Source organism: Lissotriton helveticus, chromosome 9 (assembly GCF_964261635.1).
Source record: "Lissotriton helveticus chromosome 9, aLisHel1.1, whole genome shotgun sequence".
Lineage (NCBI taxonomy): Eukaryota > Metazoa > Chordata > Amphibia > Caudata > Salamandridae > Lissotriton > Lissotriton helveticus.
In genome coordinates this window covers 859,284,710-859,356,798 of record NC_136070.1, presented here as the reverse complement: position 1 = coordinate 859,356,798, position 72,089 = coordinate 859,284,710, and the positions used below count along the sequence as shown (strand labels likewise).

The following is a 72,089-nucleotide window of genomic DNA, read 5'->3' as shown; positions in this document are numbered from 1 at the left end:
AGAGTAGAGCAGACAAGACGTGGGAAAATAAATAGAGTAAGAGGCGCAGGAAAAAAAAAGTAAGGAAGGTGAGCCACACCCCTGAGGAAGAAGTAGTGATGGAAGTGGAAGACAATATGATAGGAAAGGAAACAAAGGGACGCAACCCCCAGTTGAGAATATCAAAAATGAATAATACAAAATGGCAGGGAAAAGGTACGCGCCCACATAACATACCCAAACCCCAGAAGAACCTGGTCGACAATAAATCCACAGCTCAGCCGAAGGGAGGGGGAGACAACTGGGAGGAAATTTAGAGGCTTGGGTCACACAGGAGGTGAGAGTAAACAGACCAGCCAGTGAAGGCCAATACGAATGAACCTTCTGTACTCATCACGGCAAGGAAAGAGGGAAACGAAAATATGGGGTTATACCTCGAACAAATCCCGCTAAGGACAGGGGGAAAGAAGTTAGGTAAGAGGCCGCCCTTAAACAGGTCACAATTCCTGCAAGGTTTTGCCAAATGTCAGAAATTGAAAGCGATAGGAACGAACGACATTAGGGTAGTGGGATTCAGACAAACTAGAGAAGGAAAGGAGATTACTAGAATCACGCTGTACTCAAACCTGGTAAAAGATTCGATTGAGAAGGCATCAAACGAGCTACAAAAGGAAGGAATTTGCCTACTAAACGAGAACGAAGTTTTAGTAGAAGTAGAACTAAAGGGGTGGCAGGGAAATTATTTTCTAAAATGCCACGCTGGTTTGGGAAAGAGACAGGTTAGGTTATGTGATCAGGAAGAAGAGGAGGAAATGCCGCTAGGAAACAGAAAAATAGTAGCAAATAACTCAGAGGTTGAACACTGGTGGGGAAACTGGAGTAAGGAGTCTGGCCAGGCATGATCCTCATCGAAAAATGTTAAAGACCGGGGGGAGGAAGGTTGGCTAGGTGATATTGAATAGAAAAAAGTATGCCACATAGCATAAGACTAGCCTCCTGGAATATAAATGGCCTAGGATATGACCTGAAACAAAATAATATAAGGGAATTGGGAGAAAATCAGGAGATCATGTGTATCCAGGAGACTTGGTTATGTGGCAAGACCCCGATTTTTGATGGTTTCTACCAGCTAAATCGACCGGCAAAGAAATGTAGATTTGGGCGACCTGCTGGTGGAATAATGACCCTAGTATCGACTAAGATCATGAAGAAAGTAATCAAAATAACTGTGAAATGTAAATGGCTGTTGGCCTGCAGAATACTGTTACTAGGGGGCATACAAATGGATACAATTTTGATGATAAATGTGTACATGCAATGGGCCACTATAGAACAATATGCAGAGGAAATGGTTCTCTTCAAGGAGGATATGGATTATATTTGTGAAAAATACAGCAGGGATATGATTATTTTAATGGGTGATTTTAATCACAAACTAAACCCAAAGAATGTAGACTGCTGGTTTCAAGATATATTGGAGGCCTATGAGATTCCACAAGCTACCTTCCCTGAATGTATAACTAGTGCTAAGGACATGCAGTTGGGAAACCTCTTGGGAAATAAAAAACCTGTTTTGTTTAAATGGAAGATGCCATTTAGATTGCCCCGCCAAAAAAACATTTAAACTGGGCTCCCAAATCTGCCCTATAGATTATGCCTATACCACACCCTGGAATTTCCGATTAATCTCCGGGTTTAAGATCTTGAATAGAGAAGGAAGTGATCATAATGTGGTCGTTTTGGAGATCGCCGATGTGCAATTTGAATCTAGCCCACAGGTAATGGAACAAGAGGTGGACTATCCTAGACGTTGCACAACTAAGCTTACGGAAGAATATATCACCAGATTAATAACATTACAACAGAACCTAGACCTGAAGACAGCAAGGGGTCAGAGCCTTGAATGGTACGTATGAAAAATTGAGGAGGTGGTCCAAACTCTCATGAAGGGGCTAGAAAATATAAATAGGTGCAAAAACAAAAACAAATTGAGAAGTCCAAAGACAGAGAAACTCACCGGCTAGTTCACAAGGGAATGCCCGGAGAAAAAAAGAGAAGTTAGGAGAATGACCCGCCGTAATCATTTAAAGAGAGACCAGGGTAGTGTAAACACCCTAGTGGGCTTAAAAAGAGAATATAACATGCTTATTAGAAGGGCAAAAATGGAATTTAAAGAGGGATGCTGGCTAAAATTACTTGAGGCAATCGAAACTAAGAACTTACGCCAGTTCTGGAGGCTAGTTCACTCAGCAGCAGATCGCAATCCAGGGGCAAAGAATTGCATAGTAGAAGAGTCAGCATGGGAGGAATATTTACAGGACCTGTTTAGCCCAGGGAAAGACTGGGAAGAAAATCTGTACACAGACTGGAGCGGTCTGGTAGCAGATATAAAACCCGTTTTTTCTGTCCAAGAGGTTAAAAAGACGATAAAGGGTTTGAACCTCACAAGAGTGACAGGCCCGGATAACCTCCCGGCTCAGATAATTAAAACTCATGTAGACTGGTGGGCGGAATTTTTTGCTAACATGTTTGAAGTCATCCTAGACACTGGGAAACTCCCCGATAACTGGAATGGGGCTATAATAAGGCCCATATATAAGAAAGGGGAGATGAACAACCCCAAAAAATTATAGATCAATTAATCTACTGGACTTTGGGCGAAGATATTTGCTAAAATAGTGCTAGGCAATTTAAAGGATTGGGTTAGAAGAGAGCGCAATTATCCCGGTGGAACAGGGGGGGTTTAAAGAGGGGCACTCCACTATGGATCACTGTTATGCTCTCTGGGCTATTGCCCGGAAGTGGGGAACTTGTTTTGTTGCTTCGTCGACTTCCGGGCAGCCTTTGATTCGGTGGATCGGGGGCAATTATGGGAGTGCCTGATTAAATATGGAATCCCGGTTTGCTTACTTAAAATCTTGAAAGAATTGCATAGAGGGAACTGGGCCCAAGTCATTAAAGACACACAAGGGGCATTGACGAGGAAAATAGAAATAGGGAATGGGCTGAGACAGGGCTGTGTCTTAGCCTCCCTCCTCTTTTCAATATTTTTAGCTGACCTGCCTGCAGCACTAGAGGTGGAAAAGAGTGCCAGCCCTAGAATTAATGGTAGAAAGGTCTCATGCTTGCTGTACGCAGATGACCTTGTGATTACTGACCAGACAGAGCTTGGGCTACAGAGAAAATTAAACGCATTCAATGAATACAGTAAGGATAAATTGTTGATAGTAAACATGGAAAAAACAAAGATCCTGTGCTTTGGAAAAGGGAGCAAGAGCTTTAGCTGGTATCTAGATAAAATACAATTAGAAACGGTAAAAGAATATAAATACCTTGGTCTATGGTTCGAATCCTCTTTAAAATGGGACATACACTTGGAACACCAAAAAGCATCTTCCTCCATTTGTGGCTTGAAAAAAATCAATACAAATTATGGGGATATGTCACACAAACCCATGCTAAAAGCGTATGAGGCCATGATTCTGCCCCAAGTACTGTATGGGGCAGAGGTGCTCCTCTTAAGCGGTAAAGGAGGATGGGATCGGGAGGAAGGTAAGGCCTTAAAATTGCTACTGTCATTGCCAAAGTCAGCAATGATACAGGCAATTAGACTGGAAGCAGGTATGATAGGATGGAATACCCAGGCCAAAATGGCGGTGGTAAGATTCTGGAAACGCAAATCCCAAGGGGAAGCCGAAAAAGTCTCACACTGGTGTAGCGAGGAAATCCGTCACAGTAACCTAAGATGGGCGTTAGAGACAAAAAGAAAAATAAAGGAAATAATTTGGAGTCTAAATGTGGGAGTAAATCAAAATTCTTTAGACGTGGAGTTCACGAAGAGTGCACTTAGAGCACAAGGAAGGGAGTACTCCAGAAGGCAGGATATAGGATACCTGAGAAATAAAAAATCAGTCCAATATATGATAGAAGCTTGGGAAAACGAGGCAGGGTATCCGTATTTAGAAACCCTGCCAAATCACGGATTTAGGTGGGATATTCTGAAAATCCGAATTGGTACCATCCCTTGGCTAATGGAGGGGAGAGTTAAGGCAGAAATGTTGGGGAGAGGGGTTGGCCTAACGGCTAAGGCGCTCGACCTGGGGAACTTGCTTCGAGTCTCGGTAACGACGCCAAAAACCCCCTGTGATTCTGGGCAAATCACTTAATCTCCCCGTGCCTAAAATGAAAGTGTGTCCTCATGTAACGTAACTGGTGCTATGTAAAGCGCTCTGATAACTGATTCGGTTCGGTTCTAGTTCGCGCTATATAAAACTCTGCAAAAAAAATAAATGTTATATCCGGACAGTACATGTAAGTGTGGCCTGGGGGTCAAGTGTGAAATGTTGCACATATTACTTGATTGCTTGACATGTCTAGAAGTGAGAAAACGGTTCCTATGACCTTTATTTACAAAATATGACATAAGACAACGCATTCAAGCAATGAACTTACTGATAGGAATGGAACATCTGGATATAGCAATTGCACTCGGTAACTATCTGAAAGGGGTGAACCGCTTAGCGCAGGAACAGTTAAAGAAATTATACTGAGGAACCTACTTGTATTCCATTGCCAGAAATAATCAAATGTTAAAATGCGAGGGGCTGCAAGCTCATAAGATACTAGAATAGTACTGTAAGTGAATAATGAGAAATATAATGAATTTGCCTTGTTTTAAAATGTAATAATCTCCAGTTTTATTATGTATAGCTTGTTTTTAAAATCCTTTTTAACGATTTTATATATTAGCTACCCATGGAATGTCTTTTTAACTTAGGATAAGATATAGGGAGCAGCATAGAGAGTAACTGCCTGATTTTATAAATTGTGTATGGTTTTGATACTGATTAATTTTGTACAATGTGCAGCATTTTATTCGATCTCAAACAGAGTTTCTCTCTCTCTCCCTAGCTCCGGCATCATGCTGTGTGGGATGAGGAGTCAACCCATCATGTGATCTCGTTAAAAGCTTTACCAAATGCAAAGAGGCAATACCCTATAAAGCAAGAAGCTCAAAAACAGGTCATATAGATCTTTGATCAACTTGAATACCAGGGGGTGATTGAAAATTGGACCTCACCAATGAACAATCCTTTGTTTCCCCTATCAAAACCAGATAATTCATATTGTCTGGTTTTACATTACAGAGATGTAAACACTTGCACAAAGACATTCACTGTCCAAAACGCACACAGTGCTGCATTGATAAGTAACATTGTGTAGTAAAAATACAAAACAACACTTGATATCTCAAATGGATTTTTCTGTCAAAATATAGCGCCAGAAAGCAGGTATTTGACCGCATTCTTGGCGTTAGGGTCCCGGAACAATTTTGTCATCTCCCCCAGGGGTATAGGGACAGCCGGGTGTATTCTCAGCAAGAGTAACTGAGTTACTACAACATTGTTGATGAGGAAGCATTGTCCTATGTGGATGATATTTATCTGACGAACGATGACTTAATGAGGCACTTAACGAGAGTGATCACTATTATTATGGGATTCGCCTCTGAGGGCTACAAATGTAACTTTGAAAAATCAAAAATAGCCCACCTCAGTGTCCTGTTTCTAGGATACAAGCTTTCAAGTGAAGGGAAAAACTGCCAGCTAACTTTTTAGAAAAGTATGCACTGCTTCAACCTCCAAAAACATTTAAAAAAACTTACACTTAATACTGGGATCACTAAACTTCGGCAGAACATACATTTTGGAATACGCAGAGAGAGTAAAACCTTTCTACGACTTAATATAACATGACTTTTCAGTTAGAAGTTGGACACAGGTACATTCAAGTATCCTATGTTCATTACAAGAAGACATGATTGCTTCCAAACACTTACAGACATGTGTAAATGTAAGCAACTTGGTGATCCGTCTATCAGCGGGTCAATGCGGGTACACTTACTAAACCTTCAATGAAGGTGAAACGGTACCAAGCGCATACAAATCACACTTGTACATGAACGCGGATATGCGTTTCACTTCAACAGAAAAAAATCCTGACAGCAGTTCAGACCGCTAAAGCAACAAAAAGAGCACTGGCTCAGGGGAAAGCCATAATTGTCGTAACACCAGTACCAGCTTTAGAAGCTGTACAAAGACTAGCATTCCAAATGTAAAAGCCTTACATCCGAGATGGATACAATGGGCTAATTCTCTTACTGCAATGGAGGTTAAATACAGATTTGAGCAAGTCTAAAAACACAAGCATTCCTGCAATACGAACAAGAATATCCTCTACAAAATGAACTCTTGCCTTTGGATCACTATGAATATATTATTTACACTGATGGATCTGCTCAACTGGCCATAGGGAGTAAGGAACAATACAGGGCGGCATGTGCTATTGTTAAAGGTCGCATGCAGGGTTGAAAGTTCTATCCAAATTGCACAAAAACGCAATTTCTAGGAGACTGCACGGCTCAGTTGGCAGAACTAAAAGCACTAACACTGGCACTTGTAAATACGGATCACGAATTCCCCACACTAATTGTGTGTGATTCTTTTTACTGTGTACAATCGTACAATAAGTACTTACATAATTGGGAACTAAACGGGTTTAAAGATGCGAAAGGTGGCACAATTAAGCATAAAATGCTATGGGAACAGGTAGTAGAGGTGAAAAACGAACTACCACGGGCTCACGTTGAAGGGAATTCATTGGCTGATGAAGCCGCAAAGGGGGCTGTACGCACAGCTTCCGTAGCTGTAATCACTCACTCGAAAACGAGAATGGACAGTGATATAATGGTGGCTGTCATTGCTTCTCGCAAAAAAAGCTCAGCAGTACCTAAAACATTTCCACTCAAGTACTCCTGCAAGTTAGATGCACACAACATTCCATATGCTCAAATTCCTGGAGTGGGGGATAGAGTAATAACAAATATGGATCGTAGGCAAGGTTTAATACTAGCAGCACACAAGGGTTTGGAGTCCGCACACACAAGCTTTACAGTGACTATTTATTTATTAAAACAGCACTATTGGTGGCCAGGACTAACCAAACAAATTAAAGACTAGGGGCCAGATGTAGGTAATCTCGATTTACCTACTCTTAAATACCAAATCATACCGATTCGGTATTTAAGAGTAGGTAAATGGGATATAGGTAATTTCTCTTTTTAAATTACCGAATCGGTAAGATTCGGTAATTACCGAATCGGTATTTACCGATTCGGTAATTGCCATTCGTTCCTAAGGGCCTGGAGGCCCATAGGAATGAATGTCAATTACCCAATCGGTAAATACCGATTCGGTAATTGGGGGAAACATTGAAGGGTGGCAGGGTGTCACTTTGACACCCTATTGCACCCCTCAATCATGTATGGGTGCACATGTTGCAGACAAACATGCCCTAAGGGCATGTATGTCTGCATCATGGCAGCGTTTGAAAAGCAAAAAAAATGCTTTTTCAAGGCTTTTCATTATTTACCACCAACTTCTAGTTGGTAGTAAATAACGAATTCTTAAAGCCCTGTAGCACTGATTACAGTGCTACCTACATCTCATAATACAGATTCGGTAATTTTACAGAATCTGTAATTTTGCCGAATCTGTAAAATTACAGAATCTGTAAACTTACCGAATCTGTATTTTAGGTGGCCCTACATCTCAGTATCCAAATACCGGTCGGTAATAGCCAATAATCGGTATTTTAGGCTGTTACCGACCGGTATTTGGATACCTACATCTGGCCCTAGGTCTTGAAATGTGACATCTGGCAGCAGATGAAGGGGTCCACAATAACACGCTTGGCGCAGACACCATTGTTAAAATCAGACAAACCACTCACCTGTTATATTTGGACCACTGGGGCCCCTTACAATCTGATGGGGCTAAAAGTGTATCACGGTTGCAGTGGGTTCATGCTCCAGATCCCTATGGGTATGGCCTCAGCGCTCGGCTGACGCTCAAACTGTTATAAAAGATTTGCGGTTCTTTATAGGTTCCTTTCACAGTTGGCACATTACATTCTGACCGTGGCCCGGTGTTTAGTGCTCAGGCTTACAAAGAGGCCATGGAAAGTAGGGAAGTAGCATTGCGGTACTCCTCGCCGCACCATCCTGAGAGAAATTTGGTTGTGGAGAGAAAAACCGGGACTTAAAGCTATCTCAAACAGCTAGGGTACTAAGCAAGGGCGGTAGTTGGGTCAATCACTTATATGGGGTACAAAGAGCCCTCAATAACCAGCCAAGAAGTTCTCTAGGGGGTGTCACTCCATATGAGGTCCTATTTGGGATGAGATTGCTGGTACCTGATCTTGATTGTGAAGGCGCAGTGGCGGATGGGAAACCATTTGATATCCATGATCCTTTGGCTGTTTTACAGGATCTAAATGATTCCAGGACAAGACAAAGTAAAGTTCATACAAAACAGACCGCCACTAGGGAAGTCAAAGCAGAAACGGCAAGTCCTGTCTGGATCCCAAAAGTTGGGAATCTGGTCAGAGAAAAAATAGTGGACAAAAAAGAATTAGGGCCATCCTACAGAAAGTCTGTCCTAGCAGTACAAGGAACAAGAACTGTGCTGCTCCCGCCTCTTGCTGGAAAAAGGAGAAAAGATTTGTCTCAATTGACTTAATGAAACCAAACTATGTTGCCGATACTGAATAGTAGGCATCGTGGACTCCACAGTAGCAGACGCCCTCCTCTAGCTACAATCCAAGAAGTTCAAACAGAAAGACTCATCAAGTTTAAAGATCCTCCTATACGGAATGATGGACTATGCAAAATTGTTATGGAACTCGTTCCTCTTGAATCCGAAGTTCAACTTCAAATTCCAACTCAAAGAAACACCCAAGTTGCAATTAGACCAAATACAGACATCTACTCAACATGAATCGACGAGAGCAAAATGCAATTTCATCAAATCCCAATGCAATTCCAACAATTGATCGAAGTGCTCCTAGCTATTTCATGATACATTTTCTTTTGATCCAAGTGAACAGGAAAAGCCACCAGCCCAACAATCTCTAAAACTAAAAATCAAGAACTTTCTTCACTTTCTTAACAAGACAGACCTGGTATCGCCTTGGGTAGAACTTTGGGTAATTACTGGGATACTGTTTATTTCTTTTCTGGCTAGGCTTACTTATAACTTTTAGCACCCTTATTAATGTAAGACACCTTCAGCAAAACTCTACAGCCCAAAAGGTCAACTTGATTTTAAAGCGGGGGCTTAAGGGAGATCAGACCGAGGAACATGGTGGCGGCAGGCTAACGGCTGTCGCGGAGCTCCTCACTACGGAGGCACTACAAGCGGCGTAGTCGATGAAAATGGGCATTTTAAAAGGCAGCCTCACCCAAGCTATGCGGTGAGGAACAGTGGGCATCCTTTGGGGCGCATTTCAGGGCGAAATTATCAGTTTGGCGTCTATTCCTTTTTTTAGCAGCGGTGCCGGCGTAGCGCTCTTGGGCGCTAGGACCCAGTGCAGTGGGGCGGATGTGAGAACAACGTTCACAGAGGACGGCGGAGGCGGAGTTAGTTTGTACCCGGGACGACGTAGGAATCTCTCCCGGGAAGCAAGCATCTACAGAGGCTGAGGTGGAGGTGGAGACTCGATTGCCAGAAGCAGGAGCAGGAGGAAGGGAGCTGGAGCGGGAGCCAGGTTACTGGAGGAGTCTGTGGCGTCGTTCCAGGGGGGGCGCTCCTTTTCCATTTCCGAGGACCGGTTTGTTGGGGGCAGTTTTCAGCATTAAAGTTCTTGAGAGCGCGAGATACCGGTAAGGAGGTATTAAGGAGGGAGGTCTGTATGGAGACAATTTTACCACCAGAAGTGGCAGTAGTAGTTGCAGCAACACCAGCTACAGCAGCCCTACAAGACAGGCCCTTGTGGGAGGGGGGCGGTTCTATACATCTATTGGACTTAAGCACGGGGGTAGCCCCCCTGGGGTCAGGCAGGGTAAACCCAAAGAGGCAGTAGGGGAAACGAGAAATAGGTACCAATTAAGGTCTAAACAGGACCTTAGACGGCAGGGGGTCTGGGAGTCAGGAGAGCCATTTGAGAAGGAAAGACCGACCCCTTTAACTCCATATAAGAAGACAAGAAAGTGGGGGACTAAGAAAGGCGGGACTACCAAGGCGACCCAACAGCTGCAGGCCCAGAAGAACACCCCTTCACTCAAAAGCTATTTTCACATCATGGAGCAATTGGCGGGTTCCAAGAACTCTAAAGGCATAATGGGAGAGTCAGTAACAGGGGTCACAGCTCAATCGGATCAGGTTGTGTGTTCCCCCTCCCTGCCTTTGGGGGACAGGTATGCTTTGCTTGAGACCATCCAGGATGGTGAGAGCTCAGAGGTTCCAGAGGAAGGTCTGTCACCAAGCACTATTATGGTTACTACTGTCAGACCCCAAGATTCTTCTATTCCGCAAATAGAAGTACTAGGGATGCTCCCTGGATCAGGTCTTGTGAATCCCACACTTACCCAAGCCCCGACGAGTTCTGGAGAGCAAAATATACCTCAAATATCCCAACTGCCTCAGATACTTCAACCACCTCTGGTAAAACATCCTTTTCCGGTTCAGTCTCTCCCCCAAAGTAGTCCAGTTATTCAAGACCTTGACAAATCTACGAATCTGGCGGTTGCGGAGTCTGAGGGTGATAGGATTGGAGTACTTTTTCAAACACTGCGGGAAGACTAACTGGGAAAGTTTGAAATCTCTGAGGGCAACCAAAAAAGCTGCATGATAGATTCGACCTGTTAGAGGCCAAACTAGAAGATATAGCATCCCGGAATAGCTCACTGGAAAGCAAGGTTTCAACGCTTTCGGAAACCACTTCGGGGAACTCTAAAGACATCGACGCTCTTAAAATACACAACCGGTCCCTCATGATGAATATGGAAAGTCTGGAGATACAGACCCGACGAAAAAATCTCAGAATTTTTAAAATTCCGAAGGAGAGGAAGTGGAAGACATTAAAGGGTTTGTTTGCAGACTTCTGCGCGAGGGGGTATTGAAGGACCGGCTGGATATCGACCTTGAGGCAGAAATCCAGAGGGTGCATAGAGACCCCTTCAGGTTACACCCGGACCGGAAGGCACCTAGGAAGATCCTAGTAAATTTTCAAACTTTTAGTGTTAAGGAGTTAATACTAAGCAGATGTCTTGCACGATCCACCCTCCACTATCGAACTAATCCATACCAAATTAGATCCGATATAAGGGGGCGGACAGCTCAGAGGCAGTGGGAGTTGGGTTCCAGGATGCCAGAACTCAGATCCCTGGGTGCACAAGTGCAAATGAAATTTCCAGCCCTATTAAAGGTGATGTGGAATAATAAAATGCATAATTGAAATCATCCCGAGGAAGTAGACGAGTTACTATTAAAGATGAGGAAATAGCTAGGCTTAATTTAAATGGGTTACCGTAAGGTATAATCAGGAGATTTACCACATTCAGGGAAAATTAAGCTAGTTGCACATGTATGTATATCTTCCTCTTTCTTTCTTTTTTCCTTTCTTATTAGTCATTTAAAACGAAAGAATAATATGATAGCTTCACTAAGGCGGGGGAGAATTTGCTGGGTCGAAAAAAAAAAAAAGGGAAAAAAAAAGTGAAATAAAAAAAATAAAAATAAATAAATAAAGGTAGTGCCGCGAGGGACTCCCTAAAGGCGAGATCAACGCCTGATATGATGGGAGCGTTCCTCAGGGGAGGGTTTGGGAGGGGCTACGGGGGAGGGGGTGAAAAAAAAATGTCCTCATATGTCACAAAATTGTCATGTCAGAAATCTAAGCTACAGAGGGGGGCCACCTGCTGGATCTGCTGGATCAAACCAGATAATGGCGGTTAACATGGCAATAAGTAATACATTTCTCTCCTGGAATCTAAATGGTATGGGGAGTCGTAAAAAACAAACAATGGTCTGTGAATTTTTTAAAAATGCTGAAGCTCACGTCTATCTATTACAGGAAACACATCTAGAGGCTGAGCTATGTAACCAAGTTTTTGTGAAACTTAGTTGGGTTCAGGATGTGTTATGTTCCAGGCAAAAGGGAACTACAAGGGGGGGTAGCCTTAATTGTGCGAGCAAATAAGGGGATTAGGGTTCAGAGTTGGGATACTGACCAGTCTGGAAGATGGTTGGTGGCAGTCCTTTCAATAGGTAGCTCATCTTATACGTGCACGGTATATTATGGTCCTAATGAGGATAACTCCAGTTTCCTTTTAAAGTTAGAGCGAAATTTGATACAGCAGACGGCGCCGGTAATATTTGGAGGTGATTTTAATTTAGTTTTTGATAGTCAGTTAGATCGTACCTCCAAAGCTAAGTATAATGTCCCAAGAAATTATTTTTTGGCTCTTAAAAACATCATGAAGGAGTTTAACCTTCAGGACGCATGGAGAGCCAAGCATGGAGCATTAAGGGGATATTCCTTCTACAGCAAAAAATATAGGCAATATTCCAGAATTGATTATTTCTTGGTAGACCGTGCACTTATGCCGGATATAGCCTCAATCTCATATACCTCAGTAGGTCTTTCTGACCATTCTGTGGTTGAATTAAAGGTTAACTCGAATGCCAGATCTTTAGACTATAGATGGACTTTGGATAGAACACTTCTTTTGGATGAGGGAGTTATAGTCAAGGTCATGGAGAGTGCAACTGAGTTCTTTCCATTTAATATAGGTACAGCCACAGAACAAATAGTCTGGGAAACATTTAAGACCTATATGAGAGGGATCTTGAGTTCTCAGATGGCTCATAAAAGAAGATCAATTAAGGAAAAGGACATTAATGACCTTGACTCCATCAAAAAGAAGGAGCAACAGTTACAGCTGGCTGCCCTGGAGAATAGGGAAAAAATCCCGAAATTAAAAAAAGAACTCTTAGAATTACAATCACGATTTAAAGCAAGAGCGGAAAAATTAATTAAGGATAGATGGGAGATTAGCAAGTTAAAGTACTTTGACTAAGGAGAAAAGTGCAGGGCTCTTTTGGCCTGGAAAGCAAGATCCGAGAGGAGTAGGAATAACATCAACTGCTTAATCCAGCGAGATACAGGGGTGCTGTTAACGGAGGATGAGGAGATCAGGAAAGAAGCAAGGGACTTTATAAAGGAACTATACTAAGAAAACAGCTGTCTGGGAGTTGAGGAAGTGGAGCAGTGGTGGAATTCGAGGGATTTGCCCCAACTGAGTGATTCTGATAAAACTGTTTTGGCCAGTGATATTACTGAGGGGGAGATAAGGGCACAAGTGAACAAGATGAGTAGAAACAAGGCTGCCGGCCCAGACGGGCTGCCGACAGAGATCTATAAGGACAATCTTGAAGAAATATTACCTGTATTGTTGTCACTGTTTAACAACATTTTTCAACAGGGAGGTGATATTCCACCCTCATGGTCAGAAGCCACCATTGCATTGATAGTAAAACCAAATAAGGATCCTAAAAAGATTGAATTGTATAGACCCATTTCCCTTCTCAACTCTGATCTTAAGATATTTTCTGGAATATTAGCAACCAGACTGGCTAAAGTGATTAAGACTATTATTCACCCAGACTAGAGAGGATTCATACCTGGCCGGCAGCTTAATGAGCTCACATTTCAGGCAATCGGAGGAATTGATGTAGCTGAGGAGAGAGGACTGCCACTTACCATTGTAGCGGTCGATGCTGCAAAAGCATTCGATCAGGTCGACTGGGTATTCCTATGGGAAACCATGGTAAAGTTTGGGTTCCCATCTTCTTTTATCAAAGGAGTAAAAACACTATATAGGAGCCCCCGTGCCAAGGTCTTGATTAATGGCGGCCTGACTGACTGGTTTGATATCTCCAGAGGTACGAGGCAGGGCTGCCCCCTGTCCCCGCTTCTTTTTGACATATATATAGAGCCCTTTGTCTGCTCCTTGAGACTGGATCCTGTAATTATACCATTTAAAATAGGAAAATTAGAGCTAAAGACAGCATTATATGCCGATGACCTTCTCCTTTATACTGCTAACCCCGCCGAGGCCATCCCCAGACTATTTGAACTAGCAGAAGAATTCGGCAGAGTGTCAGGATATAAATTAAATGAAGAAAAAACTGACATAATGAGCTGGAATAACCTGACCCCGATATCTGGGGCCAAACAAAAAATCAGATATTTGGGGATATACCTCACACAAAAACTAGCGGATGTTTCAAAAATCAGTTGGCAGATAGTGGTAAAGGAGATAAGTAAGCTGTTAATTAGATGGGGCAGTCTACCCTTCAATATTTATGGTAGAGTCAATTTGATTAAAATGATTATTACCCTAAAATCACTTTTTAGATCGCTGGTCTCCAAGGGAAGATTGGGTCCTTTATTTGGGCTTCTAAATCACCTAGGATAGCGTGGAGGAAATTAAGAAGGGGGTTAAAGCTGGGAGGCCTGGCTCTCCCTGATTTGCTCTTTTATTGTTATGCTTTTCAGTTTAAGAATTTCAGACTCCTGGCAAACAAGTTGGACTCTTCATCGCACGGCCGTCTCTTTCGAGCAATCTTATGAGACCAGCCACAAGGGCAAGAATTTTTCCTCTACAAATTTGGGGACCAAAAATACTACAAAAAGGTCCGTTTGAAGCTTCTACAGGCCACACTCAAGATCTGGCAGTCTATATGCAAGATTCTGGAGATTCCATATTATAATGTCCAAGCCCCAATATGGGAATCCCCGGGCACTCCAGAGTGTCTATTAGATCGACTGGCTCTCCCATTGAGGGATGCAGGCTTTGTAAAATGGGGTGACCTCTGCAATGATTCTAAATTAATGGACTGGGAATCATTATCAAACTTTACGGGGGGGGTCGCTCACAAGATTCAAATACTATCAATTGTCATCTTGGTGGGGGAGGCAGCGCTGGGGGAATGAGGAGGAGATGCGGGTTCTAGACTCAATCAGTAGAGGGAAAGGATGGAAAGGGGAGGTCGCGTTTTGGTACAACTTATTAGTGGGTGCAAAGGATAGTACAGAGTGGAAAATCACGAAACGTTGGGATAATTTGTTAATGGACAATGCAGATGAGATGTTGAAGGTCTGGACAGATTCATTTACAATCTCACAGAAGATCATAAAACCAGCTAACCTCAGAAGAAACCACCTGTTCACTGCATACAGGGCATACTGGACTCCCGCGAAACTATCTTAAGATCTCAGCGGAATCATATTATTGTCCTGGATGCAAATTACCTAGTGCCGACGATATACATATGTTTGTGGATTGCCCAGAAATCACTAACTATTGGCGGCAGGTGTGTGAGTTTTTGGAGGAGGTATTATTAACATCAATTACCTGCAGTCCTAGAGTGATCCTTTTTGGCCTGCCACACGGATAAAACATCAGGAATGTTTCTTCACAGTTTCTATTCTATGTTATTGTCATTGCAAGAAGGGAGATATGTAGAGAGTGGAAATCTGAGGCCCCCCCAAGATTCGCTGATTGCCTAAGAAACATCACGGCTATTAGCCAGCTAGATATATTGTGTAGCGGAGAGGGCGCTACTAAGGTCTGGTCTGCATTGAAAGAGTGGTCTGATAAATAAAGAGTCCAATGATTATGCCAGAGGTTTGTGGTCCGGTCCTCCCAAGGGCCAAGGCATAACGTTAACATCAACGGGAGTTGGACAAGGACACAGCCTACCTCTGGTTGACCTCTGTAGGCCTAAGCACTTAATCAAGGGGCAGAATCAAAATCGGTTCGTGCTAGTGGCCCGGAGAGATCCCATCTAGAGTTGTTACTTTCTGGTGGCATTTATGAGGACAAACAAAAAAAAACAACAAAAAAAACTTGATTTTAAAGCCACATCAATAATCACATTGTGAACAAAGAGACTCATCATCAGTGAACATTTCAGCAGTTCCTATAACGGACAGTACATTTTGGGACAAGGTTGATTTCAAAATATCCGGCCAGACACAACTTTTAAAAATATCTCATGTATTTAAAATTTCATTTAGTGTTATCATTACCTCCAGTATTTTTTCTGATGATTGGGACACTGAAACTGTTAATAACATGTTGTCTGATTTAGAAAAAATTGCTGCATTTCCAAATACTGAAATGTTAGACGGTAATTCGAACTATGACACTTTGTACTGTTACGAACAATATGGTCATCATTGCTTGCACAAATCTATTTCACCTAGAAATCTTTTTGAATACCTTCAATGGGAACATTGTCTTACTCCACCAAAAAGTAGTACACAAACTTTTTCACCGAAATTTGCATATTTTTCAGGGTTTAACACCACTGACCCAACCTCATATTATTTTAAAGTTACACCGACATCGGCGCTGAAAATAATGCTGCCTAACACCAAAGAGATTTACTCTGCTTCCTTTATTTATTAGATCTTAGGGATTTTTTACTAGTTCCCAGAAAGACACGTCAGAAATGTTCCATATATGCTGGCATTTACCCTGCCTACAATGAAATCTGGAAAATATCCCAACAAGAGGCCACAGGGAGAATACGGGAAATAGACCGTATTAACTTAGAAAAATCGTTAGCTGCAGTAGACAATGGGTCAACAACTTTATCCTCCAGGATATATTCCTTAGGCAACATTGTATCTTCTGCGAAAGACAACCTAGGTTCTATCATGTTATTGTCCTGTACACTGCATTCTTTGCGTGCAGGCTATGTGCCTTGGAGTTTTATAAACAGTACGTCTCTGTTTTCTGAATATAATCTGACAGGTCGAAATGGCACAATGGGGAGCTAAATATACAATGCTGCAAATTGAAAAAGTAGACCAACTACCATTTACAGTGGCGGAAGCTTGGTCTACTGAGTGGCTAATCCATGGCCACATAACTCTACCGGTCACAACTTTTCAGTTTCAATATTGCCTTGAGCAAAGGCAGGAGAGTAAATATGAAAAGATGGGTAAGGAATACATTAAGGAATCTTGGGATTTACCATATACATTTTGATGCCCGAGTGGGGATCAAGAAGTGTTTCTAAGTGGTACAAATGGCAAGAATGCTATGAGCGGTTCTCTCATGTGACAGGACATTAAATTGCACGGGGCTTGTAATGGGTCAGTAGCAAACTTGTACTGCCACATGAAAGGGACTCCAGCTGCCGTGATTAAACTGATGTTCGAGCTGCTCTCACATGGGAGGTACTTGATGCTGAATGATCAAGGTTGTTGTGGTATGCTTCTGGGCATCACCTATCTGGTCACTGTGAACTCTAGAGTTACTTGCTGTATGCAAGTATTGATTCCCCCAACAAGCAAAGTCATGGAGGTGGCGTTATGGCCTTTGTTGAATGTTTCTTTTATACAATTTGATACTTTGAACAGATTGAAAGCCATGCTTATACAGCAAATCGTACCATTAACCTCCGCTCAAGAAACCTTTGAACTTCTAATCACAAGGACCTTGCCCAAGATACAGGTACTTATACGTACAAACTGCCCCATTTATTTCACGGAAATGGTGGGTCATATGTTTACTATGTCTGATAGGAGTGCTATTGTACACCTATTTAAGACCATACAGTCAGGATTTCTTAGCACCTTTCAGACAATCCTCGGAGCTATTCCAAACTTTATACACTCCGTATTTGGAAGCATTTCTGGAGGTCTACCTCTGATCCTGCCCTCAATAGCTGGAATCCTGATTGTTATTTATCGGTTACGCAATGGATGGCCCAATCACCAACGAGATCGCAAAAGCGGTTCTGAAGCGGAAATACCATGAACGAATGGTACAGCATCTGGGCACACCTCGCTTACGGGAACTGAGCGCCTCTTGCGTCATATGGTTCAGACCAGTCTGGATGGACTGTCTCTTCCATTGTTCTTCGATGCCTGTTTGGCAGTGACGAATGCAAGTTGGACCTCTGTCTGACATTTGCGATGGACACACCTGCGGACTTAAAGACGAGGCTGGAACCCTTGAGATCCCATGCCCAGCAATGTCCCCAGGGTATTCCTGTGCTGATTACTGCATTCCTTGAGAATACGCAGGTACCATTTACAACTGGGGTGAGCATCAGCTCCACCACTGGCACCCAGGTATCGACTACAGCACCGGCTGCCTCCACACCAGCTATTGGCAGCACTGAATATCATCTATGCTCCATTGACGTAATCTGCGAGGTGTTACAAGTACCGTCCCCTGCAGCAGGCAACACTGATGTTGCGTCTCCCAGCCAGAACATTTAATCTATAATTGGCTCATTGTGTGCTGGGAAAGAATTCAGATTTTCCTTTCTTCTAAACATACCCACATTTGGAGCATTTCTTAAAAATTGACACTTTCTCACTGAAAAGCATTGCCTTTTTGAAGCTTGTAGAAATTCAACTTATATAAACGAACTCAATTAGGAATATGGCTTAAGGGACAATTCCAAATAAAATGTTTTTTATAGTAATATTTTTTACATTTTCCCTTTTTGAAACTGCTTTAAAAATATTTTAAAACAAGGTTTTTACAAAACTCATTGATAAATGTTTTATTCACTATCTAGTAAAGAAATTGGTTCACTAGCATTTTTTATCAATGCTGACAGTTCCGAAGAGGAGTGGGTGTTATGTTTCATATAGGTACCCTAATATAGGCCCGGGAAACATCATACCCCTTCACCTACATTACCTCCCCTACAATACACTGTAACAAGCATTTTAGGATTGAACCTTTACCTAGTTCTAGTCCTGGGTGCAGAAGGAGGGTTTCTCCTGAACAATAGAGTCCTATAACCCGATCAATAGACTCACACAGTATGAATGAATATTCATAAGGGTTCTTAGAAACCAGGATGGGGATACACCATATTCCTCCCCATTTCTACGTACACTGTTCATCCCATACGTCATCCTCAAATCCAACAATGGATATTACAAGTAACAAGGGACAAAGGAGCCCTAGATACTTTCTGTATAAATATAGCACCTCTTGCCTGTGTTAGGCTTCCAGGCAGACACACTGTCCAGAGATGCTGAGGCTCCCTGCATGCGGACGTTACAGCTGATAATTGTCTGAACATCCTTAGTGAGGTGTCCAACTCAGGACCAAGAAGGGCTTCTACATTCTAACTCTTCAGGTAATGGGGTTCGTCTAAATCCTAGAGGGATTCTTGGCTTTAACACCTACCCACTTGCTAGGTACACTTATGTACATCTTGATAGGCACACTTTTATCATGCATTTGATATATATGTATTTAATCATGCTTGTTGGAAGATGGTAGGACTGTACTATCCTTTAAAATTCATAGTACTGCTAATCATATTAATCTGCTATTGTCTAATGGTTGTTGCAGCTCATATATTTTACACGAGAATAACAACTGTTCAATAAATCCTTATTGAAACTATTTATTCTGTGTGTCTCTGAGATAAACTAAATGAGCACGAGTGACTGAGCTAAAAGTAGTACATTGTTTCCATGATCCTGAGGGATCAAGGTTGTCATGTTCTAAAGGTTGCCAGAAACTAATATCTCCCCGATAAGAGAAAACACTAGTGGCACTGTGAGCTAGCTAAATGCAAACAGGCTAAAATTTATCGGTGGGGGTGTAAGGAACCAGTCTGCCACCAATCCCAAAGTGTATGTTATCCAAATGCATAGGTCCTGCATGGGTACTATAGGAACTAAACGACAGAACCTAAAACAGATTTAAAATAAAGCTTACCCATCAAACCTTACATGATAGACACATTACAAAGTCTACTTTTGGAGTTCTCGCTTTCGCAAACAAACCACAGACAAACAACTAACTGAACGGATGTATGACGTTACAACGCACACTTTTACAATGCATAACTTTACAACGCATTTTTTACATCACAACATCCATTACAACGCACACCTTTACAACGCATGCCATTACAACGAATACTTTGAAACTACCTTTACAACGCATTCCACTACAACGCATACTACATTTACAACGCATACCATTACAACGCATTACATTACATTGCATATAAGGTAAGTGTTGGATAGTGTAGGGGTTAAAATTACTATTCTAACTCCAGGGGGTGCAACAGTAGGGTAAGTGTTAGATAGTGTAGGGGTTAAAATTACTATTCTAACTCCAGGGGGTGCAACAGTAGGGTAAGTGTTGGATTGTAATTTATGCGTTGTAATGGTATGCGTTGTAATGACTGCGTTGTAATGGTATGCGTTGTAGTAGTGTGCGTTGTAGTGTCATGCGTTGTAATGACTGTATTGTAAATGCATGCGTTGTAATGGATTTTGCGTTGTAAAAGTTTCGTTGTAATGGTAGTGCGTTGTAAAAGTTGCGTTGTAAAGGTTGTATACCAACTGAACTCAGTAGTCCATGGGTCCAAACTTTGATCAACAAACACATCTGGACTGATTTTCCATAAACTTACCCTTCCCAACAATGTCAGTGATAATACAAGCCTTTTTGGACTTTGCCTTATGACACGTTGGTGAGCATTTTATTACATTTGTATAAAAATACCTAACGGTCATATTAACCATCGGTTGTGATGTCATTATGGACTATTCCTTTTTGTTCACGCAGGATAGATTTGACCATCATTCGTTGGCATGTTTGTCTGCCAATTAGGTATGTTTCTGGTAACACTATAGCACGTAATATGAAGGAACTGTTTTCACAGTTAATAAACTAGTGGTTTGTGGTGGTGTTTATATCTACGTAGTAAACACGGTTTGGCCATACTTGGTGATCAGGTGATCAGTCTTATGTTAGACACTATGGCAGTGGTTCCCAAACTTTTTGGACCTACGGCACCCTTGACCAATTGGCCATTGGCTGTGGCTCTCCATTACAATACTTTTTTTTTGTGTGGGTATGTAAATGTAAATAATCCCGGCCTCGGTAGTGCATCCATCTTAAGCTCTGCAAATAATTGGGATGAAGGTAGGGAAAATAGCGCATGCAATGCAAAGATATGGCTGCTCTCTCTCTTGACAATATTTGTGCACCCTCAGGCCGTTCAGTTAATCCATCTGTTTGCTGTTCATGTGCGCTCAAACTGAAGCGGGACACATCCAGCCAAATCCAGGGGTGCTGGGTGTGCTGTGGCGCACAGTTTGGGAACCACTGGGCTAATAGTTCCTTACATCTGTTAGTGATCCACATAGAATACAATGAGGAATTGCAATGGCTTGTTCAATTTGTGATTTTCCTTTCACATTATGACAGGTCAGTAGCCTACCTCTGAGTTTCATTCAGACGGCTTCCATGTGTCCACTTCAATTCCAGTAAAGCTATTTATGTCAAGAAAGACAAAGCCTATTTTTGTAGCCATGGAAACATGTAATAAAACCAATAAAAAAATACCAAGGCATTCAGAGTACTGCTGGTGCTTTCCCTCCAATTAAGAAAGTTAGTACTGTTAAATACTGTCTGCCTATATACAAACCACTGTAATTAGCAACAAAACAGCAATAGCCACAGTATGGAGACGGAAAAAAAACCTTTCACAAAGCCTCTGAACCACAGGATTTCGTTGCTGCAGATCAGTCATTTGTATGCTTCACTTCTGTAAGTCTTTCACTGTATTGACATATACAAATAATGTACTAAAAACCAGCACATTTGCAATGGAAGTAGGCTGCAGTGAAGGCAGTTGAATACCCATTAAAGTACTCAAAATGCTTCAACTGAAAGGCAGAGCAAAAAGCCAGGACGGGTAGTGTGGACAAAGCCCTGAATGAGGCTCCGGCATCAGAAAAACACGTAATCACAAGAAAAAACCCCACTGCCTGTACAATACAAAAACAGCAATGTCACATCCCCCCAGGATAGGCAATACAGTGTGCCAAAGGGGCAAGGCATATTGCAGGGCACTAAAAAAATTAAAACATATTTTTTTTAAACAATTATATCCAATTCATTGTAGCAATTCTCAAGATAGCAAAAAACATAATGCATACATATATGATAAATATTTAATAATATGCAATACAATCAAGAAAATCCCAGGCGCAACACTCATACTAAAACCCACTCATACTCTCAGACAAATTCATACTCATTCATTCGCACATACTTAAAAATCACGTGTCCTACAGTCTCAAGAAAACTATCCCACAGTCTAATAACAATATATTGACAATCCAGAACCATAATATGCTATGTGTTTTAATTGTAGTAACTTTGAATCACCCTATCATCGTATCTTTTTATTGGGTGAGACAAAGTTGCTAAAATAATGAATCTTAAAGTTTCAATAGATGCCACAACTAAATAGTCTTGGGGGAGACATAAAGGCCAGAGGACTATCTTGCTTTGCTGCAGTAATCATAAGACAGGTAGAAACTTTCTGGACGGTTTGTCCGCCCTAGCCCACTGCCTTATAGAAGACGAACAGCAGTGTGCAAGGCATTCACAGTTCACTTAACACGGGCTCAAAGGATCCCTTCTCAAGAATCCAACAACTAAATTGAAGTGAAGACTTATACTGTTATAAGATGATGATTCAGTCATTTGGGTCTAGCCTTTCTGGGATTTGTTCCCTTTTTTTGTTTTTGCATCAAATGATGTAATATACGTTGACCGAAATGATACTGTCTAATGTGTATACATACATACATTGAAAATGAAAAGCAAATACCAACCAAACCGAGACCACCAGCAAGACAGATAGTTTTTTTAATGTTCTGGGCTATCGATATGAAACGAGATAAAAATAAGTGAATAACTATTTCGAAGAATGCTGAGGGCAATCTTGCTTTGGCGAAGCAATCATAAGACTATGAGAAACTTTCTGGACGGTTTGTCCTCCCAAGCCCACTGCCCTATATAGGACGAACAGCAGAGTGCAAGGCATTCACGGTTCACTTAACTCGGGCTCAAAGGATCCCTTCTCGAGAATCCAACAACTGCTTAAGGATGCTGTACTAGAGACTGAAGGTACAGTCTAGAGCCCCTTACTGTATAATCTAAATAATATGGCTCCTATACGCGTTTTCATGTCCAACCCAAATTGGTGGGTCTCACCTTCTTCAGCGCCCAGTATGATCCGATGGCAGGGGAAAAAAGGGGGGAGCGCCTGAGTTTACATAAATTGTGAGACGAGATGCCAATTCCAGTGGCTTGTGCTCTTAAAAAATACCCAAATACCGAAGTGTTTGCTGTCCTCGCGTGGGGATTGTTCAGCAGATGCTTAAACAAAGTGAAAATACTTTCAATGATGGCAACGTCTGCCACCCAGTGTTTCTTTATTTAATAAATCATTACACTACTATGCAGCAATGCACCAACTAGTGGTCGAGAGGCACGGCGCACCCGGCCTGCATTCCAGAGGCTGGTGTAATTCAGAATAGAATATTATAAACAGCATCTGTGACTGCGGCGCCCTTGGCTAGTTTTGGCAGCGCACCAGGGTGCCGCGGCACATAGTTTGGGAACCACTGCACTATGAGTCAGCAGCTTTCCTCTTTCTTCTTATTCTATCAACCACAAATATGTTGTGCACCTACATTTAATAACAAGCAGAGTCAACATGGCATTTGTGATTTGGAATACACTTTGGGCAATGTCACCTTCCAGCTTAGTTGTCTGTTCGAATTTATGGTATCATAAGTATATTGTAATACCACATTTTTTATTCAGAGGTTGCCCCTGAGGAAGGGACAACTCAGTCCCGAAATGCATTGGACACTCTTAACAATATACACGGAAAAACTTGGTTAATTATAATGAGAATGATGTAATGATTGTAATATTTGTTCTGATTTGATATATCATGTATTGTCATGAACAATTTATGTTGATTTAACTGCTGTAAGTTTATCATACAGTAATAATATAAACAATATAGTGTACAAGATGTAACTTCTGGTCTAGAGGTGATTATCAGGGCAATTAAAAAAAACAGTATTGTAAACTAGGGTTTGGTGATAACCCTGAGAACAGTGCACGGTGTATACAAGCATTCTGGCTTGTACTATCGCTGAGTTTGACTGGATGCTTGACTTGACAGCAAACGTAAGAAATGCCTTACTTACCTGTAACTGCAGCTATCCAGTATTGGCATCTTTCATAGATTCACATGCCCGAATCATTCCCCGTCGTCGGGGTGGGAGTCCCCGGTACATAAAAGAGTAATGTCATAAAGACATATACATAGTAATAGGCCAGTTACAGGTAAGTAACGCATTTCTTATCCAGTATTAGAGGTATCTTTCATAGATTCACATGCCTGAATCAGAGTAGCAAGCAATCACCAGCACATTTCATATGGTACAACATGTAAAATCACTCGATATTAGAATACCAATTTTGAAATATAACAAGTACCAAAATACCATATAAAAGAGAAATGTGCGAATAGACAGTAGGATGGAGGGATGAAAGAGAGAAGGCTCGCCTGTAGTGAAATAGACGACGGAGCACAGCTTGTCCTACTGCTGCATCTTTCATAAGTTCAGAATCCAAGCAGTAGTGCCTGGTGAACGTATGTGGCGTCTTCCATGTCGCCGCTCTGCATATGTCGATAATGGGCACTCCCGCAAAGAGCGCCATTGAAGTGGAGACAGCTCTGGTTGAATGAGCCCGAACTTTAGAATGCAGAGGATGACCTGCCTGTTTATGGCAGAAAGTAATGGCTGCAGAGATCCAACGCGAAATGCCCTGCTTAGTTAATGGAAGACCCTTTCTGGGCCTGCTGAAGGCAACAAAAAGCTGGTTGGATTTCCGAAACTGTTCTGTTCGGTGGATGTAGAACTTCAAACAAAGTTTGAGGTCTAAAGAGTGGAGAGACCTCTCTGCTGCGGAAAGTGGATTTGGGAAGAAAGTCTGCAAGACAATAGGTTCATTCAGGTGAAAATTAGACGGAACCTTCGGGTTGAATTTAGGGTTGGTCCGTAGAATAACTCTGTCCTGTTTGAACTGCAGGAAAGGATCCTGAATAGAGAAGGCTTGCAGCTCACTTACACGCCTTGCTGATGTGAGCGCTAGTAAGAGAGCGGTTTTCCAAGACAGGTATTTGATGTCGGCTCTGTGTATTGACTCAAAGGGATGTTTCATCAGTTGAGCAAGCACAATGTTTAGCTGCCAGGTGGGTGGTGAAGCTCTCACCGTAGGGAATGTCCTGAACAGGCCTTTTAGAAATTGTTTAACCAGCCTATTGGACCAGAGGAAAGTACCAGATGACGAACGCCTGAACCGAGATATGGCCGCTAGGTGGACTTTAATAGAAGCATGGGCCAATCCTGAGTGTGCCAAATGGAGCAGGTAAGGTAGAATTTGTGCAGGTGTTGATGAAAAGGGGTGTATCTTGTTTGCTTTACACCATACACAGAACATTTTCCACTTTAGAGAATACGTCCTGTTGGTACTGTCGGCCCGAGCCCGGGCTAAGACTGCCCTGCATTCTTGAGGAATGTCTAGGTTCTGACACTCTCTGAATTCAGGAGCCAAGCTGACAATCTGAGAGATGCTGGATCTGGATGCTGGACTTGTCCCTGGTTCATTGTGAGGAGAGTCGGGCAAGACTTGAACAGAATCAGCGGTTCCAGCGACAGGAGATGAAGCTCTGTGAACCAGTGCTGGCGCGGCCACGCTGGGGCTATCAAGATCAGGGTGCAACGCTCTGCCTTCAGTTTCCGGAGGACCCTGGGAATTAGGGGAGATGGAGGAAATGCGTACGCAAAGACGTTGCACCATGCAATCGAAAATACATCCCCTAGCGATCCCTTCTGGGGATGCCAGCTTGCGTAATGTTGGCATTTTGCGTTGTGCTGTGTCGCAAACAGATCCAGGTGAGGCCTGCCCCACCGGGCGAATACAGAGCTGAGAAGTTGTTGATCCAGCTCCCACTCATGGCACACCGAGCGTTGTCTGCTTAAAGAGTCCGCCAGGACATTGTCCGTCCCTGGGACGTACTCTGCCCGAAGGGAAATGTGGTGCTGAAGTAGCCATTTCCAAATCCGTTGAGATTCTTGAGACAATGTCAGAGAGCGAGTTCCCCCTTGTTTGTTTATAGGCAGGAACGCTTTTAATGCCAGGTAGACTGCCCTTAACTCGAGGTTTATGTGCAGTTGCTTCTCTGCAATGGACCACTGCCCGTCGATTTGAAGGTCCTGAAGGAACGCACCCCATCCTTCCAAAGACGCATCTGTAGTTATCACATGTGGCGAAACTGGAAGCATGAACGAAAGACCCTGCCTCAGATTCTGTGGATGAAGCCACCAGTTCAGAGCATGGATAATGGTAGGAGTTATCCGGATTATGTCGTCGAAAGATCCCCTGGATTGAATCCACTGAGCGGATAGCGCCTCCTGAAGTGGACGCATATGCAGGCGGCAGTGTGGAACCAACAGGATGTTTGAGGACATCATCCCCTACAAGGATTTGTACAGGCGCACCGTGATGGACTTATTGGATTGAATCCGGGCGGCCAAGGTCCTCAATTTCAATTGATGTTCCTGTGAAGGGAAAGCCTTTCTCTGAGTAGTATCAAGGACAGCTCCTAGGAAATTGAGACACTGGGACGGCTGAAGGATGGATTTCTCTTCGTTGAGAGTAAGTCCCAGATTGTTGAAGAGCTGAAGACAGGCGTTGGAGGACTTGGTCAGGCCTGCGAAAGTAGGTGCCTTGACGAGCCAGTCGTCTAAGTACGGGAAGACCTCGTGATGTTGTTGGCGGAGGTACGCTGCTACTGGAGAGAGACATTTGGTAAAAATGCATGGCGCCGACTTCAGGCCTAAAGGCAATACCCGAAACTGGTAGTGCTTGCCCACCACCGCGAACCTGAGGAATTGTTTGTGGTTCCTGTGGATTGGTATATGAAAATACGCATCTTGAAGGTCTAAAGACACCATGAAGTCGTTCGCATTGAGGAGTTGCAGCACCTCCTGGATTGACACCATACGGAATGACTGTTTTTTGAGGTATTGGTTGAGGTCTCTTAAGTCTAATATAGGTCTCCATTTTTTCTCCTTCTTTCGAATTAGGAAGAATTGGGAGTAGAATCCCTTGCCCTTCTGATTCCGGGGGACTCTTTCTATCGCTCCTTTTTTGATCATGAGGGAGAGTTCCAATTGCAGCAGATGCAGATTTTTGTGCAGCATTGGTAGTGGCGGCTTTTGAGGAGGAGTTTCCACGAACTCCAGAGAGTGTCCGAATTTAACAAGTTGGAGGACCCACCGATCCGTTGTAATTTGTTGCCAATTGCGAAGGAAGGATGAAATTCTCCCGCCAACTTTGCAAGGTGGAGAGGAAAAGGAGACCTGTGGCTGAGAGAAGTCATTGCCTTCTGGCCGTGTCCTTCTTCCCTCCTCGTCCGTGAAAGTAAGACTTGTTGTAGGACGACTGGTTTTGCTGCTGTCTTTGTTGGGACTGGGGTTTGTACTGCTGATTTGAGCTGTACGTGGATTTGTACCCCTGATAGGCACCTATTGAGGACTGACCTCTTCCTCTGGAGCCCCGAAAGGAAGGATTCTTGTATTGGAGAGTACCTAGAGCCTTTGCGGTATCAGTATCTTTTTTGATACCCTGGAGCATCTCATCGATATGTTGCCCAAAAAGAAGTTGAGCGTCATATGGCATGTCCAATACCTTGGTCTGAACTTCAGGCCGGAAAGATGTTGCTTTAAGCCAACCTTGGCGCCTCAGGACTGCAGCTCCTGCCAGCTGATGGAACCCCGTGGATGCGATATCCATCGCCACATCAATCATCTCCGAAGCGGAACGCTCGCCTTCAAGGAGAATCTTTTTCGCCTCTTCTGGAAGCAAATCGAAATATGGAGCGATATCTGCCCACATTTGACGGTTGTAGCGTCCTAACAGTGCCAAAGAGTTTGCTGCACGCACCGTTAGAGCTGGCATGGACAAAAACCTCTTCCCTATGTTGTCTAGTTTTCAACCCTCCTTATCTGGCGGAGCAGCCAATGCAGCCGATGAATTTTTTGATGTGCGCTGCGCTGCCTGGGTAATAACGGAGTCCGGCTTTGGATGGCCAGTAAGGCAAGCTGGAGCTGTGTTAGGAGCCTTATATTTTTTGTCCAGTCGTGGCAGGACTGGAGCCAGAGATGAAGGGTTTTGCATTATTTTCTCCCCTTGTTCCCAGATGTAATCAATGATGGGAATGGACCGTACAGTCTTTTGGAATGGTTCCTTAAAATCCTAAAGGAAGCAATCCTGTTGTGTTGCCGTCACCTTGAGTTTGAATCGCAACGCCGCTCTCTCTAGGGTATTGTGGAATCCCCCAATGTCTTCCGGGGGGTGAATCCGCTTGTGCCTGTACAGGGGATGCTGGACCTGGAATCACGTAGTCATCCTATTTGTCTTGCGTGTCCTGGAGCTCCCCTTCCTCCCGTTGTTGCTCCTCTTCCTTGTCTTCCTCATCAGAGGATGGCGGAGGACGCAAAGGAGCCGGATCTGGTTGAAGGACTAAAGGAGGAAGCCGAGGCCTAGGTGGCGGTGTCACAACTGGCGGAGGCGGAGGAGTGGATGGAAACCTTTGCTTGTAGTCCGCAATCAGAAACTGCAGATCTGTCACTATGGAGGCTAGGACACACCATAGGCTGTAGAGGAGGCGGAGGAGGTTGGAATTCCTCCTGGTACTCCACATCATCCTGTCCTTGTTCATAATCTGAACTTTCATGTAGTTTTACGTGTAGTTCAGAGGGGCTTGTCGCTTGTCGGAACATAGAGCCCTCATCAGAGTCCTCAGTATGCAGAAGAATAGCAGGTGGGAATGGCTGGACCCTGCTCGGAGAGGTCAATTCCGGCGTGAGAGTACGCGTGGTCATCCTGAAGTGCGTATACGTACACTTCAAGGGAGGCGACTCTACCGTCGTTGAGCCCGTCGGAACGTCGACAGTCAACCCAGATTCCGTCGTTAACGGTGTCTTCTTCGATGACGACGCTGCCGTCGACGATGGTTGCTTCGTCGACGCTGGTGTCGACGTCGACGGGCCCGTCGACGCTGGTGTCCACGACGATGAACTTGTCGGCGTTGATGGCGCCTTTATCGTCGATGACAATTTCGTCGACTATGATGAGGCTTTCGTCGACGTCGATGGTGCTTTTGTCGACGATGACGATTTTGACTTCGTCGACGATGAGGCGCTTGTCGACGGTGGCGTCGTCAACGACTTTTTGATAACAATAAGAGATGGAACAGACCTACCCGTCGACGACGAGGATGTAGTAGTCGTCGATGTTGATGTTAAAGATGACGCCATCGACGTGGCGATAGCGGCTGTCGACGTTGTCACAGGCAGAGCTAAAGAAGTCATCAAAGGTTTCTTGAAGGCAGGGTCTTGTTGAGAAACCTTCACAGCAGTGGCCTTAGAATGAACCTCTGAAGACTTGGGCGTCTTCTTCTGAGGTGGCTGCAAAGATGGTTCTGGGGATGACGTTCTAGGCCTTTTGGGAGAAGAGTGTACACTCCTAATGGAACACTCGCTCTCACCTGAAGAGACTGCTTGATCCCTGTCCTTGAGTCTCTGAAGCCATATCAGCAGGCGGCCCTCTCTATCCTTGAGAGTTTTGGCTGAAAAAGTGCGGCAGACTTTACAATCCTTTGCTGAATGGTCAGGGTAGAGACAGTAAAGGCAGTCCTCAGGCCTGTCATCTACATGAAGCCTCTTTTTGCCACAAGAGGCACAAGGTCTGAAGAGCCCCTTTTTTGGAAAATCAGCCATGGCTAAACTGAAAATCCCTCACAGAAAGACAATTCTGAGAAAAATATGTGGGAAAAATCCAGAAATACAAAGAAGCTGAGCAGAGCTCAGTGGAGACTCCCTTAGCATGATGTGCAGTTCAAAATCTGAGGGCCTAAGGCTCCTTCCAGGAAGGTTCTAGAGGGTGGTGATATCCGATTGGCTCTTGGCCAAAGTTTGGTCCTTTTTACAAAAGGACATGGATATGTTACTAATGAGAGGCCTCTGGCCTATTACTATGTATATGTCTTTATGACATTACTCTTTTATGTACCGGGGACTCCCACCACGACGACGGGGAATGATTCAGGCATGTGAATCTATGAAAGATACCCCTAATACTGGATAACACTGTAGCACCACTCAATTAAAAAAGTTAACTGCAATTTCTAAGTGTTGATAAATAAGGTGCGCGTCTCCAATCCTTATTCTGACTTCCCAACAATGTACGACATACTTCTCTCATCACCTCATCAATAGTTGGTGAAACGGTGATAGAGATAACATGTAAAGAATACTTACACTTATAAGAAGAAATTGTCAATGACATTTTGACTTTAGTCAACTCCTCCCTCTTCAACACTATCGTCTTCATTTGGCATATGAGCTTCCTCACCCAGTGTCTTTTCATGGTCTCTATCCTCTGCGGTCTAAAGGATGTTCTGTCTCAGGGCGTTGTTGTGGAGCATGCAGCAGACCTAAGGGATTTGGCAAATCTTATCGGGTGACTAGAGGAGGGCTCCACAACTTTAGTCTAGACAGCGAAATCTGGCCTTAAGAAGCCCAAAAGCCCGCTCCACTGGTCTGCGTGTTCTTTCAATGGGCCTCATTAAAGCACACTTTTTCCCTGGCGTTGCTGGATTTCTCAGTGGTGCCAAAAACCATGGTTCAGTTGGGATAAACTGTCTCCTGGATGGAAGGCAGAAAAAGGAGCCAAAATATGTAAAACAATTTCTGATTATTACTCTAGAAATTACCCAAACCATAACATGACATTTGTGCTTAACAAGCCAGGTTCATTCAGGTCAAAGGTTTGTGACATTTGCAGGGCTATGTGTCTGTGCCATAGTACAAAGGAATCGTGGGCAGAGCCGGGGAAATGGGCACAGATGCCTCTGATGTACAAATCTGGTAAGCAGCCAACTTGCAAAATAATTGAATGGAAGCGTTTCTGATTCCGGTAGACCTGTTTTCTGGTGTGCAGCAGAACTAAGGCAAGGTGAGTGCCATCAATTGCTCCAACCACATGTGGAAGGCAACCCAAATCGCAAAAGTCAACTTTTACATTGGCGAAATACGGCTGTCGTGGAAACTGGACCAAACTGTTGATGTGTTTCATCATTTGCGAAAGTTGGTTGTGAAATGCATACAGCCACTGCCACAGTGTTTTGGAAAGAACGTCTGGCCACAAAATGAAGTACTGCCATGAGTTTGACATTTGGTGTAATTAATAGATTGGGATTCCTGCTGTGAGGCTGAAGGTCTGGCTCCAGTTTATGACGTAAATCCAGTATGGTTTGCCTGTTCAACCTGAACTTCTTGATGTTATCACTTTCTCTAATGGTGGCAAGATCTGGAAATGGGTGGTACACCGGAGGCTGTTGTCTCCTCACACTCCTAGGGTTCATATGTCTGCAGTAGAAAAAACATGGGTACATTTTTTGCACCATTCACCGCAACATATTTGAGTAACACAAAAATTAAGTATTTTGACAAAATATATATGGTTCAATACATATTTTGAACCAACATGTTTCTTGTCCTTTATTCATCACAATAGACATTTGTGGCCTTGATATAAATCTTAAAAATAAATGTGTAAATAATAAATTTCAAATGTATTACTTACACAATTTATTTATTTTTTAAAACAAATTCCTCCAAAATTATTATCAACAGAGGTGTTCACAACACCGCAGTAATATCCGTTTTAGCACAGTAACGCACAGCACACAAATGTTTCTTTAAAAAAAATAAGTGCCTATCGAAGTGTGATTACATGAACAAACTATTTCCCATTTGGGGTGATGGTGACACTCAACAGCCACTAACACACTAGTTTGAACTCTTAAAATGGTGAGTGTTTGGCCTCACTGATAGGACATTTGGAATCAGACGGCGGCGCTGGAAGTTAACGGTGCAGTGGGTAATAAACTCCACGATAGACGCAGCCATTAGCAAATGTTGGTGAATGTAGAGGTAAAAGGCCAATGGTTGTGTCCATTACCAATGAAGATCACCCATGTTGAGTACACATATGCAGCTGTTGGGAAAAAAAGCTAACTTGACTCCCAACACTGCTGTAATCAAGACCTCCACCACTTTTGCTGCTGTTTGTCACCTCTGGGAGCAACCATGCCAGATCAAGCAGGTGAGAGGGCCCCCTTCTTTCATTCCAGAGGAGCTTGGGTTCCTTGCAAAGGAGGTCATTTCCCTATTCTGCCAGCTCTATTGCTCATCATAAGAACAGGTACATATCTGGAATACATGCGTGAGTTTGTCAAACAGACTCATTTCCATTTACACAGGCTACAATGTCCCTTTGAATTCCAGAGTTAAAGGTAATGAATGATCCCAGAGTGAAGTGTAGTAATGATGTTAAGTGTCACATAATGAGGTCCTTACTTAGGACAACGGTGCTAGGGATTTGTAAGCATTCTACAATTTCATATAAACAACACCATCAATATGTGTTGGTTGTGTTTAAAACCTTGAATTCTATTTGGTGTGAGCGTGCAGATTTATGCATATATAGGTTTGATGTACTTGAGACAAGTTGCCAAATTACATCCTGGTAAATGATAAACACATTATATACTCTTTCCACCTAGAGTTATGTATGTACTGTGTAAAAACTAATTGAAAATTATGTTAGATATGAGTATAGTCCTACAAATCACTCAGCCTAGATCAGGGCTCTCCAAAATGTAGTTTGGGAGCTACCAATAGCTACCAGTTGCTCCTACAACCCTTCACATTAGCGCACAGCATTTGAGGTCGCTTATTGGATGGATACAACGGGACCCTTGCAATGTAAAATTTGAGGAAACGCGGTGTTCATCTTGATCATCAAGCTGCAGATAGCAAGGCCTGTCATTGAGCAGTGCTCATTCAGAATCATGGGCAGGACTGGGGCGGAGTCACAGGGTCATGCAACTGAAGCACTGAGGTACAGCCGTCAAGAACATATCTCCTTAAAATATACCCCTGAATGCATTTAAATGAACAAATGGGAGAGTTCCCTGACTTGAGATAACACTTCTTTACAATTGACTCACATTTCAAAGAATGTCATGTCCAAACTAGGGTTGGGCAAAGAATTCCACTCCGTTGGTGGAGTCTGAAGAGTTTTGCCCACTCTGCGCTCCGTGTGGTGCACAGAGATCTGAAAAACTCTGCAAAGTGATGTGGACAGAGCTTTTTCACTCAAGCGACTTCCCAAAATTAAGTTTATAAGTGCTTGCTAGAAACAATGGTACACTAGACATGCTCCAGACGAGATTTCTCAAGGCAGGTGGTGTCGACCGCTCGCATTGAGAAATCTGCGGTGAGGAGGCTGCCATTCTAGTCGAATGTCCACTTGAGTGGCAGAAAGCAGCAGCACCCTCTGGTGAGATGTGTAGTGCCGTTCATTTTTCAGATTGGGAATAAATCCCACAGCTAAAAGCCAGTGCAAGCAGTGTGACTTAACAGGCACTGGCAAAACTCCACGGAGTGCGATGGGGTTTTCCCTCACTTTGCATAGTTTTGCAGAGTAATAGTCTGCAAACTCCGCCCAGGCATAGTCCAAACTGCAGGCCCTTTATAGACAGTGGCCCCTATTCACTGCCATAATTTCTAATGTTTACCCTTCAGTAGTTCTCCATCTTTGCACTAATCAGATGTAGGTCACATCACAGATTATGTAGGGGCCTCTGGGCTAGATGATGTCACATGCCTGGATTTGTGTGGTTAGACCATGACATGGGATGAGGATGGGCAAAAAGACATTATTAAAGTGTGTATGAGGATATTGGTTTAGGTCAGAATATGACTATACATACGTTGTTTGCTAACTTTTGAGTTATGCTAATGGTAGCCTAGGACAATTTTTGTGACAACAATCGAGACAAATAAAAAGTCACAATACTATTGTTTATTCTTTCCTTTCATGTATATATACACATGGCAAAGCACATGCACAACATACACCAGACCCACAGGCACATCAGACACTGCCACTGCCACTCCTTCTACCTCCAGAACCCCACTCCAACAGACAACCAGGTTTCCCATTGAAGATCTGTTTTACCCTTGCCCTAACCCATTGCACTCTACAACTCACCCCATCCATCACCATTCTACTCTTCCCATACCAAAACCTACCGCTTCCACATCCCATTCTGTTATATTCCGTATAGGTACCATAATATAGGCTCAGGTAACATCATAACCCTTTACCTATATTCTCTCCTACATTGCATACAAAACGGTTCTTAGGGACTGACCTTTTACCTAGATACAACACTGCATTCAGAACACAGGATTTTTTCTGTTAAAAACCTCATACATTGTGCATGAGGATTCTTGGAAGCACAGCAGGGCTAACATCTCCTGAATAATATCTATGTACAAAGTTCATTCCCGACGTCGTCCTCAGTCCGACAAAGTAATACAGCGAGGTAGAACCCCCGTGGAGATCTATAGGTATATATACATCACATCTTGCTAAGACAGGCAGAGGAGACTAGGACTTCCCGGCCGACACACTGACCAAAGACCCGGAGGTTCCTGTATGCAGATACTCCAGCTCGCAGTGGTCTAACATGCCTTGCAGGGTGTCCAGACCAGGACAGGGTCCCACAGTCTCTCGATCCAGGTAATGGGTTGACTTTATCCTAAAGGGTTTCTCGGCTTAACACCTACACACATTCTAGGTACACTTTGGTACATCTAGTTAGGGAGGCATCGTAGGAGTACGCACTTTTATTATCATGTATTTTATGTACTCAAATGTATTCATGATTATTGCAAGATGGTCAAACTCTATCATCCTTTTACTTTCATAGTGCTTCTAATCATTTATATCTATTACTGTCTAGTGGTTGTTGCAGCTCATCTATTTTACACTAGAATAACGACTGTTCCATAAATGCTTATTGAAAAACGAACAGACCATTTATTCTGTGAATCTCTCTGAGACTAAGTGAGCACTAGTGAGTGAGCAAAAAGTAGTACACAGTTTCCATGGTCCTGAAAGATCAGAGTTGTCATGTTTGATGGTTGCCAAGATCTATTCTCTCCTTGGTAAGAGGAAATTCTAGTGGCACTGTGAGCTAGCTGATACTGCAGGCCAACATACCCAGTGGGGGGTGTTTAGAATCAGTATGACACCAGTCCTACAGTGTATATTGTCCGAATGCGCAGATCCTGCAAAAACGTTTATAGGAACTTCATGACAATTTCACACCTGCCAAGCGGAAATCCACATCTTCAACATCCCAATCCACCTCTAAAAAACCCAGGAGTCCCCCTCCCAAAGCCTTACCCCCCTCCCAACCCAAGGACACCCATCCTAAACGCAAGGGCACCCCTCTAAATCTCAAAACACCCCCTCCCATGTAAGATCCTTAAGGTGCCTGTTCTTCCCACTAAATTCCCCATTCCTGGGCAGATCCCCTTTGGCAGTTATGGAGGAGACAAGCTGAGTGCCACAGCACAACAGTTCCCAGGACTTTTGGGATGATAAATTGACTGCCATTTGGCTTACGTTTGTTTTTGATAGACTCACTTTGGTATGAATAAATACCTATATTCAATTTCTCCAAGTTTGTCCTGGCATTAATTTTCCTTAGCAATTGTTTTATTCCTACCAATGTTTCTGAGTAAAATGTGACATACTTATTTTTCTTTACCTTGATAGCATGTGATACACCAGATTTAGTTAATGTTTACTTTGGTAAGTGCATACCTTGCTTAACATTGTATGTGATGGTCATTTCAATTTAGATGCAGTCATTCATCATAGTAATGGCCACATGCACCAACTATTTGATGTTACATATTTTATTTGGATGTGTTACGACAGGTGTGATGGTTTCGCCTTGGTTAGTAATGAGTAAGAGCACATATGCATGAAATCTTAAAAAGTTTATTGTGACTATTGATACTAGGTACAGTACAGTATTCGCACCAGACAAGGGGAAATGTTACACGGATGTATATGGATGTATATGTTGATTACTACTAATTTGTGACTGACATTCATTTTAATGTTAAATTCTAAAATAACTGTAACACCTTTTCTAGTGCAATTTTGACATCATGTTATTTTTCACTTATCCCTACGATGTGTGTTGCATATATTGTTTATGTTGGAATTTTCAAAATTTCTTTAAACACACCTTTTTATTTAGATATCCTTTTTTGTGCAAGTGTCCATTTTTTGGAAGGTGTTGTGCACCAAATTCATACAAACAATGTCTTGATATGGGTGTGTTTCTTTACATTTCTAAGACCTCAACATTACAGCCATATGCATTGCACATTGATATGCTTATGCTTGTACGAACAATTTCTAAATGCACAAGTAATTTGTAAATGTTAACAGACGAGTTAATTGATAACAGGTAACAGTGGAGCTTACAGTCGATTGTGTCCGAAACAGAGTTGGTCTTGATCGTCATCAAGCAGCACCAGCACAACTAGGCAGATCAGATCCATGGTGGAACGGGAAGTGTGAAAGGGTCTGTTTCAGCATTATATCCCTTCTATTCTGCCAACTCAGGTGTGGAGGTTTGAGCGCCACAGTCACGTCAGCGGAAGGCACATCATGATTGGCCAGCGGGGAAACAGGAGGTGCTCCCTCTGACATCAGTTTGTGCCTAGCCTGTCATCAATGCGGTTAATATTTCATGGGGATGACAGCAGGACGTTTGTCTATGGATCCACTAACATCTAAATAGGGTGAGTGAACCACCAAGCAGGAGAGTAGGAAGACCGCCAAAAAAGCGATGGTGGACCGATTCCACCAGGATCTAAATCAGGCCCTCAGTCATCAATCATTTACAGGTCAGTAAATTGAGTACCATCAGCTGGATATTAGTGATCTGTGGTATTTGCAGCATTTAGAAACGGCAGAAGTGTGTTTCATGTCATCTTTTGGACATGAGATATGTCTCTGGGTGTCTTAAGTATGATAACATCTTTTGAGTTGTCAATGGAAATATTTAACCCAGATTGTCTTTAGTTATACTGAGGATTTACTATTAGCATATCACCAACTTAAGGTATTTCCATCAGATGGATAAAAACTGCCTGTCAACTCCTTTTCAGAATTTGGAGCAAAGACAAGGCCATCCTCTTTGTTCTCAATTTCAACCGTACTACTTACTAACGGTGGTGCCATTTTGCAGTCAAAGCCCTGCCCATTTGGAATGCCCTTTCTGGGATTGAGAATTTATGCCTCATTGATGTCATTGAAAGCTGAAGGGAAGTTGGTTTGGCAAGGCACTTATAAGTCCAGTGCCAAGCAACCCAGCCACGTCTGTCAAAATGTCCTGCTAAAACTGTAACAGCAGTAAGTATTCTCCTCCTGTTTGACCAGAGCTTAATCTTCGATTTCCCTTCTGTTCCCTCTCCTCTGCTGTCCTCCCAGAATTTACATGCAACTTTACATGGCATAGAAGCTACATTTGAAAGTCTGTGTTGAGTCGTCTTTTATAGTTTGGACCTTGTTACCATTGATTACACTAAACTTTACTCCTTGCCTTCCCTACTAAATTCAGATGGTCTTTTATAGCATGCTAAAAGTGTTTGAGGGGATTAACACAATTCAAGGTTATATTTTCAATGTAGTCATGCGATAAAGGACCACAGACTCCGAATTTTAGTTTTGTGGATTTATTATAATACCAAAAATAATTGAATATAAACACACCTCAATATAAGAGTATATTGGTACATACAAATCAATACAGAGCCAAGTCTACAAATGTAATCCATTTGGCACAAAAGGCATAATATGATGAATTACAAAATCAAAATGCAACAAAGAATAGAAGTAGAGTCCAATTCTCTTTTCATTAGAGAAGAAACAAAAGAATCATTCCCTACTCTGCTCTACTTGGAAATCCTACCTATTTCCCCGATATTCTATCCCAAAGGTGTCAGCACAGGTCGACTTCCTAAGAAATACTCACGCCAAATGGGTCTGATAGCTTAAAGCTACAGAGCTGGTTCTAAGATGCTCCTTCTCCTCCAAAATAAGCAGAAGTCTCTCAAATCTGTCCCTGTGCATCATAGAAAAAGGCAATGTTCAACCCACAATAAGTCTCAAGGTAAAATTTTCCATTTGCAACATCTTTCAGTAAGTTTCCACAGAAGCTTTAATTAAATTGGTTCTTCTTCTTCCAGTGGCCTTGGTTCTCAGATAGGCCAGCCTTCTTCAAAGACATTACGGGTATCTCCTTAAATCTAAGAATATCGAGGTTGAATTCCTGTACCTGCAGTAAGGTGAGAACACACTGTATTCAAGCACAAAAAGGATTCATTTAATTATAATTCTTGAGCAACCAAGGAGAAGCGAAACTCAAAACAACTTGCAGTTTGGGCCTACAATACAGGCAACTTAAACTAAACACAAATTACCTTGCACGCGTAATATTTCCTCCTGCACATTAGACATACAGGATTATAGGTTTCTTAATACATACAAAGTCCTACTTAAATGTGCACACTACATTTCAATGCCAATATAACTTTGAATAAATGCATCTTAATGATCATGAAACACTGCAAACAACAAAAATACATGAGTGCTTTTAAACCATGAGTATAGTGCACCCATATAATTTAGAGTGTTGCAAGCGGTCTCTCACCATTTACTTCCACTTGATTTTAACTACTTATGATTAATTGTTCATCGCAATTCCCTATCAAAATTATGTGGACTCCTTTTTAAGTGTTTCAAATTTTAACGAGCCTCTTGCTAATATGCCCCTTCTTTGTTCAACATACAGCCCAGGGCCACAATGTGTCCTCTGTGCATTTTATGCGATCCATGGGGCAGCTGTGTGTTTCATCACTTTAACTGTCATATGAGAGAAAGTCTGGTCATCAGGATTTCAACTCATTTCACCAACATTTCGGTGAAAAACTTGACCCCGATCAGTGAAACAAAAGAAAGAAGGCCCCACAACTCACATTTTAGTACCATCAGTTGAAGGGTGTTGAGTGAAGCCTAATGTTTTAGTTGCCCGAGGACTGTGTGTGAAAAGTTAGTAAAATTAAAAGCTGTAAAGTCGCACTCTTTCCTATAAGGATTTAGGGCTGGGGCAAATGTACATTGTGGTAATAAGTTTGCCTAGCAATAAAACAGTATGATATGGTTCAATCTGTAATGTACGATCCCAACAAATAAAAAGGATTTAAAACTTTTGTTCTAGAGTACCAGAAGATCTAGGGGAGATGGCAGCGTTTAATGATTGATTGACAAGTTGTATCCTTTTACAAATCCATACATGAGTGCACCAATACATATATTTACAATGGTCATTTGTGTAGCACACAATAGAAACTGCATTATTTAATTCATGCAGTATACGCTGCTACTTGGTAACCAGTCCTATGATGAAGAATAAATGTCTGAGTTTGCCCTGAAAGGATTCAAACTTACACCTTGCTCGTTACGTGGAGCTGTTTGCAGACGATACATAACCAACTGATCATTTTCATAATATTTACTGGGGTAGGAACTAGCAAGCAGCCCCTTGCACAAAGATATTTGTAGTTATGATTGATCTTACCTAAAACCTTATATACACAGCATAGAGGGTTAACCACCTGAGCGGTGTGGGCGTAGACCATTGAGAATTAATGCATTACAGCGTGCGAGCAGAAGATCCTTGGGTAAATGTTACATTTGTGGGCCTGTGGTAGACAGTCTACTTTGAGAACAGTTTTCATAAGGACATAAACAAACAAGATTGCTTGACTATCTGCAGCAAAAATAATAAACAGTGAATGTGACATCCATTTTAGACAAGCTGATGTGGAGACCTAACTTAGGCCTAGCTTGCATAAATTAGGAAAGTGCACTTTAACTGGTCATATCAAAATCATTTCATAGACATAGCATCATATAAATGTACAAGTGAATTCAAGTGTAGATTACTATTATGCACATTGTTATAATGCAGTTATGATTAATGCCTAAAACCTTCATCAGCTGTATGATCAAGGGGTCTGCACTGATGCACAAATCAGAGCATCTCATTGTTCTACATGGGCTCTACCAGCAATCATCACACCGCCATAGTTGTTCCTGTCCATCACTACCATAGAACGATGAGTGGAATCAAACTGCTGCTACTTGACAACTACACCGTTATCAGTGATTTTATACTGGAATTGGTGTAAAGTGGATTGGGGAGATTTTGCGGGATATTGAGCAGGCAGCAGCGCACATTATGACAAAGGGAATGAACACTCAAAGTTCATCAGCACCATGCGCTAACCTGGGTTGTATGACAGAGGCACGCATTGCTAAACCATGCGTACCTCTACAGGGAATACGTCTGAACAATGCTTTGCTTTATCACACATTCCTTAACCAAGCATGCCTTTACCACGCAATTTCGTGGGAAAAAGGCATGACTGTTAAAGGAATGTGTGGTAAAGATCAAACCCTAGGCCCACCCGCCCTGAGCCCTAAAAACTACCTGACCCCTGAGCCCTAAACACTACCCCGGCTCCCGCCTGAGCCTTAAACACTACCCGACTCCCCCGCAGCCCTAAACACTACCCTGACCCCCTGAGGCCTAAAAACTACCCTGACGTCCCCTTAGCCCTAAACAGTACCCCAACCACCCGAGCCCTAAACACTATACTGACCTCCTGAGCCCTAAAAACTACCTCCAACTCTTAAAAACTACCCCCGAAACTCAGCCCACTTACTAGACTGCATCCTCTCCGGATCATTCCTCTTCCTGTGCCTGCCCATCCCAGCATCTAGACAGTGCATTGCCTTAACCACACACATGGTAGGTTAAGGCATATACACAGTTCCGCTTGCAGGCAAATGTCACCTGTGACTCAGCCCGCTTTATAAAGGCAGTTTCCCGCTAACATGCCATTCATGCGTCAATTAGAAGTCTCCCTCTTTGTATTTTAGTATTTATTGGTATTTGTAGAGCGCATCAATCATCCCTAGGGATATCACGGCGCTGGGATGGAGCTTAAAGCAAAATTCAGTTAATTTTAAAAAGAGTCCTTATCTAGGAAATAAGGTGGTTTTCAGTTTTTTCCTGAACAGCAATCAATCAATCAATCATAGCATTTGTATAGCGCGCTTCTCACCCGGATGGGTCTCAAGGCGCTGGGGGGGAGGGGGGGTCTGCTACTACTCGAAGAGCCAGGTCTTGAGTTGCTTCCTGAAGGAAAGGTGGTCCCGGATCAGCCGGAGATGGATGTGGAGGTAGTTCCATGTCTTGGCTGCCAGCTAGGAGAAGGATCTTCCTCCGCTGGTGGCTCTGCGGATGCGTGGAACGGCGGCGAGGGCGAGGCTGGTGGAGCGTAGCTGGCGGGTGGGAGTGTAGAAGGTCAGGCGGTTGTTGAGGTACTTGGGTCCCAGGTCGTGGAGGGCCTTGTGTGCGTGGGTGAGGAGTCTGAACGTGATCCTCTTGCTGACGGGGAGCCAGTGCAGGTCTCTCAGGTGTCCGGAGATGTGGCTGTGTCGGGGGATGTCCAGGATGAGTCGTGCGGAGGCGTTCTGGATGCGTTGGAGTCTTTTCTGAAGTTTGGCTGTGGTTCCGGCGTAGAGGGTGTTTCCGTAGTCCAGTCGGCTGGTGACGAGTCCCTGGGTGACCGTCTTCCTGGTTTCGGTGGGGCTCCACCGGAAGATCTTTCGGAGCATACGCAGGGTGTTGAAGCACGATGACGAGACGGTCATCGAGAGGGAGGAGCCCAGGATGAAGCCCAGGTTGCGTGCGGGTCCGTTGGCTTGGGAGCGGTGCCCTGGGCGGGGGGCCACCATGAGTTGTCCTAGGTGGAGGGCGATGATCCCAGGATGAGGACTTCCGACTTGTCGGAGTTCAGTTTCAGGCGGCTGTTCTTCATCCACTCGGCGACGTCTTTAATCCCTTCGTGTAGGCTGGTTCTGGGGGTGGCGGGGTCGTTTGTGAGGGAGAGGATCAGCTGGGTGTCGTCGGCGTAGGAGATAATGTGGAGGTTGTGTTGGCGTGCGATGGCTGCGAGGGGGCTCATGTAGACGTTGAAGAGGGTGGGGCTGAGTGATGATCCCTGTGGTACGCCGCAGATGACTTCGGAAGCCTTGGATCTGAACGGGGGGAGGCGGACTCTCTGCGCTCTTCCGGAGAGGTACGAGACAATCCATTCCAGTGCCTTCTCTTGGATTCCGATGTTGCTGTGGCGATGTACTAGGGTGCGGTGGCAGACAGTGTCGAACGCTGCGGAGAGGTCCAGGAGGATGAGGGCCGCATTTTCCCCGTTGTCGAGCAGGGATCTGATGTCGTCTGTGGCTGCGATGAGGGCGGTCTCGGTGCTGTGGTTGGCTCGGAAGCGGGACTGCGAGTGGTCGAGGGATCGGTTTGTCTCAAGGAAGGCGGCAAGCTGTCTGTTGACGGTCTTCTCCATGACCTTGGCCAGAAAAGGGAGGAGCGAGATGGGACGGTAGTTCTTGAGGTCGGTGGGGTCCGCCGTTGGTTTCTTCAGGAGGGCGCTGAGTTTGGCGTGCTTCCAGCTCTCCGGGAAGGTGGCGGTGTTGAAGGAGGTGTTGATGATGTCCCGGAGTTGGGGTGCGATGATGGAGTCGGCTTTGTTGAAGACGTGGTTGGGGCAGGGGTCGGTTGGTAATCCGGAGTGGATGGTGTTCATCACGCGGGTGGTGTCTTCGGTGCTGACCGGTGTCTAGGTGCGGAGGGTGGTGGTGGGGAGCGTTGGTTCGGCGGTTGGGTGCGTGGTCTGTGCGACGAAGCTGTTATGTATGTCGGCGATCTTGCTGTGAAAGAACGAGGCGAGAGAGTCGCAGAGGTCCTGCGAGGGGGTATTGTCGTTGTTTCCGGCGCTGGGGTTGGAGAGCTCTTTGACGATGCTGAAGAGTTACTTGCTGTTGTGGGCGTTGTTGTCCAGTCGTTCCTTGAATGCTGTCTTCTTGGTGGTGCGGATCAGCTGGTGGTGTTTGCGGGTGTCATGCTTGAGGGCAGTCATGTTGTCTGTGGTCTGGTTGTTGCTCCAGGCTTTCTCGAGGGTACGGCAGTTCTTCTTGGAGTTCTTGAGTTCGTCGGTGAACCAGGAGGCTTTCTTGCTGCCGGGTCTGTTGGGAGGGATCTTCAGTGGTGCGAGGTTGTCTGCGCAGATGGTGATCCACTGTGTGAGGTTGCTGGCTGCTTCGTTGGGGTCCGTTGTGCTGGCGGGAGGGTTCTGGCTGAGTGAGGTGGTGAGCTGGTTGGCGGTGATCTTGCTCCAGTTCCTGCGGGGCACCTGTTGCGGGTGGTGGTGGGTCGTGGTTCTTCTGAAGCTGAAGTGGACGCAGCTGTGGTCCGTCCAATGAAGTACGGTAGAGTGACTGAAGGAGATGTGCTCGCTGGAGGAGAAGACGGGGTCAAGCGTGTGGTCGGCGTAGTGGGTGGGGGTGTTCACCAGTTGCTTAAGTCCGAGGTTGGCGAGGTTGTCCAGCAGGGTGGTGGTGTTGGTGTCGTTGTTGTTCTCCAGGTGGAAGTTGAAGTCCCCTAGGAGGATGTAGTCAGCGGAGGGGATGGCGTGCGGGCTGATGAAGTCTGCAATGTCTTCGCTGAATCGTGTGTGTGGTCCAGGGGGTCTGTAGATGAGGGTGCCTCTGAGGGTCGTCTTAGGGTCGGTGTGTATCTGGAAGTGGAGGTGTTCGGCGGCGGTGAGGGTGTCGTCGGACTTGGTTGTGATGCGGATGGTGTTCTTGTGTTCGATGGTGACACCTCCTCCGGTCTGGTTGACGCGGTCCCAAATGATCAGCTGTCAGGCGAAGATCCAGTGGTAAGTTGTTCCAAAGAACCACTGCTACTTTGGAAAATGATTGATCACCCATTCTAACCTTTGATGTGCGTTTGACTGATGCAAGGGCCAAATGACATGATCTCAGGTTTTGTGGGGGGAACATGAAATTGCAATTGATCCCGCAAGATGTGAGGTCCATTTTTATGCAAGATTTTGTGCGCAAAACATAGGAGTTTAAAGCTAGCTCTCAGACGTACAGGTAGCCAGTGAAGTTCCCTTAGGCAGTAGGATGCTGAGCTATATTTTTTTTGTTATAAACTAATTTAGCGGCAGCATTCTGGACAACCTACAATCTGGCAAAAAGGTAGTCGGCCATGCCAACATAAAGGGCATTACCGTAGTCCAGTCTACTTAAAAGAAGAGCCTGGGTCACGGATGGTCTGCAATTGTAGGGGATCAAGGGAAACAATCGTCTAAGCAGTTTTATTGTGGCAAAAGCTTTACCACATAAGGTACGCACTTGGTCCTGCATGGAGAGGGTGTCATCAAACACAATACCCAGGTTTTTTGCTGCTCGTTTGGGTTTTGGGGCGGTACCTAGGACCTGGGGCCACCAACTGTTGTCCTAAATTGTCTGGGCGCCACCAAAGAGTAAAATTTTGGACTTCCCAGCATTTAATTTTAAACAGTGCTGAGACATCCAGTTTGCAAGTTCAGAAAGGCAGTGTATTAAGTTGCCCTTGGTCTCTGTGTTGGTCGGTTTCTTTAGCAGGGGAATCACCAATTGGGTGTCATCTGCGTAAGAGCAAATCTCAAATCCCCACTACCTGCTAATGTCCGCCAATGAGGAGACATATGCATTAAAAAGGGTAGGACTCATGGTCTCTCCCTGCGGGACTCCCTGTTTAATATTCTTCGAGGAGGAGGTGTAGGATCCCATTTGAATTGTTTGGGTTCTGTCTTTGAGAAAAGAGGCGAACCATAATAAGGCTTTACGACAAATCCCTTTTTTATATAATATTTGAAGTAATTTGGTACGTGACACGGTGTAGAAAGCCCCAGTAAGGTCCAATAGGATCAGTGCAACGGCTTGATTTTGATCAACCTGTGACCTGATGCTATCCCATACTGCTAATAGGGTAGCCTCAGTACTATTATTTGTCCTAAAACCTGTCTTTGACGGATCAAATAAATTGTTGATCTCAAGGAAAGCAGTAAGTTGTTTGTGAACTAGCCGCTCTAGAACTTTAGAGAAATATGGTAACTGTGAAATTGGGCGGTAGTTAGCTGGATCATAAATTCCGAGGCCTGTTTTCTTTAGGAGGGTGTAAAACCACTGTTTTTTCCATATGTCAGGGAAGCAAGCTTGCTCCAAGGATTGATTAAAAATGTTAGTAATAAGGGGACATAAGACATGCACTAATTTGGAGAAAATAAAATGTGGACATGGGTTAAGTGGGAATCCTGCTTTAACTTCAGACATTGCCTTTGCCACCTGTTCCTCTGAAAAGGGGGTCAGTGTTTCAAGGTGGATTTTTACTGCGGGATGGGTGGCCAGATTTACACAATCAGTATTATCTTCTTCGGGGGTATTATCAAAAGAAGCGTACATTTTTGTCACTTTATCAGTGAAAAAGTTGTTAATTTACTCGCAATTCTCTATTGTGGGAGTCAGTCTGTGATAGACTAGTGGGTTTACAAAGTTCACAAATAACTTTGTATAATTCCTTCGAAGAGCTACCATTATCTTCCACCCTTTTTGTATAATAACATTTTTTAGCTTGTTTTAACATGTGGTGATAATTTTTCAACTCCGCTAAATAGTTTAATCTATCAATGCTGTCTTTTGACAGTCTCCATTTATGTTCTAAGGTTTGGCATTTTCATTTGTTAGTTTTTAATTCGGGTGTATACCATCCTTCTGAAAGGGATTTAGGAACTGGTTTACTATTAAGTTTAGGAGCACATTTTTCAAGTGACTTCTCGATCTCTTTTTGTAAATGGGCAACTGATGTGGAGACAGAGCTCTGGAGGGGGGCGACGGAGTTTTGGTAAGTAAAATGGGTGGAAAAGGTTTCCTGAGTAATTAAATTCCATGCTCTTTTCCCTACTTGATGTACTGATTCAGTCTTGGATGGTTTGTTAGGTAGAGCTAGGGAAAAAGGAATTAGAAAATGATCTGTCCAATGAAGTGGTGTATCTCATGGAAGTTAATGGTCATTATATTAGAGAACACCAAATCTAGGCTGTGGCCAGCCTCATGGGTCAGTTCCAGGATCCTTTGTGTTAATTGCATTATAGCCATGTCATTTTCCAGGTATTTGACACCCGGGTTTACTATATTTTTGTAATGAATATTAAAATCACCCAAGACTAAAAACTGACTCTGTTTCAAACAGAGGGGAAGAAGTTGCGTCAGTAGGTCAGTATTTATTCCGGGGTGATGACCAGTAGGATTGTAAATAACAGCACCACCCAATAATACATAATTGCCCTTTGAAATTGAGAAGGCTAAGATCCCTAGTGTCCTCATTTGGATGACTGTAGAGGGAGTGCAGGAAAGATGTTCTTTAAAGAGAATGGCTAAACCGCCGCCTCTCTTACCCTTTCTATCCTGTTTTAGTATTTTATAGCCTGTTGGTAAAGCAGAGACAATATCAAGAGTATTATTATCATCAAGCCAGGTTTCGGTGACAAAAGCAAGGTCAGGGTTTAGCTCATCTCTCATCTAATATATCCCAGACCTCTGTACTATGTTTGGGAAGGGATCTGGCGTTCAAATAGATACAGTTTAAATTAAAGGTACAGTGCTGATTGTTTGTAGCTATACCTGTGGTATATGTATCTAGGCAGCCCCACTTGCAGTCTAAGCATGTGAAGGGGCCTTCAAACTCTGCCGGAGAAGCTTTTGTATGGCACGGTACGGTGATTTGTTTATCTGCCAGTTTTAAAAGCATGTCTCGGGAGTAAGATTTTAGAGGGCAGTCCTGTGAGGTGGAAGAAGCAGAGTGTCTAGCCCCTAGGCCCGTTTGGGCGCAGACGGGCTTGCCCTTGGCGCGCGTCTTCTGTGTATTGCAACATACACATGCTTACACAGCACTATTGAAAAATCTATTGAGGTTTGGTAATGCACCTATTTGCTGACTTATGGCATGAATAGAATTTCAGCTGTAAGAAACTGAGACATCCACAGAGTTCTAAAAAGTAGCTGTTGATTCACGTTCCTGTTAACCCAGTGCACAGTGAAGACAATTTGTTTTCTTGGATAGTCTGTTGGTTTCCATAGCCATAATATATTGAGCAACATTTGAGGCTCCTTCGTCACCCCATTGGAATTGGAAAACATTGAGGGTGTCTTTTTTACATTTAAGCGTAGTCCAGTCTTTTCCTTTTCAGGACTTCTATAGACCACCAGATTGTCCTAATAATAATTTGCTATTGCCCAGTGCTCTCTACATTATTTGAATTTTACGATTCTTGAACCCTTCAATTTGTATATAGATGACCTGAAATGCCTCCTGCCAATGTAATTTAATCTTGCTTTAGCGGGAATGAATATTACCCATTGGTCAACACCACAAAACACACAAAGCAGGCCATATTTTAGACTTTAAATTTAAATGACTGTGGTATAGTTATAGGTTATACAGCGCCTTAGGAAAATTCGAACATATATTAGTTCAGGATAGTATTGAGTTATGGTGCTGTAAGGTGAGGTGAACCACCAATCTCCCCCATAGTTGTGCCCAAAGCCAGCATAGAAATTCATGAAACCCTCAGCACACGTCTGTAGAGTAATATTAAATACAAATGCAAGTATACACAAATTATAAACACAGTTTCAGAAATCTTCTTTCTTTTATTAATTTCTTTCGTATCAGCCACCACAAGTTTTGTCGCACAAACTGGGAAATCGTCCCGCAACTATCTCAAGGCTTCAATGTCATTGGTAGCAATTTTCCATGTGGGGATAATTCCATCCCACACGCTTTAGACTCCAAGTGAGTCTAATATCCTTGCTTCAAAGTGAGCACATCCGTAATTTTCAGTAAAAGCACACAGCTCTGCGCCGTAGTACAGCCGCAACTAGATCAGTCTGTCTGGTCCTCGAGTATGATCAGAAGGAAAAGAATAAAATAAAGAGAACATTTTTGAAACTGTGTTTATAATTTGAGTATACTTGCATTGGTTTTAAATATTACCTTACAGACATATGCTGAGGATTTTGTACATATTTTAGACTTGATGTTTTCTAATCTTCCTGATTTACAGGTACTTCCGGCTTGTACACTTATTTGGTCTGATCACTTTTTAGTGCCTTTCATGTTTAGCCACTAGATGTGGCAAAAGAAATAGGGTAGATTGCGGACTCTTTCTAAAGCTTGCCGTTAGATTTCTAAGATACCTTTTTGTCATAACTTGCATTCTTCCACTGCTCTTTTAAACAGTACCTTAGATATTGAGGTTTCAAATTTTAACCAGTGCCTTAAAATACCCTGAATCCCACTGCCCCATTAAAAATCCATACCTCCAGAAAAACCCATCCAAAGGGCCCTTGGTTCTCTTCCTCCCTAAGAGATGAAAAGAGACAATGTAAAGTTATAGAACGTCAGTGGGTTCGTTTTTTATTCCTGAGGCAAAAGCGAAATCCAAATTATCACTACAATAATTTCATAAATCGATCAGTAAAACTCCGAGAGATCACTTCTCCTCCCTGATCTCATCTGCTAGTAACACTCTTGTGCACTGTCAAAAATCGTCCAACTAGTTCCTATCCCCTGAGGCCACGGATAGCAGAATTTCTCCTTCCTAAGAACTCTATAATGATCTATCTAATTTTTCCATGTGAAAATTCAAAACATTTCAAATTTCCTGTGGTAACTCCCAGTACGTCCCAATTTGAGTCTTGACCCAATGTGGGCCCTTCGCTATTAGCAGTTTATGCCATTTCAGAAGCTGACTCTGTTAAAGAACTCAACAAATGTAAATTGGGTTCACCTCTCCATGTCCTCCCAATATTCTCAGATGGCTTCCTCAACCATTAACCCTGTGTTAAACAAATGTTTGAACAATTCTCTTGAATTTGGTCCTTTTCCCTCAGATTGGAAACTGGCATTTCTTTTGCCACTGATAAAGAAACCTAAAGCAAATCCAGTTATATTACATAAGTTCAGACCTATCTCTCTTTTGCCGGCTCTGGCCAACATTACGGAAAAATGTGTCAATAGACAACAAACTTTTTTATCAGGAATTTAATGATCTGTTGCATGATTCCGATTCAAATTTACTATTAGCTTTTAGTATTGAATCAGCTCTACTGGAGATCACTGAAATTGTCAAAAGAGAATCTGGACCAGGAGTGTACTGCCATGGTAGTATTGTTTGACCTATCAGCTGCTTTTGATACTGTCTCGCACCCTACCTCACTAAACATAATCAAATTGGCAGACATCCAGCATCAGGCATTTGCATGGTTGAAATATTTTCTGGAGGGCAGATAGTACACCATCCTCCTTTCACATTCTCCCCCAGGCCATTGCAGTATGAAGTACCCCAGGGCTCAGCCATGAGTCCCACTCTTTTTAATTTATGTTTACAACTGTTGCCTAATCTGAGTGAATCTTGGGGTGTGTTGGTGCTGTAGTATGTTGGTGGCACACAAATTCTTCTATCTTTTCAGAAACATAATCACAATGCCCTCTCTACTTTCAAACAGTGTTTTCAATGAGTGGTAGGGTAAATTAATGCTAACTTTCCTAAATTAAATTAAGAAAAATAGTGATTCTTTTCTTTGATGCAAAGTGCCCGCCTTCTCCTATTAGAATCATCTTAAACTTTATTTCGGTCCTCCGACCATAAAAGTGCAAATGTGTAACATTTATGCAGAGATTTAGATACATTGGTAAACAGTTAAAAAATTTAATTCCACAAGTTGTTCTACAAATTGTTAAAAGAATAAAATTAACATACACGTAGTCTGAGTAAATAAAATGCTATGCCTAAATAAGGGTGGATGTTAAGTGTAACTGCAACAAATAATGGGCTGAATGCTGAATGATTCAAACATTCTCCCCCATCAAGAGATCCGAGTTAAATCCATCATTCTTTTGCCCACTACGCCACCCCAATTTGGACTGAGCAGTATGCAAATCAGGCTTGACCCTGTGTCTCATGGGAACAGTCCAGACTGAATTGCCAAGCAAGGTCCTCCCTGGACTGGAAACAAGCATCCTGGGACCAGTTTCAGCCTATGTCACCTTCATCAGCCAGGCTAGCTTTAATCCAGTGGCACAATGAGCAAGGGACCCACGTCTGGGCATACCGATCCAACTTAGGGCACAAAGTATAGCTGCAACAAATGATGAAAGGAATGCTAAATGATTCAAACATTCACCCAGTCAAGAGATCTGGGTTCAATCCATTATTTTTGTTGCCCTCTACGCCACCCCAGTTTGGACCCAGCTATATGCAAATCAGTCTTTACCCTGTGCCTCATGGGAACAGTTCAGACTGAACTGCCAAGCCAGGTCCTCCCGGGACCAAAAACAAGCATCCTGGGACCAGTTTCAGGGTATGTCACCCTTCATAAGCCTGGCTAGCTGAATCCAGGGGCACAATGAGCAAGGGACCCAAGTCTGGGCATACCCATCCCACTTAGGACGAAAAGTATAACTGCAACAAATGATGGACGGAATGCTGAATGATTCAAACATTATCCCCCAGTCAAAGGATCTGGGTTAAATCCATTGTTCTTTTGACCACTACACAACCCCAGTTTGGACCCAGCCATTTCCAAATCATTCATGATCCTGTGCCTCATGGGAACATTGCAGACCAAAATGCCAAGCCAGTACCTCCCAGGACTGGAAACAAGCATCCTGGGACAGGTTTTGGGGTATGTCACTCTTAACCAGCCAGGCTAGCTTGAATCCAGTGGCACAGTGAGAAAGGGACCCAAGTCTGGGCATACCCGTCCCACTAAGGGCAAAAAGTGTAACTGCGGGGGTGCCACTCGTAGGCGTGGACACTTGGCAGATTGAATTCATCTTTCCTTTGGCTCACGGAGCACGGAGGCTGAGCAAGGGAACTTTCCACGACCGAGGGGCAGAGTACGCCGGGATTAACAGCCGGGACGGGACTGCGAGGACCAGCGGGCCTTGCGTGCCATCACTGGCCACAGCTGGGTCCTCTTCCCGCACCCTCCCCCCTGACTGCATATTACGCCTCACGGCTCGTAGGCGTGGACACTTGGCAGATTGAATTCATCTTTCCTTTGGCTCACGGAGCACGGAGGCTGAGCAAGGGAACTTTCCACGACCGAGGGGCAGAGTACGCCGGGATTAACAGCCGGGTCGGGACTGCGAGGACCAGCGGGCCTTGCGTGCCATCACTGGCCACAGCTGGGTCCTCTTCCCCCACCCTCGTCCTACCTACTTCAACAACATCCATACACGCGCACGCGGGACGTGCCCGGGTGAAGCCCGGGCCAAGGGCGGGCTCGTTGTAGCCCGTTTGAGACCGTGCAGGACCGGACCGGGCCATCCCTCTTTGCCCTGATTATTTCACTCTGACCGAGGGATCCATCCTTGACCCAGATGGTGTGCCTATAAATCATGGCGGGTCGAGAGACAAGGAGTAAGACTACTGCCTCAACTACTTCGATCGCAGGTACATTGGACAATTTTTTATTGAGAGCGAACTCTGTTCTTTCAAAAGAGATTGTGGTGGTTGAGAGCCGCCTTTCACAAGGCACTGATAGTCTGAGGAGGTCTTCACTAGGCCTAATAGCTAGTGCTAAAACACCTGAAAGGGGGGGGGGCTCTCCCACTCCCCTATTGGACAGCATTGAACAAACTATTGCGTCTGTCTTACATGATCTTGGAAATAGCCCAGGAGCGGTCGGGGTTCCTTTACCAATTACCCCTGAAGTCATAATTGCACCACCATGTGTAGCTCTTACCAACACGGGGACATCAGAGGGTGGGTTGTCATCCACGAATAGTCATACAAGGGGAGCAAGGGAAAGGGCGGTCCATAAGAGGAAACGCGGCTCTCTGGTGAGGGGCGGGAAAAAGGCTAAACTTGATAAGGGTACTGAACCAAACCACACGATGACCTCACTCGGCAGTACGGAAGTCCACCCTCTAACCACCGCTGACACTAATGTATTCCCTCAAGATTTGGTGCCAACCCAGCCGACCGCATTCATATTTGGGGACAATGCGCAGGCAGGGGCAGACAAGCTGACCCCTGCACTGTGCTCTACTTTGGAATCTTTGCTTAACCCACTAGTGGTCAGATTAAATTCCATAGAGAATAGGCTCCTAACTATTGAACAGGCCACGGGGGAGATTATGAACCATCTTAAGCAAGCTCCAACTGCACAGCAGGGGTCAGGTTGGTGGAGGGGGAGACCTAGTTCCAGCCCCTGTGCCTGCTCCTAACTTAAACGTGGCCCCAGTAGCAAATCCTGTGACAACACAGGCACCTCCGGGCGCGCCCGGAGCTAACGTTTCTAGTTTTATAGGCCCAGGTAGCGCAGAGGTTGAGCGTCCCAAACTAGATGGTGGCCGTGCTAGGTGGACCAAGGCAATTAACCTGCCCCCGGAGGCAGCCCCCCTGGTAGTCATACTAACTGGTGTTCCTGAGCTTAGCGGCACTACCCCCGAATCATTTTCCTCCTTAAAAAATAAGGTTGCCTGCTGGTTGAACACTCACAGACAGGTTCCATCACAACAGGCAGCTGAAATTGTTATGGTTAGAAAGGTCCCTTGGGTGGGCCCCCTAAACAAACACATACAGGGGGACTGTGTCTTGGTTAATTTCAGACATCCAGGCATTGTTTCACATATTTGCAATTGGGTGGGTGACACAGCTGGTACCACAATCCAGGCCCACCCACTGTCTTTCTTTTACCCACCACCAATTAATCCAGCTCCAAGTTGGGGGGAAGAGGGCTGGACTAGGGTGGGAGCTAGGAGCTTTACTGGAGGGCATAGGTTTAATCAGTTCCCCACCCCTATGTACCCTAACTATCTTCATGTCAACAGGTTTAGTTCTCTAGACCTGGTGGATTGACTTAATTTGGGAACAAACCTGGATAAACGAGTTTGCCAAGTAAACCAACAAAATCTCCAGTTCACCAGGGAAGACAGAGACAGGAATGGGCTGAATAGCACTCAAGGGGAATTAAAGGGGGGGAACAGGGTGGGACGGCTTCTATACCCTCAGAAAGGTGGGATGTCACAAAGAACCAGATGCTTTGGTCAAACGGGGAGAAGGACCCCATTATGTCTTCTGCTGAGGCTATGGCTGGGAAATCATCCTTAAAAATTATATCATGGAACATTGCAGGGCTCCATAGCAAACTGGCTTGCCCCGAGTGGGGCACTTTTATTGTCTCGAGTGATATCTGCTTCTTTCAGGAAACCTGGGCAAGACAAAAGCAATTCAGGAGCGGTTTCGCTTCCTTCTCCATACCTGCAAAATGGGGGGGGAAGGGGAAGGCCCTCGGGAGGCTTGACAATTTGGGTGAAAACTCATCTGGGGTGCAGTGCCAGGACTCTGGAGACAACAACGGAGGATGTGCAAAGCATCCTTCTAACCTGGCCTGACGCCTCCAAACTAGTCCTGGTGAATGTATATTCCAGACCTGTTAGTCCCACAGCAGAGTCTAAAACCATCGAGGAACTCTCTATGTTCCTATCCAGGATCCCCCAGGGGATCACTCTATAGGGGGGGCGATTTCAATTCCCACTTCGAGCCACTGAGGGATCTTATGGATGGTGTTATATCTGAAGAGGACAATTACTGGAAGATCCCACCGGTGGTGGGTCCCCCGCCTAAGTCGTGGGCACCATTGGCAGTTCAAATTCTAGCCTGAACGCTCAACCACTCAATTAGGGCATGCAATGGCCGTGCTGGTATGGACATACCAGCACAACACACTTTTAACAAACCTGGCCAAGTGGCCCGATTGGATTACATATTCGTTGAAGCCTGCGCATGGCACAAAGTCATCGATTTTAAGGTGGTACCCAGAGCCGAAAGCGATCACAACCCCCTGATTCTAGACTTTCTTTGCCCTGGTCGTTCTAAGAATGGCCAAAAGGGAAGGAGTGAACCTGATAAACGAGCACTTCTTTCCAGCAACAGACGTAGAATCAGATTGGACAGGGCAGTCACTCGCCCCAAGTTAGTGGCTAATATATATTTAGAAGTAGCCTCTGCACTGGAATCTGTGATTGATCTGACTCTGGAGCCCCTTTCTGGTTCTGCATTTGTAAAACTCGGTGTTGTCCACCAGACTTTGCTCAAAAGCGTAGCCGAGTTCCTGAACCCTGCTGGAAATGGGAAAAGGCCAGATAATAAAACAAACCTGGTTTAATCCAGCGTGCAGAAGGGCGAAATTGGAGCTCATCAAAGCTCTGAAATGAAATCCCAATAGTGCTTTGATCAAAGAAAAAAGGGCTGCCTATAGGAATCGAATCCGCAACGCCAAAGCAGAATGGGAGGCGGACCATTGGGCCAACCTAACATCGAGTCTCGCTGGAAGGAATGCCCGGCAATTTTGGCAAATTGTTAACACCGGGTCAATAGAACAAGGGGAGGCTGTGGCCCCTAATGTAGCCGCCGAGGTATGGGAAGAGCACTTTCGAGTTCTTTACCGGGCGGACGACCACGTGGGGGCACCAAACCCTCCTAACCCAGCTCCTAAAACTCTGAGTCAATTACCTGAATATGAGTTCACTGTGGGGGAGGTTGAGTCTGCTATCCTCGGCCTTCCTTAAAGCAAAGCTCCGGGCCTGGACAAGATACCAGGCGACCTCCTAAAGCACGCAACGGCGGTATGGGCTCCCTATCTGACGGCCATTTTTAATGCAATTTGGGGGGGCATGGAGGTCCCGAGTACTTGGCTGGGGGCAGAGATTGTCCCTATCTTCAAGAAGGGTTCACCTCTGCTCCCAGCCAACTACAGGCTGATCAGTCTGATCGACGTGCCCCAAAAAACTTTTTGCACGCTTGATTTTAAACCGTCTTTTAGACTGGATCGAGGAGCACTCCATCCTAAGTCCTTTCCAGGCTGGGTTTAGGAAAAAGGTTTCCACCACGGACCAGATCTTCCGTTTACGCATGCTCCATTGGAAAACCGTTAAGATCTGAGGCGGGTCACTGTACACCATCTTCGTAGATCTTCGCGCGGCGTTTGATCTGGTCCCGTGCCAGAAGCTGTGGGCCGTACTTCGGGAGCTTGGAATTCCCCCTCCAATCCTGAACATGCTAATACGACTTCACGACCAGAATTTTGCACAGGTCCGGTGCGGTAACTCTGGTTCTCTGTCGGCAGGATTCCCCGTTGGCAGGGGGGTACGGCAGGGTTGTGTCTTGGCACCAACCCTGTTCTGCCTCTACGTCAACGGGGTAATCGCACACCTGGACGCGGTTCAGGACAGTGATGCCCCTAAGCTTGCAGGGTCTAGGATCGCGGCGATCATGTTCGCGGATGACACGTTACTTCTTTCTAAAACCCGTATGGGTGTTCAACGTGTCCTGGACGGGTTTGTTTCCTTCTGCAAAGAGCGGGGCTTGGAAATCAATACACTAAAAACTAAATATATGATTTTTAATCCCCCAACAACATCACGTCCAAACCCTATGATAGACGGTGTTAGACTAGACAGGGTTCAAACTTTTGACTACCTGGGCCTCACTCTTAATGAATCTTTTACTTGGGCCCAACATGAGCTGAAATTGCATCTCAAGATGACACAGATTGGGGGGGCATACTGAAACTTTTAAGTAAGTAATCATATTAACCGATCGGCCCCCCACTAGAAATCTATAAACTGCGGGCACGTGGGGCAGTATCCTACGGGGCCGAGCTGTGGGGTCATAAAACGAGCCCAGCTCTCACTGTTGCGGAGAATAGATTTCTAAGGCAATTGACAGCTCTGCCCGCGAGTACCCCATTAGTGCCGCTAAGACTGGACCTTGGTATCAGACCTATTGAGGAGGAACTTGCCCTCAGACCCCTAACCTTCTGGAGGAGAGTCTGGGTAACTCCAGAGTCATCTGAATATAGGCAAGAACTAATTGAGGTACTGGGTCTGCCTAATGCGGGTAGGCTTCCTTGGCTGAAATACGTAAGGTTGGAACTTGAGAAACGTGGACTTGCGCCATTGTGGTCTGACCCGGAGCATACTTGTGCCGGCATCTCACAAACCAACTGGTGCAGCTGTTCCGGGAAAACCGCATGGCCCGGGAAAACCGCATGGCCCAGTTATCATCCAGCACCAAATTGGGCACTCTTACAGCCAGCTTTCTCTCAATTAAGGATTCATATTCTCTGGAGCGAGTGATAGATGACATCAGCCCTGTTGCCTCGAGGAAGCTTTTTCTCCAATGGCGGCATGGATCGCTACCAATCAGATCTTTTACGTCTGACTGGTCTGCACTATTGCCAAAGAACTGTCCAGGGTGTACTGAATCCTTAGAGAACGAGGTTCATGTAATCTTTTTTAGCCCTGCCTATTCAAACCCGCGACGGAATTGGATTATTCCAATCTGTAAAAATCTGGGCCTAAGCCATTGCCAACAGGCGTACAGAATTCTAAAGACAGACCTTTCTCCGGCTGTGGTTTTCGCTGTCACAAAATTCCTAGCAGCAATGTGGAACATCAGAAGGGCATTTGTGATTAATCTACAAAGCAGATCACAGCAGTCACAGAACTGAATCCTATGGGGCTTGGAATTAGAACTAGTAGGGTATAAGGGACAATTGCTAAATATAGGAAATTTGCATTTGACTAAATGGTATTTTTATGCTTGTTTTAACAAATGTTATTGCATTATTCAAACTGTTTTATGTATTGCTCTTTTATGACAATGTCTGTCAAAATAAAGATTTTCAAGTTTTTCAAGTAACTGCAACCAATCATGGACGGAATGCTGAATGATTCAAACATTCTCCCCCAATCAAGAGATCTGGGCTAAGTCCTGCGTTTTTTTGCCCACTACGCCACCCCAGTTTGGACCAAGTCATATGCAAATCAGTTTTTACCCTGTACCTCATGGGAACAGTTCAGACCAAACTGCCAAGCCAGGTCCTTTGTGGACCAGAAACAAGCATTCTGGGACCTGTTTCGGGGTATATAACCCTTCACCAGCCATGCTAGCTTGAATCCAGTGGCACAATGAGCAAGGGACACCAGTCTGGGCATACCAATCCCACTTAGGATGAAAAGTATAACTGCAACAAATGATGGACGGAATGCTGAATGAGTCAAACATTCGCCCCAGTCAAGAGATCTTGGAAAAATCCATTGTTCTTTTGACCACAACACCACCATAGTTTATACCGAGCCATTTGCAAATCAGTCCTGATCTTGTGACTCGTGGGAATGTGCCAGACTGAACTGCCAAGCCAGGTCCTCCCAGGACAGGAAACAAGCATCCTGGGACCGGTTTAGGGGAAGGTCACCCTTCATCAGCCATGCTAGCTGAAATCCAATGGCACAGTGAGCAAGTGACCCACTTCTGGGCAAACTTGTCCCACTTAAGTCGAAAAGTGTAACTGCAACAAATGATGGATGAAATGCTGAATTATTCAAACAATTTCCCACAGTCAAGAGATCTGGGTTAAATCCATTGTTCTTTTGCCCACAACACCACCCCAGTTTGGACCCAGCAGTATGCAAATCAGTCTTGACCCTGTGCCTCATGGCAACAGTCCAGACTGAACTGCCAAGCCAGGTCCACCCTGGATCATAAACAGGCATCCTGGGACCGGTTTTTGGGTATGTCTCCCTTCATCAGCCAGGTTAGTTTGAATCTAGTGGGACAGTGAGTAAGGAACACATGTCTGGGTATACCTGTCCCACTTAGGGCAAAAAGTGTAACTGCAACAAATGATGGACGGAATGCTGAATGATTCAAACATTCTCCCCAGTCAAAAGATCTGGGTTAAATCCATGTGCCACCCCAGTTTGGACCCAGCCATATGCAAATCAATCTTGACACTGTGCCTCATGGGAACAGTCCAGACCGAACTGCCAAGTCAGGTCCTACCTGGACTGGAATCAAGCATCCTGGGACCGGTTTTGCGGTATGCCACCCTTCATCAGCCAGTCTAGCTTGAATCCAGTGGCAAGGGTCTAGACTGATTTGCATATGGCTGGGTCCAAACTGTCCTGTGTTCACTACACCACTGGATTCAAGCTAGCCTGGCTAATGAAGGTTGATACCCTGAAACCGCTCCCAGGATGCTTTTTTCGGTCCAGGGAGGACCTGGCTTGGCAGTTCGGGCTAGACTGTTCCCATAAGGAACAGGGTCAAGACTGATTTACTTATGGATTGGTCCAAACTGGGGTGGTGTGGTGCGCAAATGAAAGATGGATTAAACCCAGATCCTTGTGACTGGGGGAGAATGTTTGCATTGTCCAGCATTCCATCCATCAACTGTTTCTTTAGCATAAATAAGAGTGGGCGGCATGGCCCATCATTCTGGCTTTGTGGTAAAAATAGCACTATGGTACGGACCAAGTAAAAATAACCAGTTACACGATTACACAAAAGTTAAATATACAGTTAAAAGACCATAAAAAGTACTTCAAAGGGCTAGACATTGACATGTGTAATAATGTTACATTTTCAATACAGACCTTCTAATAGCCCACATATTGCTGAGAAACTTGCCAACTGCACATAAAACTATCAGGCTAGAATCAGATTTTAAAATGTGCAGTGCCTTGCGATGGCAACAGATGCCAACACGTTTGCAGATGAGAGGAAATTTGTAATCATCGTTGCAAATTCAACAGGTGTATGCTGTCTGTTTTGCAAAGTTTACATCTTTAAAGAAGATGCTACAGCTGGTTCCGGAGAATACTCGGAAAACAATTGTTCATTCGGTGGTAAAATCTAGACTGGATTACGCAAACAACCTTTTAGTTGGATTTCCTTGCTTACCTAACCTAAACACTCCAGATGGCTCCAAATGCAGCAGAAAGGCTGATTTTAAAATTCCATATTGCCAGTCTATCTTTCCTCACTTAAAATACCTACACTGATTGCCGATTGACAAGCAAGATGAATTTAAAGCACTCACATTGGCTTTTTGAGCAGTATCAGGACTTGGTCCTCTTTGTTTAAGAAAAAGACTAGGCTCTTATCAACGATCTAGAACTTTAAGATCAAACAGCATTAGATCTAGAAAAGGATGCAGATGTTTTGTATTTCTGTCTGCCAAACTCTGGAATGCACTACCTTCTAGTCTTCGGATGCAGGAAGAAATTATGTGCATTCATGTTTAGATTGACTATAGTTAATATAGGCCTGAATTATAAAATGGTCATGTTGTTTTTCATCTTTCTTTTTGACACGTGAACATTTTATTTCTCAGTGACCTGGAGTTCTAATTGTCGCGTGTAATGATATCTTTCTTTCTCTCCCATATTAGGAAATAGTCTCTTTGTTTTGTGATAATTGTGAAATGATTTACTGAATAGCACATTTAAGATGACACCTACAGTGTGAAGACTAGGCCAGTTATCTTATCCTGTTACAGAGAGTGTACATTTTAATGAGGCAGAAATACATTTGCATTGTGACAAACCTTGAGAACCTAACATGTACGTAATTGTATTATCTCATCATACCCGATTGGAAAGTCTGGAATTTCCCTGAAGATTTTTACATCTAAATTGATTAAAGATGTCAGTGTATAGAAAGGACACAGCAGTGGATCGTCCTCAAGTTTCAGTACAACCAAGATGGATGCAGTCAACGTGGATTCTGCCAGGGTTCACATTTATGCAAAAGAGCTATATGGCTGGCTTAAGGTTGGTGCAATGACATGGCAAACTGTTTTGTAGAATGCCTGCATAAAGATATCGAGACTTGACTCTTTATTGTGCTTCTAAAGGGAAATACTAGACATTACCTCATTGAGTGTGGTTGGTTAGTCAAGACACTCAGAGAACCACTGTGAGATCTGAGGAATCTTTATGTGCCCGAGAAACACTTCTAGGTCCTTCCTGAGTGTACAATTGTGTACATACAAACAGGTGTAGTCTGTCAAGGGCCTTGAATCCTCAGTGGGGAGGGACACCTGTAACACATAAATATATACAGTTCAGAGAACAGTTTCCCATAGGCTTCCTCTACAGCCCCCCCCACTGATACTTTTTCATGTTCTTAATACCTGTAAAGAAAAACAAAGCCGTATTCCTGAACTGGAGCTCATGAAGTAAGTATCCTCTCGAATCTGCAGAATGGGTTATATGGTTCAATACACTGTTATTTAGTACCCACAAAACATAATGATCATATATGCTTCATATCAGACACATACTGGAGTTACTACACCAGTGGACTTTACCAGGGGTGGAGAGCCCGCCATCCAGGAGCGCTCAATCAACCCTGCTGTGGAAACATATAAACAAAACAAACCCAGTCAGATCTTGGGATGCAATGCAGGCGTAGGATGTATACCCATAAACAATAATGCTAACAAAGAGCCTTTTGAGCAAAGCCCTGTGCCTTTTACATTATCCAAAGTAACATCCACACCCTAAGCACAGTCACGGTGAACAATTCCTTTGAGGCCTATGTGAGTCACCACTTAAGGAAAGACAGTGTGGTCGTGACCTTGGGGTTTCACACTTTTAAAAGCCAACAATGATGAACTTTTTTCCCAATAGCTCCCTGGAAACAGTCTTGCACAATGTCAGCCGTATACCTTGGTAAGCGAGCTTAGTAAAAGCCCCCCTTGCTCTCCCTGCATGATTTGGGTCCCAAACTCACCAACAAAGGAGTATGGATGGAATGCCGATAGCAGATCAGGATACCTACACACAGTCGACATAGACTACGAGCAGCTATCGGAAGAAGGTTAAGGAATGCTAGAAGTCACCTCGCAATAGTAACCGCCACGTTATCAGAGTGACAGCCATTGCGGAAACAATGAAAAAGCAAAGCAGTGACCTCCACACAGGCGGTTCTGCAGGTTCCTACCCTGCAAGAGTTGGAGCCCCCGACTCGACCCACGGGGGAGGGAGAAAAGCAGAAATACCACAAGACATGGTGCAAGCCAAGCACAGCGTAACAGCTCAGCAACGAATAGACGAGGGTATGAAATCAGTGGCGCACTAGACACCCTTACCGCACCACCCTTTGTACTTGCTGCAGCTTCTGGAACCGTTTTTTTAAGTTCAAGAAGCTTCTGGAACCGTTTAAACGGCACCCAACTGGTTCTGTGGATCTCGATATGTCTACGTCAGATACGGCAGGTTCCCAGGGCATCATGGGAGTTGTGGTTTTATTCGGGTTTGTTGGAACAACCGGATCGTATGTCTCTGCCAGGGTTCTACGAACGCCCTGTTCGGTGCATTGCTATATAGTAATTTCCAAGTTCCTGAGCTATATCCTCATCTATAGTGTATGTCTCCTCCTGCTTCCCTTTTATGTGTATTACTTTGTCTCTGTGTAGCTTAGTTCGCAGCATGCAAGCTCGTAGTTCCCTGTATTTATTACTTCCAAAGTAAGATAGCAAAGTGTGTATTCTGCTTCATTAATTACAAGCATTTTAATCTGTGTTCTAACTGGTACTAACACCTTCCATATATTTTTGAGGAGAAACGGATTTTGTTTATGGCTTCCAGGTCTTTTAGTTGGTGGTTCAATTCCTCTTTCTTTTTCCTCCTGGCTTTGTTTATATTGGCTGATATGGGCATCCCAGAGGAAACTAACTAAAGTTTCTATGGAGCAAATTACTGCCAGGTACCTGGAGATTGACTCTTGTATCTCTTTCCGATGCAGCAGGTTGTGGAGTATTGTATTTCCCCAGCTGACGGGACCCTCCTGCTATTGTGATTGCTATTGAGATGGGTGCATGGGCAGAATGTGAAAACATCCCTGTCTCACCACAGTATAATCTACCCTTTAATCGTTCGGTGTGCTGCACAATAGAATATACATTTTGCAGGACTGGGAGTATAGTACCTTCCGAATATCAATGAGGCTCCCCTCTCTTAACCATTGACTACCCTCACGGGACCTGGCTCCTGATTGACCTGGTAGTTGGGTAGATGTCATTCATCAACAGATTAAAGTCTCCACAAAATATGATCTCTTTGTCTGGGGCTGGAGGACAGCCTCTGCTGCATGTCTCATTAACACATCTTGGACCGCATTTTGTCCACAGATATTGGCCAGTGTAAAAGTGATGGAGCCTGTACTCTAGCGAATCACTAGTACTCGCACCTTTTCCTCTAAAAATGGTCCCAATTACTCCCCCTTAAATGTGCTGAATACCTATCCCTCCTTTCTTTGCATGACCTTAGCAGTGATACTTCCAAAATAACATTTCTATTTGGATTTTACCACAAATCAGTCCTTTTCCAGTAAGTGTGAGAGGCATATGTCACAACCCCTGTTATGCAGTGAGGAGAGTATTGCTTGTCGCTTGCCAAGGGTGTTAAGGCCCATTAGGTTGAGACTAATTATCTTTAGGTTATTCTGGTGGATTGAGCAGAACTTGAGTGTGAGCTGTGTCCCACCAACTCATTCATTTTTCTCTTTGCTACATTAGATTATTAGTGCACACATTCTTTGCTATAATTGTTTACTTTGTTCAGTTTTGAGCGGTAGAAATTCCCACATCTAAACCCTGTCCTACCACAAGCAACAGAAACAAATAACTAACTAGCTTTCTCTCAAGAGTCCCCAGCTTCTCAAAATCGGTCCCTAGAACTGTAAAACCTGAAACATGGCCTACCTGTTTATTTGTAATTAGTAGCTCCACCTGTACCACCTGGAGTTGCATTCTCCTTTTTCTCTTTCACACCAGTTACCGTCCTTCATTGCTTATATGGGCCCAAGCAAATGCTTCTCAAACAGAAACTCGCCAGTCTATGTCTCTCCTTATATTTTCTTAATTAAAGTTATCCTTTCTCAAGCATTCTCATGAGCATTAGTTATTTAGTTTCCCACTTACCCTTGGCCACCATTTTATATCTGCAGCTTGTCAAGTCTTTCCTAATGCTGCATTGGGGAAGGTGGCTGATTATCCTTGTCATCAAGTCCCAGGATTTGTCTGTCTTCGATAGTGTTTTTAGCTGGTGGTTCTTCACCTCCCGCCCAAAAATGAAGTGAAACATTTCCCCATGCGTTGCCGGGTGTTACTTTTTCCACTCAGGGGGTGATGATCCCACGGACTCGAGTATGATGCTATCTAGTAACCGGCGTAGAGTTCGATGGCCCAAAATTATAGGAAACCCCAAAGATATTCAGAGGCTGTATGCGAAGACTGTTCCAGTCTTACAAAAAGTTGAAAATCTTATCCACCAACTCCCGTCTGTGGAGAGCCATAGAGAACTTGGGGCTATTCATCTGGAGTTGTGTAGCACCCTAGCCGAGGTGCTGAACCTTGTGCAGAGGGTAAAGAAAGGGAAGGGGACGTGTGCCTCATGGTATAATGCCGCTTGTAGGAAGGCTAAAGCTGACCTACTAGAGGCCATGAAGCAACATGATAACATTGCACTGGTTAGAGCTAAGAGGAAGGAGTATAAATACCTTATCCATAATGCCAAGATCGAATGGGACAACGACAACTGGACGGACATGACGGGCGCTCTCAAGTCTCGAGACGCCTGGAAATTCTGGCAGATTGTCGGCTGTTTATGTTTCACTGCAAAATGAAAATTAAAGATTAAAAGAAGACTAACAACATTTCTTCGTGCTATATTTCTTCATTGTGCTTAAATACTTTTTGCACTTATTATCTTATTTGTTGTGGTGCACCTTTGCGGTTGTTTTTTTATTGTACTTAAATTCCTTGGGGAATAGGCACAGTGATGATGGGTGCCATTCAGTGTGCACACAATCCCCTTCATTAATTTAAGGGATAACGAATATTATTGGGAGAAAGTTAGTCAGGTGCTGACTCTAGGAAGGGTCCATCATTGCATTTTGTTGCTTACTTCAGTTCACCCTTAGTAGCACTGACACACCCAATATTAAAACCACTCATTTATATCCGTATATAAGTGAGACCTCTGTAAAAAGATTGTCTCAAACATGACTAGTTTCAAAGATAGACGCCAGGAGCTTGCCCAGGATTTATTCACACCTGGGGCCAAAACAATTGGCACAATAATTCCTAAAGAAGATGGCTTAAAGGCCAAATTCAAAAAATTGGAAAAATTAAAGATGAACGAGATGTCCCGTTGGTGGGATGGCACCACCTTGGGAAAATATCTGGAGAATGAGAAAATTCCACGTGGGTTGAGGATACTCATCTTCCCCACGTTTGAAGACTTAGACACTGACCAACTAGAAGATTGGGAAAATAACCTACGGAACGCATCTTTCACTATGATGCGCATCCTAATCAAAAATGCTGAAAGAAAGGGAGCAAAGGCTCAGCAGGAAATAGAAGAATTGGAAAAGGAGTTGGCAAAATCCGAACTAAAGGATGTGACAAAGAAAAATTATGCTATATTAGACGGGGTATTAGAAAAACACCAGATCTATCTAAGAGATAAAAAACTGAGGAAAATCAGGAGGGACGACAAGGATTATAGTGATGGAAGGGTATATACTTTCTCCAAAAAATACGACAAGGTGAAGATCCCGGGTGAGGGTAAGAGACAGAGAGTAGAGACCCCTGAATTGAGTTCTGCAAGTAGCATCACATCACTCTCCTCAGCCGCAAGTTCGGCCTCCACAACTGAACCAATAAGTTCTAATACAACTGACATAAGGCCCAATAATTTTTTATTGGAGATGGAAAGGTGGAGGCTGGGGGCACGACCGGCACACAGAGAATCTCCAAGACAAGAAGGGGAGGGAGGCACTGGCGGAAACGCAAAGAGAAACTCCAAAAAACCAAACTTAGAATCAGTGGAGAGAATAACAAGATCCAAAAAGAAGGGGAACCAGCTACAATAGTTAGAACTGAAGTTGATAACACAGCTAGGTCCATTGTTGTAAACCTATCAAAAAGAGAACTAGATCAAGATGAAATTTCTGTTCTTAACAAGGGTTTAGGTTTTTGCCCTAACCAAACAGGTGGAGATGTAGATTTATTTGTTGATCTAATGAAATTTGTTCGACTTGTTAAACTTAAAGATCACTTTGCACGTAATCCAACCAATCATGTTAATGTGAATAATGTCGACAATGTTACAGATTATACTGTCAATGAAATAAACACATTACAAGCAATGATTTCTGTGGAACTCGATACTTCCATTGACATTGAAAATGTAAGAGAAGAATTGAATATTGTTGAAGATGTGTACATTGAAAGTGGATTAAAACCAAGATCTAAATACACCCCCACAGGTACTCATCCAAATATTGAAATTTTTCGTGAAAGAGTCACTCAATCCCTTTATCAAATGCTTGATAACCCGAAACGTGTTCCCCATTCCAAATACAATCTTACACGCATAGAGTCTGAAGCCCTAAAAACACTTCAGTCAGACGAAAAAATTGTCATCCGCGAAGCTGATAAAGGGGGAAACGTAATTATCATGGACAAGGATGATTATATGAATGAAATTTCCCGTCAACTCTCTGATTCCACCTGTTATACTAGACTTGGTTTTAACCCCACTGAAGAACTCACATCTCATATAAATATGAGACTTACAGAATGGCGAGAGATAGGTTTGCTTAGTGTTGAGGAGTGTCAATATTTGACAGTAACAACCCCTTCCTTTCCCTGTATTTATATACTCCCCAAAATTCATAAGGGAGGCCCCTTTCCACCTGGCCGTCCCATCATTTCGGGAGTCAATTCACCCACAGAAAGACTATCCGAGTATGTGGATACTTTCATCCAGCCCATGGTACAAAATCTTCCGGCCTACTTGAGGGACACTAAAGATATATTGGGCAAACTGGAGGGTTTTGCTTGGACGGATACCTTACATCTCGTCACCCTAGATGTAGTTGGGCTTTACACCTGTATCAAAAAAGAATTTGGAATAAGGGCCCTGGAAACCTTCCTGGACAAACGTTCAGCAGACCACATGTTACATAATGGTGTCCTCCTCGAGATGACAGAAATCATACTGTCCAAAAACTTCTTCTTACATGATTCGACATGGTACCACCAAACACAAGGGACTGCGATGGGTTCCAGATTTGCTCCCGCTTACGCCGGCCTATTTATGGGCTGGTTTGAGCGGGAGCATGCATGGGGTCGCCACGCATCCAGGTGGATGAATAACATCATCTTCTGGGGTAGGTACATCGATGATGTGATCATGATCTGGGATGGACCTACCCCGGAACTTTTGGATTACTTTGGCTACCTCAATGATAATCCTTTCAATGTTCGCTTCACGATGACACACAATCAGAAATCCATCGACTTTCTTGATGTGAATTTCTTTGTAGAGAACAATAAAATCCAAAGCTGCACTCATCGCAAGGCGACTGCCTGCAATAGCATTCTACACTATGAGAGCGCACATCCCCGGCATGTAATCGAGAACATCCCGTATGGGGAAATGATTAGGATGCGCCGGAATTGCAGCACGGAGGACTCTTTCCTTCATAATATCCAGGAGACTGAAAAACGATTTCTTGAGAGGGGTTACCCCAAAAAAATCTTGGAAAGAGCTAATAAAAAAGTCAAAAACATATCAAGACAAAGTACTTTAGCACCTAAAACTAGACCAACAAACAGTAGCAGACCCCTTTCATTTAACACACAGTTTTCTGATCAGAGCAGCAAAGTTTTCAACATTTTAAGAAAGCATTGGCACTTGATTGCAGATATACCGAGCCTTCAGGATTCGATAACCAGGACACCCAAAATATGCTACAGGAGAGGAAAAAACCTCCGTAACATCCTGTGCCCAAGCTATATAGAATCTAAAAAGCGGACTAACTGGCTAACCACCCCCGCCAAAGGATTCTTCACATGTAGCGATTGCAACATGTGTGCACTGGGTAGAAATAGAACTAAGGAATTCTGTTTCAATACAAACAAATCCTACACAATAAATCACCTGATCAACTGCAATACCAAATATGTTGTTTATGTTTTGGGGTGTGGCTGCAACAAGATTTATGTTGGTAGCACCAAGAGAGCTCTAAAGGTCCGCATCCAGGAACATGTCCGTGCAACACGTAATGGTGACATGAGGTACCCCATGTCCTATCACATGCAGGAATATCATGAAGACACAGATAACATGTGGTTTATGGGAATTGATCATCAACCCAACCACCCAAGAGGAGGTAACAGGGAACTTGCATTAAGACAAAGGGAGGCGGGCTGGATATGTAGACTACGATGCATAGAACTCGGTCATAACACCGAGGATGAACTACATCATTTCCTTGCTTAGCCCGCTTGTTCAGTTTCCCTTCTCCCCTCTGCTTATGCCCGCCATATAGGTGATGTCTCTCCTTGTGCATTTAAACAAATTTAGGATGATATGTCCATATACTCTGTAAGAAGATCCAAATTTTGGACCGTCAATTTGTAAATAGAGAACATGTAAATGTCGTATTCCTTTTTGTTCTGCATTCAAACAAATTTAGGATGACATGTCCCTATACTAGGTTAGAAGGCCCAAACATTGGACTGTCAATTTGTAAATAGAGAACATGTATATGTCGTATTCTTTTTATTTTTATTTTTAAGCACACTTGTTAATAGTTTCACTTATCAATCCTAGTGAACAATGTCACTTGGTTCCCTTCCCCGTTTATCATGGCAGGTACGTAAAAGGTCCCAACCATTGTTATACATCACTGTTGTCTCCCTTCTGTCCTTCTGCACCTTGCTGACTTTCTCCTCCTTCCTTCTTACATGAACCAGTCGCTATTTAATTACACGAGGCTTGGGGGCCGTAAAATTGAGCGAGCTATTATTCAGGCTTGGCTCATTCGAATTAAGGATAGACATCTTGAGCAGACTTGTTTCAATTGGACCTTTTTTTGTGGTCACAAGGTCTGGTATATTATCATATTTACCCTGACACCAATACCTTTTGTAACGTTTCTCATCGTCCATATACTCTATTAATCCTAGCTTATTTGATTATGATTAATGAGACTGTATAATTTATGTCCTGTTGTTCCCCCCTCAGGGTTTTATATCTTCTGTTGTAATGTAATCCCATAGCAAAGCCTACTGATTACATTATCTGTGGGAACACAGGCAAAGATGGCCGCCGGATTTCCTTTCCACTTCCTATCCTTTATAATAGGGTAAATATCACCTCTTTATAATACACCCATTCTTCCGTTATAAATTTGATTACTCGTCCCCCTGCTTTAAGTAATTTTATCAGCTAGTACCATGCGTGATCACTTCCGATATCTATAAAGAAATCGGAATCCGTTCTATCACTTTTCGTCGCATTAAAATACTTATAGCATACAGGGCCGTTTATAGTATCCAACCGGCTCTCGTGGGTTCTAATAAGGGTGGACACTCACCAGACAACGAGGATTAAGTGGGTAAGGATGTAGATATACATGCTCCTCTTAGCCATTCTAAGATGGCCGCCACCATTTTACAGGCGTTTATAGCGCATTATTGACATCTGGCGCTTCAGCCATTATCATGCGTGGCCGTTTTTTCGATTAAGATTATTCTCACCGGTTTCCCCTCTTCTTCTTTTTTATTACTTTTATTGTCTTATGTGTTGATAGTATACAGGTCCGATTATAGGACCGAATCTACTATCGCGGTCACTAGGAAGGGCGGACACCCACCAAACAACAAGGAATATGTGGGAAAGATTGTTTATACACACGTTCCCCTTAGCCACTTTAAGATGGCCGCCAACATTACACATACTTTTTTGTTGTTTTCGCGCATTACCGAATCCCGGCGCCTTGGCGCCGGCGCGGCTTTCTCAGGTGCAAACCCTTTACCTAATTGCTCTCAGTATATAATAGACACGATGGGCTCACCACATTCGAACACAACGTCGCGGTGGGTGTTTCGCTGGAACGAGGGTTGTAGATGGACGCCGGCCGTTTTATCAGGAACGGTGAGTTTGTTTTGTAAACTGGGTAACTTGGTTATCCTCCCTATTAGGATTTGTTTGCAGTATTGGCACCAAGTACAGGTCCTTTCTTGTATCACCCTTTCAGCAGGTTCTGTTTCTTTCTAAGATCTAGTGCACCATTGCTTATTATTGTTCTTCATTTAAGGGGACTCGCATGTTTATAGTTAAATTTTCTCTTTACACTTTTGAAATAGCTTATCACCATGCCTAGTACCCCTATTCAACAAACCAAAATAGCTAGTTCACCAGTTATTCCCTAAATATTAGTTATATAACTGGACCAATAACCAGGGGTGATTATGACTGACTATATCTAAATGGTCAGACACTACTTTGGAAATCTATACAGAAATGTATGTTAACATATTTTTAATTCATTGGTTACACCCGACTATAGCATAACATTATACCTATTCCCTCATTTGCTAGACCTGCTGGTATACAGTGCCTACACCCCTCTCCCATGGACTAATAGGACCTCCAGTCCACCACTAGATCTATAGACCACTCAGGTAAAACTTATTTTATACCAACTTTTGGTCTTTGTGGCTTTCCTATTTTAAATACCTTGCATAGAGCATGACCAAACTTTCCTCTTTAATGTTTTTCAGTAGATGACCCAAGACAGGTATACAATTAAGGTGGCAAGACCGTGCTCACCACTCAGGAACATTTGATAAACATTGCCCTCTTCGCCTATTAGCATGTTTACAGTAAGTGGATTGTAGAAAGGGAATATTAGATTTAACGACCGGGGTTTATTGCCCCTCCCTTGTCTGCTACTAACTCGTTTTGAGCATTGAAAATTATATAAATAGACTCTAAGATATTGATTTTTACATTTTCGTGTCCCCGCTAAAGGTCCAAACCTCTTAAATTCGACAATGTTACGAAATAATACACATCAGGAGTAAAGTTTCTGGGAAGGCAATCCTTGGACTCCGGTTCCCTTTACATTATCCTGTCTTCAAAAGCGACGAATTATAGACTCAAAGATAAATGAGCTGTGCGTTCGGTGTAACAAGGGTATTTGTTGCTGGACGCAGTTGGTTCCTCATCTCACTGGGCCCCATACTATATGGAATCAGTCCACTCCCGATATGGGGTTTCCCTCTTGTTTACTTTGCTTTCTTTTATCAATTTTCTCATCCTTTTTCTTAGTCTGGTCCCTCTCGGTGCTTTAAGTATATACTGCAGGCCCTTTGTATATATCTATCCCCCGTTAGATATAATTTGTTGGGTTGAAATGTAAATACTACAAAATGATCTTTTGCAAATGTAAATAATGTTTATTTTTTAACGAAATATATTGTTCACTCACGTGTACATATTCCTTTGTTTGGCTGTAACCCCAAGATTACAGATTGTCTGTGGGCTGAGGCCCAAGGATTAATGTACAAAGCTCCATGTCTATCATATGAAGGTTTTAATTTGTCTGTTGTTGTTTAGATTGTCAGATTGTAAGTTATTCGTTGCACATAAAATTGATTGTATGTATATGTTTTTTACCGACAGCCCTGAAGAAGTCCCGGCTTGGGAGGAAACGCGTCGGCTGTTTATGTTTCACTGCAAATTGAAAATTAAAGATTAAAAGAAGACTAACAACATTTCTTCGTGCTATATTTCTTCATTGTGCTTAAATACTTTTTGCACTTATTATCTTATTTGTTGTGGTGCACCTTTGCGGTTGTTTTTTTAGATTGTCAAAAATGGCTCTGCCGATCCCACTCCAGCAGTAGAGGCAAATATTGCACCCAGTGTGTGGGAGGATCATTTTAGATCTTTGTATGTTCAGGCCAACGTAGATCTCTCTGGGGACCAAGAAGACCCGGTGGCAGGCTCGACCCGTATGCCACTTTTGGAGATGGATAAATTTACCATGGCGGAGGTTGGGGCAGCTATTGCTAGACTCGCTGCAGAAAAAGCCCCAGGGTTGGATAAACTCCCTGGTGACTTATTTAAACATGAACCCACGGTCTGGGCTCTTTACCTACAGGTGATATTGAATGCAATTCTAGGAGGGATGCCGGTGCCTGCTACTTGGCTGGGGGCGGAGATTGTTCCCATCTTTAAGAAGGGTTCTCCCTTGCTCCCAGCCAATTATAGGCCCATCAGCTTAATTGACGTCCCCAAAAGATTTTTGCAAGGCTGATCTTGGATCGCCTATTAGAATGGATGCTAGACCACTCAGTCTTGAGCCCCTAGCAAGCCAGGTTCAGGAATAAAGTATCCACTATAGATCAAGTCTTCCGTCTCGCCCTTTTATATTGGAAAACGGTACAGTTGGAGGGTGGCAGCCTCTATACTGTATTCGTTGACCTACGAGCGGCTTTTGATCTTGTACCCCGTAGGAAACTCTGGTCCGTGCTTTCTGGCCTGGGGGTCCCGCAACATCTTTTAAACATAGTTATCAGACTACACACAGATAACTATGCTCAGGTCAGATGCGGCAGGGAGGGAACTTTATCCAATAGATTCCCCGTTTGCAGGGGGGTAAGACATGGTTGTGTGTTTGCACCGACCCTGTTTTGCCTCTATGTCAACGGGGTTATTGCCCATTTGAATGGGGTTGAAAACAGCGATGCCCCCAAACTTGGAGGCAGCAGGGTGCCGGCGATTAAGTTCGCAGACGACACCCTGCTGCTCTCCAAGTCGCCAATGGGGATTCAGCGAGTTCTCAATGGTTTCGAGGCATTTTGCAGAGACCATGGCCTCGAAATCAACGCATTGAAGACCAAATATATGTTTTTCAATCCACCATCTAAAACTCGCCCTAATCCGTATATCGGTGCTAGCAGGCTAGAAAGGGTTCGAACCTTTGAGTACTTGGGGATCACCCTAAACGAAAAGATGTCATGAGGGGCACCACCAGGAGAAATCACAACTAAAGCTGGCCCAAATAGCAGGCGGAATTATTAAGCTTGTTACTAAAAATAAATCTTCCTCCAAGCCTGTTGGTCCCCCGTTAGAGATCTACAGAGCACAGGCTAGGGGTGCGGTTATGTATGGAAGTGAACTCTGGGGCTACGCGTGTAAACGTGATTTAGTAGCAACAGAGGACAAATTTATTAGACATCTTTTATCACTTCCCCCTAGCACCCCGCTGTTGCCAATGAGGCTCGATTTGGGTTTGAGACCCCTTGATGAAGATCTGGGCCTACGGCCTTTAATATTCTGGCGTAGGTTATGGTCTGTACCAGAGTTACTCAACTATAGGCTAGAATTGCAGGAAATCCTTACCCTACCAAATGTTGGGAAAATTACCTGGTTAAATTATATAAAGAATGAACTAGGGCAATTAGGATTACTCACCTTATGGTCCGATCCACTGTCATCATGTTCTAGGGTCACACGGAGGAAGCTTACCACACTGTATCAGGAAAGCAAACTTGCCTAATTTACAAAGAACAGGCCTGGGCACTTTAACGGAATCACTTTTAATGACCAAGGACATTTATATGTTCGAAACTGTTTTAGATGCCATATTCCCAATTACTATTAGGAAAC

At 43.7% G+C, this 72,089-nt stretch overlaps 1 long non-coding RNA gene across 1 annotated transcript; it reads right to left on the bottom strand.

Moving 5' to 3' along the window:
- Positions 1-37,411: 37,411 nt before the first annotated feature.
- On the bottom strand, positions 37,412-60,755 carry LOC144781931 (uncharacterized). Its single transcript, XR_013601093.1, has 3 exons — positions 59,741-60,755; positions 59,480-59,647; positions 37,412-38,054 (listed from the first exon to the last, which is right to left on the bottom strand). It is a non-coding gene; the product is annotated as an uncharacterized LOC144781931 (long non-coding RNA).
- Positions 60,756-72,089: the final 11,334 nt, after the last annotated feature.